The sequence below is a fragment of the Pinus tabuliformis genome, chromosome 4_2, assembly GCF_031772625.1.
Source record: "Pinus tabuliformis cultivar Carrire ecotype Pingquan chromosome 4_2, CPIR1, whole genome shotgun sequence".
NCBI classification, from domain to species: Eukaryota; Viridiplantae; Streptophyta; class Pinopsida; order Pinales; family Pinaceae; genus Pinus; species Pinus tabuliformis.
In genome coordinates this window covers 459,671,459-459,743,547 of record NC_142304.1, presented here as the reverse complement: position 1 = coordinate 459,743,547, position 72,089 = coordinate 459,671,459, and the positions used below count along the sequence as shown (strand labels likewise).

The window sequence follows — 72,089 nt, the reverse complement described above, 5'->3', positions numbered from 1 at the left end:
AGTGTAGTTGCAAAAACGTTTGTGTGATGTTTGTAGTGCACATTTCTAGTGACAAGGGTAAGGGGGTTGAGGATGCAGGTGTGTTAAGCATATACCCAATTTTGCAGCAATTTCAGGACATATTTCCTGAGGACATTATAGAGTTGCCACCTCACATGGAGGTATAATATTCTATCGAGTTAGGGCCAAGGGCAGCTCCAACATCAAAATCACCTTACAGGATGGGCACACCTAATTTGGTTGAGTTAAAGTTGCAGCTGAAGGAAATGTTGGACAAGGGATACATTAGGCCAAGTGTATCACCTTGGGGTGCACCAGTGGTGTTCGTGAAGAAGAAAGATGGTACTCTTAGATTGTGCACAGCTAGCTGAACAAAGTAACGATCAAGAACAGATAACCTTTGCCACGGATTGATGATTTGTTTGATTAGTTAAAGGGAGCAACAATGTTCTCTAAGATAGACATGAGATTGGGATACCATCAAGTACGCATCAAGGAAGAGGATATCTTCAAGACTGCATTCAAGAGCAAGTACGGGCATTATTAGTTTGTCGTTGTTCCATTCGGTTTAACTAATGCTCCAGCTACATTTATGTGTTTTATGAATAGTGTGTTGCATCCTTATTTGGATAGTTTTTTTATTGTATTCATTGATGACATACTAGTATATTCCAAAAATGAGGAAGAGCATGTCGAACATTTAGCAACAGTGTTGAGGTTGCTAAGAGAGCATCATTTGTATGCTAAGCTTAGCAAGTGCAACTTATTTCAGACTGAGGTACACTACTTGGGACATGTTGTCTCCAAGGAAGGCATTGTAGTAGATACAAAAAAGATAAGGGCCATCATGGAGTGGGCAGCTCCTAAGAATGTGGATGAGGTGAGATCATTTATGGTATTGCCATGTTACTACAGGAGGTTCATCACGAACTTCTCACGAATTGCATATCCTATCACATCATTGCAGAGGAAGGTAAGAAGTTTGAATGGACAAGAGGAATGTGAGGTTAGTTTTGAGAAGCTTAAGTAGTTGTTGACAAATGCACCAGTGCTAAAGATTACGGATCTGGACAAGGAATTTTTAATGTGTACAGATGCTTGAAAGAGAGGACTTGGTGTACTTCTCATGAAATAAGGAAAGGTAGTTTTCTATGATTCATGGAAACTGAATGAGCACGAGCAGAACTATCCAACACATGATCTTGAGCTGGAAGCAATCATACAGACATTGAATATGTGGAGAAGTTATCTTCTGGGCAAATAGTTTGTGCTAATGAGAGATCACAGTGGGTTGAGATATTTGTTTGATCAGCCAAATCTAAAGGCCAAACAAGCTAGATAGTTGGCTACCCTTAGTGAGTTCGACTTCGAGATCAAATACATCAAAGAGAAGGTGAACCAGGTTGTGGATGCTCTTAACAGGAAGGTATAGGTAAATCATATAGCAGCTATGAGCTCTTATGGGACAGAGTTACAGGATAGGAACTTGCTTATAGGATAGCGAGATGACAAATACATGGAGATCATGCACAAGTTACAACAGAGTACAAGTACAGGTAATCAGGATGCATAGAATTGTCTCACGACAGATGGTTTGGTGAGATTTAGGGATAGGATCCATGTGTTGAATTGCAGTGAGCTAAAGAAGCTTATTTTGAGGTATTTTCACGTCAATCCATACTTAGGTCATCCAGGATATCAGAAGACGTTGACAATAGTGAACAAGTTCTACTATTGATCGAATTTGAAGAAGGAAGTGGCAGAGTTCATGGCTATATGTTTATACTGTCAGCAGGTCAAGGAAAAATGTAAGCATCCAGGTGATCTAATACAACCTATTGCGATTCTAGAATGGAAATGGGAGGTCCTTTCCATGGATTTCATCACAGGTCTTCCGAGGATAGTGAGGCAACATGATTCTATTATGTTCATGGTTGACAAGTTGAGCAAGATAACTCACTTCATTCCAGCGAAGACTACATATTCAGCCAGTGAGGAAGCTATTGAAATATGGCAACAAGAATATTCCAATTTAATTTGTCATTGAATTAAATTGTGAATTAAATTCGAATTTAGTCTTGACAGCTACGTGGAAATAATTAATTAATTTATTTTAAATTAATTAGTTGGAGAAATTCAAGTTAGAAATATTTCTGAAGTCAAGCAAGAGTTATCCCTTAAATTATGGAGATAAGATTGATTTATATTTGAGTTGTAATTAGTTAACTCAGTTTACTGAGTTAAGTCCAGTTAAATTAGTTCCAAACTGTTTGAGGAACTAATAGTGAGTTAACAGTCAGTTGATGCATTAATGCACTCAACTAGTGCTACTCCAGTTAATTGGAGATTCCCTCATCAGAAACTCATGCATGTCTATTCTGAGAAAGACCCAGTTTAGATTAATGTTCAAGGACAGTGTACTATCAATTGCATGTGTTTTCTCATGGAGAAAACTCATGCATGCAGTCAAGGATTCATCCTTGAGGATTGCGCAGTTTTGAAGCCTGGTTTTTCCACTTGGTAATAGGCTAATCATCCACAAGGAACAACGCAAGGAAATAGGAGCTTGGAGGGAAAAGAGGAAGGTTGGAGAGAAGCCAAGATTTCCTGTGAGCATCTATGAGGATTGTACTGAGAGCTGGCTAGCTGTGAGAGCTAAGGCTTTGTATAATTCCTATGTATTTCCACCGTGTATGATAATACAATAGTGTGGGGTTTTTATCTGAGACTTTCCCCAAAGTATTTTCATTTCTATTGTGTGATTGATTCTTCTTCTTCTGGTTATATTGTTTAACTCAATCTTTAAGCTTCTACAAATTGATAGTAGAAGTCGGTTATAGTATTCTTCTTTGATTTATATTTCATTACTGGGTTAACCTATCACAGATTTTCTACATGGTATCAGAGCTGTGAACAGTATACTGAGAAGAGAATTTGAAGTTTGAAGTTCAGGGTTGCAGGTGCAAATCGAATTCATATCATACTTCAAGGTTGGCCAATTGTGTTCTATGGCTTGAGACTCGAGTATGCCTTGGAAGGTAGCTCGAATTACATAGCATGGAAAGATAGAATGGAGGTTGTATTAGAAGACAATGGCTTGAAGGAATTCATTGATCAAGAAATCCCAAAGCCAACTTCAACTAATGCACAAGAGTTGGCTGAGTGGAAGAAGTGTGTGGCGAAGGCGAGACAGATCATCCTTGAGGGAGTTCGAGACCATATTGTCTCAAGTCTCCATGGGAAGGATACTCCATTTTTAATGTGGAAGACATTGAAGGACCTCTACCAGAACAGTAGCGACCATAGGAAATTGGCGCTCAAGGATAAGCTTCAAAGAATCAAGATGGAGAAGGGAAATACTATTTCCACATATCTGAACAAGCTCACCACCTGCAGAGATGAGCTTGGAAGTGTGGGAATAACTACTGCCGATGATGATATGATGAGCCTCGCTCTCCTTGGCCTTCCAAAGAGTTGGAATAGCTACCAGGACTTTGTGAATGGAAGGGAGAAACTGTCGGATTGGGAACAACTGTGGTCGGATCTTATGTAGGTGGAGATCAGGAGGAGATTAGGAGGAGCACACGAGATGGTTCTTCATCCAAGAATGATGATGAAGAAAATCTGGCCTTAGCAAGTAAGGCAAGGAAAGGGAAGGGGAAGGCTTCCCATTTCAAATCGAATTCTTCTCGTGGAGGGAAGAAGGGTGACATGTCTAAAGTAAGATGCCTTAATTGTCACAAGATGGGACATTATGCGATTAATTGCCCATCAAAGAAATCTAAGAAGGGATCCTCGGAAGGATCGGAAGGTGAGGCATTAGCCTCTTAGTTCGAAATGGACTTTACCCTCATCGCATGCATGGTGTCATCGATGATGGGTTGTGTCTGGTATCTTGACAGTGGAGCTTCATTCCACATGACCGGTGATAAAAATTTATTCGGTGCCTTGGAGGAGAAAGACCTCAAGATGCACATAGAGATGGGTGACGACAGAAGGTATAGTGTTTTAGGAGTGGGCACAGTTACTTTTCAGAGGGAGCATGGAGCTCCTCTCACCTTGACAGATGTGATGTATGTGCCTGGACTGAAGAAGAACTTGGTATCGGTCGCGATGTTGAAGGACAAAGGCTACAATGTTGTCTTTAGTAAAGGAAAGGCATTCCTAAGACACATAGCCACGGGTCAGACCAAGAGGATAGGGATTCGGGTGAAGAATCTCTATAAACTAGAGGTAGATGTTTGTGCAGCATTGAGTACGAAAGAAGAATTGGTGCAAAGCCAAATCATTGGTGAGTTGTGGCACAGGCAGTTGCGACATTTGCATCATGGGGCTTTGAAGATAATGCAGTAGATATCTACAGTACTTCCCAAAGGTAAACTTGAGCAAGTTGACACATGCAAAGGTTGTACCTTGGGAAAGTACACCAAGTCTTCCTTTCATGATCGATACAATCAAGCAGAGGCTATCTTAGAGCGACTTCATAATGATTTCTGTGGACCATTCTCGACAGCATCCACAGCGAAGCTAAGGTATTATGTGATTTTCATTGATGACTATTCTCATAAATGCTGGATTTATTTCATGCAAAAGAAGGACCAAACTTTCACAAAGTTTTGAGAGTTCAAAGCTTTGGTCGAGAAAGATTCAGGGAAGAAGATCAAGGCCTTGAGAAGCGACAACAGTCGAGAATATGTCTCTCAAGAGTTTAAGGACTTCTGTGCAGTGGAAGGAATTAAATGAGAGTTGACAGCACCTCATAACCCACAGCATAATGGGGTGGCCGAGAAGAAGAACAAAACTAGTGTAGGGGCAGCATGGGCAATGCTGCATGACCAAGCCCTACCACTTCACTTGTGGGCTAAGGCATGCAACACAACGGCCTATTTGCATAATAGAAGCATGCATCACATACTTGGGGTGAAGACACCAGAGGAAGCCTTCTCTAGTAAGAGACTAGATGTGGGTCACTTCAAGATCTTTGGCTCATCGATATATTTCCATGTGACAAAGGATGCATGGAAGAAGTTTGAACCGATAGCAGAGTTGGGGATATTTGTGGGGTATACTGATACACCTCACAACTATCGGGTGTACTTGCCTACCAATCGGAGGAAAGTGGTTCACAGAGATCTCAAGTTGGATGAGAAGAAGGCCATGTGAGCTTCCCTTGATAGGGATCTCTAACTACATGTTGTGGAGGAACTGTTGGTTCCTAAGGACGAGGAGCCTCAGACTGATGCGAAGTAGCTGCATGTAGAGGTTCCAGGAGTGGAGACATCCACTCAAGAAGAGTCTTCCGGAGATGGACGGAAGCGCACAAGAGAATTTGACATATTGTTGGAGGATGCGAGAGAGAATGTGGGAGCACCATCTTCTCAGCGCAGACAGATGAGGTCACCTGAGAGGTATACTGGATACATGGCCCTTGTTGGGGAATGTGTTGAGACCGAGCCATCTTCCTTTGAGGAAGCAGTATAGCAGCCAATTTGGGTTGATGCTATGGTGGAGGAGTATGACTCTATAGTTCATAACAGTGTTTGGGACGTGGTTCCAAGATTTGAGAACAAGTCAGTTGTGAGTTCCCATTAGCTTTACAAGGTGAAGAAAGCTGTTGATGGTAGTGTGGAGAAGCATAAGGCAAGATTTGTTGCCCGTGGCTTTTCACAAGTCAAGGGACTGACAATCATGAGACTTTTGCTCTTGTCGCAAGGTACTCATCTATCAGATATATGTTGGCACTATCAGCACAGATGGGTTGGAAGATTAATCAGATGGATGTGAAGACTGCATTCCTCAATGGCCAAATTGAGGAAGAGGTGTACATAGAGCAGCCGGAAGGTTTTGAGACCTTCAATCGTGAGTCGCATGTTTGCCGACTCAAGAGAGCATTGTACAAGCAAGCACCTCGTGCTTGGTACACCAGGATAGACAACTACTTCACTGGGTTGGGCTTCACAAAGAGTGAAGCGGATGCGAACCTGTACCACATCGTGGTGAAAGGTAAGTTTTTGATCATTGTACTTTATGTTGATGATCTCATATTGACTAGTGATGATCAGTTGATAGTGTCTTGTAAGGAGGACCTTACAAGAGAATTCGAGATGAAAGACATGGGTCTCATGCATTACTTCCTTGGCATGGAAGTGTGGCAGAAGGATGGGGAGTTGTTTGTGTCTCAGGGCAAGTATGCCAATGAGATACTCAGGAGATTCCACATGGAGAAGTGCAAGCCCATGCAGACTCCTCTAGCAGGTAACTGGAGGAAGGAGGTTTCTACTTCAAGAGAAGTGGTAGAGGCTACTATGTACAGGTAGCTTGTGGGTTCACTAATGTACTTAATGAACACACGACTAGATTTGTGCTATGTGGTGAACCAGCTGAATCAAGCGATGGTTCAACCTACCAAGATGTTTTGGAAGGTGGAAAAGCATGTATTGAGATACCTCAGAGGCACATCTTAGTATGGATTATGGTATAGACGGACAGAGAGAGTGAAGCTATAGGGCTTCACTGATGCAGATTGGGTAGGGAGTCCATCCGATCGGAAGAGCACATCAAGAGGGATTTTCAACCTTGGGTTAGCGGTAGTTTCTTGGTACAACAGGAAACAAAGGTTGGTTGCACTCAGCTCGGCAAAGGCATAATACATAGCTGCAAGTCAGGCAACATGTGAGGCCATCTGGATGCGGAAAATCCTAGTTGGTTTGTTTGATCAGAGGATGGATCCAACTATGATCTATTGTGATAATCAAAGTTGTAGCAAACTATCTGAGAATCCAATATTTCATGACAGGTCCAAGCACATCGACATCGGGTATCATCATCTCAGATACTGTGTAGTGAGGAGGATCATGTTGCTGCAGTATATTTCAACAGAGGAGCAAGATGCTGACATTTGACAAAAGCATTTTCAACGTGTAAATTTGAGTTCCATAGAGACAGGATCAGGGTGGCAGATAGTCCCTTTCTTGTTGAGAGGGAGTGTTGAAATATGGCAACAAGAATATTCCAATTTAATTTTTCCTTGAATTAAATTGTGAATTAAAATCGAATTTAGTCTTAACAGCTACTTGGAAATAATTAATTAATTTATTTTAAATTAATTAGTTGGATAAATTCAAGTTAGAAGTCTCTCTGAAATCATGCAAGAGTTATCCCTTAAATTAAGGAGATAAGATTGAGTTATATTTGAGTTGTAATTAGTTAACTCAGTTTACTAAGTTAAGTCCAGTTAAATTAGTTCCAAACTGTTTGAGGAACTAATAGTGAGTTAACAGTCAGCTGATGCATTAATGAACTCAACTAGTGCTACTCCAGTTAAATGAATATTCCCTCATCAGAAACTCATGCATGTCTATTTTGAAAAATACCCAGTTGAGATTAATGTTCAAGGATAGTGTACTATCAGTTGTATGTGTTTTCTCAAGAAGAAAACTCATGCATGCAGTCAAGGATTCATCCTTGAGGATTGCACAGTTTTGAAGGTTGGTTTTTCCACTTGGTAATAGGCTAATCATCCACAAGGAACAACACAAGGAAATAGGAGCTTGGAGGGCAGAGAGGAAGGCTGGAGAGAAGCCAAGATTGCCTATGAGCATCTGTGAGGATTGTACTGAGAGCTGGCTAGTTGTGAGAGCTAAGGCTTTGTATAATTCCTATGTATTTCCACCATGTATGATAATACAATAGTGTGGGGTTTTTATATGAGACTTTCCCCAAAGTATTTTCATGTGTATTGTGCCATTAATTCTTCTTCTCCTGGTTATATTGTTCAGCTCGATATTTAAGCTTCCGCAAATTGATAGTAGAAGTAGGTTATAGTATTCTGATTTGATTTATATTGCATTATCGGGTTAACCTATCACAGATTTTCTACAGAAGCACAGGTGTTCATCAGAGATATAGTGAGGTTTCATGGTGTTCCAAAGAAGATTGTTTTAGATAGGGATGCAAAGTTCACTTCCAAGTTTTGGAAGGAGCTATTTGCAGGCTTGGGCATAGAGTTGACCTTCAGCACAGCTTATCATCCACAGATAGATGGACATCAATTCATTGCATTGTGTTCTCAAGGTGGATCCCACTAATCCACTTCATCTTGGCATCTCGACATCAGGATTTCTCACCTCACTTCCATTCCAACCTTGGTTAGAAGTGTTGAAGTTTGAGGTTCAATATCTGATAGGGACCACCTACTTCAACACTCTAGCCCCAACATACATCATATTTTCATCTTGTCTTTAGGGGTATTAGCTCATTCGACTCCCTCAAATGTCTTGAGACCCTGAAGACCTAAGAGCCCAATATACATCACATCATGATAATGTCCTAACAATGTGGATTGCCACATCAGATGTCCATGCAAGTTATCATGTTAGAATCACATGTTCCCTAATGCCTTAGATCCACCACAACTACCTACTTGTCCTACTAAGTCATTTTTATTCCGCGCACCTGTTATACAGCCTCAACCAAACCACTAGTAATGTAGACCCCCCCAGTGGCAGTTTCATGTTTGGGGTGGGGGGGCATAATTAATCTCCACCATCGATCGAGGCTAGGTGGTTTGTCACTGATCCCAACCATAGCGCCCCCCATTAAACATCAACCATGAGGTGGGGGGGTGATCACTGTCAATCATCAATCTACGATGAATGGTCATTTATGTACAGCTATCATTTTGATGCAATTTCCATTGTGCCTCCCCCCTTCTCATTAAACCTCAACCATGAGGGGGGGCTCGCAATCAATCTGAATCATTATATTTGACTCATGTTTTTATGCTTGGTTTGATGGTTGTCGTTCATTTCATTCAGTTAACTTCCATTTCACCTAATTCAAAATTTATGGGTGAAAAGGCGACACCATTTTCCATGTGCATGTGCCAATCAGAGTGATCTCTCCCCATTTGAAAGGAGCTCTAACCCTCTTTACATGTTTTGAAAAACCACCAAAATGACACCACATCTCCTTCGCTCGTTAAAATTCGACCGCGATGGGAGATTCATAGTTAATATTGGTTGTCACATCTATAAATACTATATATCAAAGGTTATTCGCCCATCTAACTTGCACTTTAACCTCCTTTTTACCAATTTACATAAAATTTTCAAAAAATTGTCAAAATTTTGGGGGTTTTCCCAAATTTTCCTCAAATTCTTCCATGATCAATTATATCTTTGGCTCCTACAATACCAATGCTACAACTTTGTTTTCTAACTCTTCTAAGCTTAGATTCTTTCTCAGAATTTTTCTCAATTTCCTTGAATTTATCATAAATTCCCCCAATTCTATTTGGGGAATTTTGACAAACACTTGGCACGCATCCTCCTACCAACATTTTGTAAAACTATTTTCCTGCAATTGATAACCACCATAACTGCACATGGCCCATACAAGCTTGATGTTGCATCCTATGCTCTGATACCACATGTAATGTCCCTTTTCCCACCGTTGGCTTATTCCATCCTCCAATTGAGGCCCAATTTTGTGCCCATTACCCCTAGTAACCTTTTTTTGAAAAATCCCCCCTTATTATGGGAATTATGGCATGTTTCCAAACATAAATAAATGCATGCTAATATGTAATGCATAGGCTCAAATGTATTTAAATTAATATTCTTATGCATTTGACAACAACATAAGAATTATTTGTAGCAGAAAACAAATACACACAAGTTATAATACTTATCTTTTAATTTTTCCCAACTGCCTATAGGCCTTCGTTGTTCCACCTAACCATAAACCACATTATTATTCTTCTTTCAATAGTGAGTCGCCCCCAAGTTGGGGCTTTGAATCCATTAGAATAAACTTTCCCAATTCCTAATACATGCCTAGTACCAACAACCGCCCAAGGTACCCAACCCAACATCCTCCAATCAGTAGGCTCACATCCCCCATCAACCTACACCAAAGTGGTGCACACCCTTCTCTGCACCTACTATCATTTGGTTTGTTCCACCACCTTCTATAGCATCTTACTCAGTAGGACAAGAATGTTCCAGGGCCCTACAGCTTCGAGGAGTTCCACTTCTCTCATGGGTCTTCCAAGTACCCTTTCAATCCCTCACACAGCTAAGGTACCAAACTCGACAACTACCAACCAACAGACTCATGTTCCCATTAGTCTGCGTCCAAGTGGTGCATACCCTTATTTGCATTTGTAGTTCCTTAAGTTGTGCCACCACCTTCCAGTGTGTCTTACTCTATTGGACAGTAATGTTACAGAACCCTACAAATTCTAGGAGTTCAAATGACCTCACTAGTCTTCTAGGCACCCTTATAGGATTTCATTTCCACAACAATCTCCATGCTTCCATGGATGTATAATAGAATGGTTGAACAAGAATATTCCTTTGTCCTTCCTTCACAATGCCATATTTTATATGCATGCCTCTTTTATGCCACTAGGCACTTCCCCAAGCCACTTAATGGCCTTGGTTATATGCATGTGCACTTTTATGATTATTAAATCATATGTTTCTTTTCTTTACTCATCCATGGAGCTTCAGTCCCCCATACTCATTTCATCTTTTCAATCTATAACCATTATGTTTTCTTAATATGTATGTGTTGTCATAGTTACATTACTAGGCATTCTAGCCTCAAAATATAGAACATGTGCACATGGGCATACCAACCCAAAAACACGTAACATTCATACACATGGGCACCATGGCCCTCATAACACATTTACACACATGCACTGTTGTGCCCAAAATATTTCCATGGATCACCAACCTATTTAGTATGTTTTAGGTCACCATCCTAGTTTTGTATATACATTTTATTTACTTTCCAAGGGTTGAGCATGGGTGTTATATCCTCAATCCTTGGTTTGACACCTTTCTTGACTCACATCAAGACAAGGCTACTCTTGCATGCAATGGAATTCTAACAAAAAACCACCAGCATAACTGAGGTATATTTTCTTCTCTCTCCTCTCCCCTTGAAAGGGTCTCATTATATAATCTTTTTCCATCCTTCAGGAGAATGTATCTAGACACCTAGGGGCTTGAGAAGTTAGGAAACTTCTACAATAATCGACCCTTAGCCAACTCATACACAAGCACGTTGAGTTAATTTCCTTGGGAATGACCAACTCTAGAACCTTTTTCTCAATTATAAAATAATTATTATTTCATAATTATGAGATTGCAACAAAATAATTATGAGAAATTACTCATTGAAAGGGGATGCATTCTAGCCAACAACTGAGGTAATTGAACTAGGGTCTCTTTCACTATATTGGAGTGAAAAATATGGTTATAACAATTTTGGTGCAAGTTCATGTTCAATGGACTCGTATGGAGGAAGGTGAGCAAGTGAAGGTGTATTTTCATCCTCACTATCATCTTTGAAGAATAAACCAAAAATGGCACAAGCATCAAAGATGGCTCATAAGGAAATATATTTTCCTGACATTTAACATATTTTCTAATGAACATTTCAATGAAATGAGGTTGAATAAGTCTATAACCATTGACATCTTCAAAATATCCAACAAAAATGCATTTCTAAATTTTAGGTTATAATTCTTTCATTTTCTCATCAAGAATATGAGCCCATGCTTCACTACCAATTACATGAAATTGGCTTATATCTAATTCAATTTTAGTCTATGCTTCTTCCATTGTTATATTTTGAAAGAAATTGTGGGAGTGTGATTTACTATGTAATTTTCAGAATTGATTGCTTCCTCCCAATAATGAAGACTTAATCCCTTAAACTGGATCATATAATTGGCCATTCCCTTCAAGGTTCAACTATTTCTATCAACAACACCATTTTGATGTGGTATATGTGGAACAATAGATTTCATTTGAATGCTCGTTGACGGTGTTGGATCCACCAACATTTAGAGGATATCCTTGATATAAAGTCCCAATTAGACCTCACATCGTTTGGTGTAGGAGCCCCATCTGGTATAAAGGCCCGGTTGTCGAATCCTTAAAGGTTTTCCTTGGGTCTAACTATCAACAAGAGAGAGGGATGCAATGGTGCCTTTGAAAAGAAAGAAGATGTTCCTGGTGAGTGTTCAGTTGTAAACGTGTCAAATTTATTCTACTACGGAGAGGGGAGGAAAGTGAGCCTATAAGAAAGAGGTATTAGTACCACCCAAGAAGAGACACATATCAATCAGAAGGATCCATCTAACATCCAGCAGAATAGTCCACAGAGGATGCGACGATTGTTACAACCAACAAATGAAAAAGGTTTGTCTAATATCCTACAGAATAGTCCACAAGGATGGGACAACAATAACAACCATTATAACACATTCTCAATCATATAAGCACTAAAACAACTGAAATAGTTCAACTATCTTAGCACATGTGAAAGAAAACATGAAGTACAAACATCCACAGAATAGTCTTACAAACATTCATAATCCATGCATGAAGAACATGATGTCCTTAAAGGCTTTTGTTATTAAGTAAAAGTTCCAAGCCACATGATTACAATGAACATCACTAGCCCCAGTAGTGGAGTGTTGGAGCCACTCCTTGCTCCCCAAAAGAACTAGCCTATCTCTCTAATGCTTTGGAGGAGGAGCCAAGGTGAAAATTCCTTTTCTCATACAATGAGGGAGTATATATAACCAATGGATGATGCTTCCCCTTTCTTGTGACTCTTTGAATACCCTCATGATTGTTTGACTTCCTATGACTTTTCAACTTTACATGACTCTTCATATTCCACACACATCCTTTGGAGTTTCACTTTACAATACATTTCTGAAACATATGTTACATTATTGGCTATAAGGCATGGCATGTGACCACTCATGACATGACGTGACATGACACTATTGACATGGACTACATGATGATGTGGAAATCTCAAGCCACCATTGTTGTTAAGTGTTGAGTGTCTGCTTCTTCTTTTCACCTCCGTATGACTTGGTGATAAGGAATATTCAATGATCTTAAGTCTTGAGTTGTGATCGCAAATTGACGTCACTTTTGTTTTCTTATGATTGATCAACTTGATTTTCAGCTACAAGAGTGTCTTTCAGCATCTTACCCTCATTCATCTCTTTCTTCATCATCTCTCCATAACATGGTAAGATACCTGTATCTGCAATTCACTCATGACGGGATGACATTAATCTAAAAATCCCCTAGTTTAAGATGGTGCATTTTGATCCATTGACTGAGCCAGAACCAAGTGACGGGTCGAGAGAGAGGGCTCAGTGACTATACATTTGCATAGTTCTAGTAGCCATGGGTGAGACTTGATCTCTGAAACTGCACAGTGCAAAGTTCAGGTGGGGCTGAGGGAAAAAATATGAAGTTCAAAGAGATAGTGGGACAGGCTAAGGGGATGGGCACTGAGAGGACATATTGTGCAGTTCCAAGAGACAAGGGAGGTTGGGCCATTGCACAACTATGCAGATCAGAGGCTCAGGGAATGAGCTTGAGGCTTGTAATTGTGCAGTGCGCGCTGAAGGCCAGGCTGGGAGGAATGATTGCGCAATTATGGAGGTCAAGGTTGGAGCTTGGGACCAGAAAATGCGTAGTGCAGTAATCCTGGGAGGAAAGAACTGCGCATTGCATAGTTCCAAGGGGAAACGTCACAGCTAGAGGACTGAAACTACACAGTACACAGTTCAGGGAGGCTGGGTGAAGCCAAGTTTCTTAGTCAGGAAGCCTTCTCAAAAATGGCTAAGTGTAAGACCAATTAGACTGATGTAAACAGTGATAAGACTTTGAATATGATCTCACACTTAGAATACTTGACGATTTATTAATAATTATCACATGTGACCTATAAAAAATGCATTTCCCTCTATGTGACAAATTTACAACCAGTTACGACAAGTGCGACACTTAAGATAGACTTTGGGACGACTATGACGACACTTGTGCAACAATGCTTAAAACTTTATGAATGAGTGCAACAAATTTTTACATAGTTAGAAAACTCATATACACAAAGATAGACCCTTGAAACCATAAGAACATGCTTCTACACATTGTGTGACAGCCAATCAAGCCTAAAGACGACAATTTACCAAACTTGCAAAGGGGAGCAAAATACTTCAATAAATTTCATGAAATAAGCTTCGGTGTTTGCGACAACGATGTACAAGAACAAGGAAGGCTCCAAAATTGAGTGTAAGATAAAATTTTGAAGGGTGTTGTAGCAACTACAACAATGCCCTATGTAATGTAGTAAGTTGTGAATTTGTTGTTAACATATTCACCTCTATTATATGTTCTTAACATTTGTAGTAAATGTCTAGATTTTTTTTTACAAGGGCCTTGTAGGCCAAGAAAAAGTCAAAAAAATTATCTTTTAAGATTTAAGAATTCAACCCAAATGTGTTTGGATAAGTCATCAATGAAAGGTAAGAAGTATTTGTACCCAAAGAAAGGACTAGAAAGTGAACAAGGCATACCATTATGAACAAGCTACAAAGGGGTTGACCCATGCCAAGAGGCATGTTTGTAAAAAAAAATTGGATGATGTTTGTTGAGAACATAGCTAGTTTAAACACCATATATAAAATAAATGAGGAAGACTAGTCAACATGTTTTAATTACATGGTTGCTACAATGAGTAAGAGTTTAAATGACCAAATTTATCATGCCGAAGTGTGCTCAAGCCATTAATATGAGCAATAAAAATTGATGGAAAATATGATGACCCAAAGTTTTCAAACTTGTACAACTCAGTAATATCATCAATTATTCCTATGGCTAGGACATGTTTATGATTTTTTAGATCCTTGATTATAATTTGGTGAGGTGAAACTTTATTGTTTTACATTCACCTAAATGAGTTATCTCATATATTGATATAAGGTTGTAGGAAAGAATTGGAACACATAATACATCATTGAAATGACCATTATCTACCTAACTAATATAAACCCTACAACACTAAGAAATATATCATCATTAACAAATATTTGTTTGGTTTTACAATCATTAACAAATACTTGTTTGGTTTTACAATTGTTAAGAATAGAAAAATGGTTTTATCCTTAGTCATATGATAAGATTCTCTAGAATAAAAAAACTGCTCAAAAGAAGAAGTAGATGTTGCATTGAAGGAGAAACCAAAAGAATAAAGTGTGTGTCCATGAGAAGAAGTGTTAGAAGAAGAAGAATTAAGATTTATGGTGTTCTTCTTCATTCTTGATTCTAGTTCCTCTAGCTTTTTTAAACATTTATACTCTAGATGACAATCTTGTCCGCAAAAATTGCAATTTTTGTCAGCCTTCTTACTCTTTGATTTTGGTCCTTTGTCGCCATTGGGAGTAGAAGTTGGCTAAGAGGGTTTGAAACCCTTGTTTTGATTGTTTTTCTTAGGATGTTGCTTCTTGAGATGCGTGGATTTATCTTTCTATTGGGCCACTAAGGCATTGATATATGTACCTGCAATGTTAATCACTGCAAAATGAAAGATCTTATCTTCCTCTTTAATTAAAGAATCAAAAAAATATTTAAGTTGGATCTTGATATGCAGTTCCTAGAGCTTCTATAGTGGCACAAAAGATAGATATAAAAATAGAATGTGTATTACCAAGCAACAAGAATAACATATATGCATTGATCATCCTTCATATCGATTTCACAATCTTGAAGTAAAAGTATTGTGTTTTGAAATTAAATAAATAATATTCAATGTGGGGGAAATCATTAGAACTTAAGGGCATTATCTTATTTTCAATTTGATGGGATTTAATGACATTTTGTTGGGAAAATGTATTCAGATTATTCGAAGCTTCATCCAGGTCATCAAATTCCTGGAAGATGAAACCTTAAATGAGGAGAAATAGACATTACAATAATCTTTATGTTTCATTATTCTTATTATCTCATTTGGATTTATTTTCAACATTGGTTGGGTTTTTTCCCCCAAGGTAATCTAATATAATCCTTTACTTCTTAGAACATATTATATATGAGATTTCCATGAGAAGTAGTTATTACCAGTAAGCAAAGTTCACTTGGAATAACCAGATTAAAATATGCAGATATTTTGAATTCAAAGGCTAAAATTGATTATTTGGGTGGAAAGATCTTGAAAAAATAGGCCATTACAAAAAAACACTATTGAATACAATCTTTGAATGTGAAAGTTACACCCTTTTTAATAAAAGGCATAAAAGGTGACCAAAGTGCCATCTGGCAGGTAGAAGTTGACTCATGTGGAGAGAGATGCATAGTAAGGTTGATGAATAAAAAATTATTATCTCCCTTCTTTAACTTGGCCTTAGGGAAAATTTTAGGGGCGAAATTTTGCAAATGGACTATTTTTTGGACATTTTTGAAATATATATGTGTATATATATTCACTAATCTGGTTAAAATATTATGCTATTTTTTACATATATATGATTAAATGGATGACATTCGCCAAAAAATTACCACTTTTAATAGTAAATTACATGTTTTTTTATTGAATATTCGCCTACATTATATACATATAAATTTTCAAACGAGAATAGTCGCCTACATTTCTATATATAGGAAAATATTTAAATCTTTAAAAAATACCCTAATTGGCCTACAATCTCACTTTTACAAATAAATTACTTATAAAGTGACCCACTTTTATAGAATAAGTGACTATCACTTTTATAATGAAGTTAATTTATAAATTAAAGTTGCATGCAAAAAGTAACTAAATGGAATTTTAACACTATTTTATAATGATTCATTTTTATGACTTAAGCGAAATGCACTTTACAATAGAGTTATAACATAATGCAAGGTTGCATAAACTTTTTCAAAAGTAGTTTATTCACAAGGAAAGAGTTGAACTGAAGACGAGTCAATAAGCAAAGTAACTTTTAACAAAGTAAGTTAATCCAATATATATATAAACTTATAATAATGATGGAGGAGGAGATCAATCTTCTTCTTCTTCTTCTTTTGATGGGTATGCTTCCCCCAAAACCCTTGTTTTTTTCATGCAAAAAAACCCTCAACACAACCACATGCAAAAACAAACAAGTTTTTGAAAAATATTTTTGAATCTTAACAATAATGGTGTTAGATCTTAGTTAAGTTATGCAAAAAAACGCAAGTTTTCTTTTGATTTTGATTTTCTAGGATCGCATAAAGTACACAACAAAGAGCATGTCAGGTAAAGAATAAATTTTTTAGTTCTTGTTTCTTATTTGTCTAGATTGCACAAAATACATGATGAAGAGCATACAAAAATTGGAAAGAGTAGAAAACCAGGAATATAATAGAAAATTGAAATATCGACTCTGTAAAAATTGAAAATGGCATATTCAAACTATAAACCTCTAGATCTAGCAAAAACGGTTGTATTTATGGAAAACATAAACCTTTTGGAGTGAAACGAAAAGAAATGCTTTAAATGCAATGGAACAATCTACTCCATCCTAAAATACATAGAAATAACGTATCTTAGAAATGAAACAACATTAACTTAACATATCAATCAAAAACAGAAGCAACTCTTTAAATGTCCTCTAATACCATGTTTGACAAAACAAAGTATTCCATACAATATGAACACTTTAAGTAACCACTCACACAACCATATATCAAAGATCATAACACTAGTATTTTTAGGTGGTTATAAAATCATTGAAGAGGTAAAAATCCACGGGTCCAAAAAACATGCCCACTTGAGGCAATTTTATTAATGCAAAAGAAAATTTGTACATAAAAGAGGTTCTCATAATCAATCATCGGAAAATGACCCTCCATGTTCTTTAAATATAGCTCATGGACCAATTGGGTATTAAGCCACAAATCAATAGTCATTAGTATTTAGTAGAATATAAACCATTAGATCACTTTGTGTTTAGAACATGTCATGATCATTGAATTAGAATGTAACTAATGCAAAGAAACATACTTTTTCCTAAAGGCGCATTATACCAATTTGATCTTAACTAACTCTTAAGTGTTTAAATATCTTAACACCATTAGGTTATATATATATATATATATATATATATATATATATATATATATATATAGATAGATAGATAGATAGATAGATAGATAGATACCCATGAAGTGAAGATTTATTGGTTTGTGTAGATTTTAGTCTCCATCGGGTTATTGGTCCAAATCTCATGGGGAGTGGTTGAGGGTGGCAGTGATCTTTGGAGGATAAAAATTGTCCCACGAGGCATCTAAGCTCAATTGAACCTTGCAAAATCCCCGTGACAACATCCCACAAGTGGACAAACTATATTTCCATCCAACATTAGGGCTAGCCCCAACTTAGGCTCATCTTATAAATATAATGATTAGCTACAAGTAAGAGAGCATGAACTCCAAAATTCCATTTGTTTTCTATTGCATTCTTACATTAATTTTATTACTAACAACAATATAAATAGTAGTCAAAGTCAAATCAAATGATTCTATTTAATTTTCTCATGTTTAATATTTAAATTAGAATGGTTATACTTTCCTTTTATCATTACATTAATGTATTCTATTGAAAATACTTTTCTACACAAGTTGGGAATTGATCTACATTAGTTGATGGGTAAAATTGTTTTAGTAATGGTTTATATAAATATATATATTTAGTTCTTTAGTTTAATAAATAATTATAAATTATGTCGTGATAAAAATTGTAATTTCCCTCAAACCATTTACTAATAATAGTAATAATGTAATTGGTAAGTTATTGGGTTACTCGCTAACATTTGACATTTTCATATCCCTAATGAGTATGATATACTACTAAAATACTAGTTTGAGTCCAAAGAAAATGGACATGGAATGCATGACCTTAGAAATGGAACACAATTTTTTATTGGCATCATTTTTACATCCTTTTCACATCCTTTTTGTGTATTGTATTGATTATAATCATCATAGACTATATGCAAAATCAATGCAAAGTCAACACAAAAAGCTAAGAAAAAGACAAGCAAAGGATGCAAAATGGATGCATTATGGAAAAATGACAAAAAAATGAAAAAAAAGGGGACACCCCCATTAGCATCTAGGTTTACATCCTTGAAACCTTGAATTTAAACAGGCTAGGGACACAAATTTGAACACCATGGCCTATGATATAATAGTACATCCAATTTTGCACTCACATTGGCCAAACTGTAAATAAATTGGATTCCCTTACACATCAAAAAATATACATTTCTTCAAAAGTGTTCACACTCTCTATCACATCCTCCAAGGGTTTTGATGATCTCCTCATAGCAACTTGCTACAGGAGTTCATGGTAAACGTTTCCAAATTTTAGTTTCTCTACATCCAACTTAGAATTAGCTTCAACTAGTTGGTGCTTGGTATTCATGTTGACTATTGTGATCAGTTCTTTGGACATTATCAAGATTTCCTCAAATTTATTTGTGTCCACTAACCCAAAAATCTAAAAATACATAATAAGTCAATGAGCATTATCATTTTCAATAGTTCCTTTAACTCCAAATTCTACCACAGATGTCTTTTAAGTAATTTTAAGTAATGACTCATATCATGTTGATAACTAGAAATCATAAAGAAAATCAACCAACAAAAAAATAAGCTTATACCTAACTTGTTCTTATAATAGATCTTTTTTAATTAATGCTCATATGTGCATGAGTAGAGAGTTAATAAGAGAAAACACAACTCCTAATTTTGGGTCTTAGGTAGGCTCTTAATAATTGTCAGATTTATTTTAAGTAATGACTTGTTTTATGTTGGTAACTAGATTTAACGTTTTCACTGTGAACAACATCCTTTCTTCCTAATGTTTGGTATTCATCCAATGCAATATTTTCAATACAATAAACGTTGAACTTATTACACCTTACTAATTAATTGATCTAATAAAGGTTTCTCAATCTATCTGAGTTGCAAAAGGGAATGGAGTTGAGTCCTAAAAAGAGTATCCCTTATAGATAATTAAGGAGTTTACGAGGGAAACAAAGTTAAGTTCTTAGAAAAGGATCATATAGTTTAATTTAGTAGAATGTGTTTTTTTTATAGAGCCGTGTATTTTCTTTCTTTTATCTCCCTAATTATCAACATTATTTCTCTAATTATTGTCATAATAGAAAGAATTCTAGTTATCGACATAATAGAATTTTTTTTTAAGTATTTATTCTAAATTTGAAGTCTCAAAAGATTTTATCTAGGTTTCTAGCCTTTTATTACCCAGAGAAAGATAGGTTATATTGTAATAATTTTGAGTCAAACTGTAATAATTTTGAGTCAAAATGTTTTGACTCTTAATTAGTTTGCAAAAATTTTAAATTATTTTTAAAGTCTATTAAAGTTTTTATAAAATTAAATATTATATTTATTTGTTTAGAAATTTAAAATTAATTTTTAAATTTTGAAAATTTGAATTTCTAATTTATGATTGGTAGATGTATTTGACAAGACTAATTTTATGGACTTTAAAATCAATTTTCCAGAATTAAAAACTATTTAAAAAAAATCTCTATTCCCGAAATTTCCACATAATTTAATTAATATCCTCATAAATTAATTATTTAATAAATAAATAAATTAAATGTATAAATTAAATGCATGCACGGACCGCCAAAGCTGACAAATTCATTTCTTCTCAAATTTTGGCTTAGCCTTTTCTGGATCCTCACTTTGTAGTCTGTTTGTCTTTGGAAAAGTCTATTTTAATTTAATGATAGCTAAATAATAGCAACTTTATTATCCCCTGCAGAGGATATTGCATTGAGTTTATGGTCAAACTCATATTATTTTGGGGTTGACTTAAATTTTTTATCAAGTTTCCATAGTTTAACTTTGAATATTGAAATTTATTATTTTTTGACATTATTTTAATTTAATTTTTTTCTGTAATTTGATTGGCTATGAAAATGAACATGTTATTGCTCAATGCATGGATTAATGAGCCAAAAGTACACATGTCTCATCATAAAATATGGTCCATTAAACTTATTTGACCTCTTTTTTATAATTAACCATTTAAAAAATCTATTGACACAAATTCCAATTACATAGGTCAAAAAATTAATTATAAAATATCTAAATTTATATAAAATTTAATTATTAAATACAAGTAAAACTTAATAACATCTTACAATAAATATTTTTAAAAAATTATATAGTACCTTAGTTACGTAAAGATTTATTTGTGGTAAACCCATAAATTCATATACATGCATGGAACTATGACTTATTGACCACTATATTAAGTGTTTCTATCTTGTTAATTATTAAATACAAGTAAAACTTAATAACATTTTACAATAAATATTTAAAAAATAAAATATATATATATATAGTACCTAGTCACGTAAAGATTTATTTGTGGTAAACCCATAAATTCATACACATGCATGGAACTATGACTTATGAAACATTATATTAAATGTTTCTATCCTGTTACAATTAATTATATGTTTTTATTAATTATATTTTCTTAAATTAAAATTTGTTTTCTTTAATTATAATATTTTCATAATTATTATTAATAAAATATGAAATGATGTTGAAGTTGTGAAAAATGCATAGGAATTGAGCTCGAACGCCGCTGCACTGGTTTGCATCCCGCGCGCGCCCGTGACCTCCCAGCGTTCTGCCTGCGGCTGCCTGGGCCACGGCCCCTGTTCTGGACCCTCCGGATCCCCCTTCGGAAGGGATGGATCCCCAAAGTGCGTTTTCTGCTCTGGTTAAATCGCTGCCGCCGCAACGCCCCAGGCCTGCCCTCTCTAAATTTGTGAAGAAACTGGATGGGCTCCAAGAGGTTCAGTTACCCCCAGTCTTGCCTCGCATGGCCGCTCTGTCTCTGGCTGAAAAAGGCCTCATAGGTCAATTCACAAGCCTCTAGCCGTCTCCTAGAACCGTTCAAAGATTGGCAGAGAGAAATTGGAATGATAAAATTCAAGGGAATATTTCCATTAGGTTTTGCGGGAAAGGATATTTCACATTCCACTTCGAATCCAAAGAGGACAAGGATTTAATTTTCAAAAACGGACCCTACTTCATGGACTCCAGGGGCCTCTACCTCAACAAATGGACTCCAGATTTTGACCCTGAACTGGACGTTCCCAGTGCTGTTCCGGTGTGGGTTCGTCTTCCCCACCTCCCTCTCCACTACTGGGGAGATGAATCTGTTCGTGCCATCGGGAATGCAGTTGGCAAATACATCGATCGTAGCGAACCGAAAGAGAACATGCAGGCCTACGCGAGGATCTGCGTCGAAGTTGATCTTGGCAAAGGACTCCCCGAAGCAATAAAACTGAAGGTGGATGAGTGGAGCCATATTCAGCAGCTCGACTACGAGCAGATCCCCTTCAAATGTAAGGTATGCCACGAATACGGCCATTTTTCCAATCGATGTACTAAACTTGTTGATGCAGAGAGCGGTGATCAAGAAGGCCAATGGGAACCTGTCAAAAAGAAGAAGTCTGCCCCGGCATCCAAAGCTCCTCTGGAATCTGACCCTCCTGTTCCTCCTGCTCCCCGTCCTGCCTCATCTTCCCCTTCCCCTTCCTCCCAGCCCCCCTCTGATCCGCCCCTCCCCTCCTCTTCTAACCCTTTCTTTGTCTTATCTTCCCTAGATCCTCCCCCCGAAGATCCCTCTCTGCCCCCCTCTCTTCCCACCGATCCTTCTGACCCTTCCCCCCTCCAAATCACCCATTCGCAGGCATCCCTCGATCCCCCCTTCCCTAGGCTCACAAGAAGCTCGTCCAAAGATCATGGCTCCTCCGGCGACTCCTTCAAGAAATCAGGTCCTGGTAGAAAATCTGCCAAGCAGCATAGAGACGAGAACGCTCAAAAAGACATAGCCATGGGCACTCAAACCCCTATAGAAGCCTTCATCCTGGGGCAGCAAGAGAAGGAGGCAACTCATGAGAGGCGAGCACCTCTCCGGAAGCCAAATACCCAATGATGAAAATTCTATCATGGAACAGCAGGGGTTTAGGGCACCCCTCCAAAGTTTTAGCCCTCAGAGATCTTATATACAGCGAAAAGCCTGAAATTATTTTGATTCAGGAGACAAAACTTGAACAGCAAGATTTAAGAGGAATAATAGATCAGCAAAAGCATTATATAGGTTGTACCAGCGACTCAAGAGGAGCTTCTGGAGGTATAGCTACCCTTTGGACTCACAGCAAATGGAACTGCATCTCAGAAAATCTACACCAGCATTGGATCAGAACGGTCTTGGAAAATAAAATAGGCAATCAAACAGTAGTTATCTACAATGTATACGCTCCCAATCAATACAGAGAAAAGGAAAGCTGCTGGGACGACTTGAAGGCAAGCATCGATGGGGAAACAACTATAAATATTATAGTGGCTAGCGATTTCAATCTGATACTTCATGCCAATGAAAAAAGGGGAGGATGCTTTTCGCCTGACCCCTTCAGAGGCCGTTTGGAAGCCATCATTTGGGAACATGAATTTGTGGATGTTGTACCAAAAAATCGCAGGTATACCTGGAGTAACCATAGGCTTGGATCTGGCAACATAATGGAACGGCTGGACAGGTTCCTAATAAATGTTTCGTTCCTCTCCTCCTTTTCTGTGGGGTACGCTAACATTCTTTCCACCTCTGCCTCGGATCACTACCCCATAATGCTCACTTTGGAAACTCACTGCTCTCTAGGGCCAATCCCGTTTAAATTCAGTCCGCTCTGGAGTTGTGACCCGGCTGTCAGAGATATTATCCAGAGATCCTGGAACCAACACGTCAAAGGCTCACCAGGTTTCATCTGGGAAACCAAACTAAAGAGAACCAGACAGGGCATCAAAGAGTGGGCATGAGCCAATTACAAAGAACCGGAAGAGATCAAAAAAAAAATTAAAAATGATCTTGAATGCATCCAAAAAACGATAGAGGTTCATGGTCTCTTTCAACAGAATAAGTAGCAAGAAGGTACCCTTTATGCAAAGCTGAGCCATATAAACGGAGAAGAAGAGATAAAATGGAGACTAAAGTCAAGGCAGCTATGGCTGCAAGATGGCAACAAAAATACAGCGTTTTTCCACAAACAGACCATGGCTAGAAAAATCAGGAACAATGTCAGCTCAATTCTGGACAACAAAGGCAATCAGCAGAACACTCAAGAGGCCATCAGAAGGGCTGCCACGGATTACTATAGAGAGCTTTTAAAGGAAACCAAAGGAGAAGAGAATTACACTGACATCCTTCAATACATGCCCAAGGGAGTTACCAAAGAAATGAATGACAGCCTGGTAAAAGAAATCGAAGAGGAGGAAATCAAAAGAACGATCTGGGCTATGAATCCTGACAAGGCTCCAAGGCCTGATGGATTCCCCATTTGTTTCTATAAGGCCTTTTGGGGTGTTATAAAAAAAGACTTGACTAAGATGATCAGATGGTTCCAGAGAAAGGGAAAAATAGGTGGATATACCAATGCCACATTTTTGGCTCTCATCCCTAAAGAAAACAGGCCCACTTCTTTTGCTCGGTTTAGACCCATTTCCCTCTGCAACTCCTCATATAAAATTCTGGCTAAAATCCTTGCTGCTCGTCTTAAGCCTCTCCTCCCCTCCTTGATTTCGGACAATCAAGGAGGATTCATGGCCAACAGACAAATTACTGACTCCATCCTTTTAGTCCAAGAAGCCATCCACTCTAGCCTCTCTAGGAAGGAGAAAGGATTCATCCTCAAACTTGACCTCGCCAATGCCTTTGACAGAGTTAGACACTCCTACCTTACTGCTGTTCTAAAAAAGATGGGTTTTGAGTTGCCCTTCATCAGCCTAATCACTGCTTGTATCTCTGGGCCTTGGATCTCCCCTTTGGTTAATGGTAGACCGGGTGAAGCCTTTCAATCCTCCAGGGGTCTCAGACAGGGTTGTCCCCTCTCCCCGTATCTATTCATTCTTATGGCTGAATCTTTTAGCCAAGCTTTGGACTACAACAGAAGAATGGGCCTCATAACTAGAATTAAATTTGGAAATGGAGCCAAGAACATCAATCATTCTCAGTTCGTCGACGACACCTTGCTTATTGGAGGAGCCTCCACCACCATAGCAAGGAGGTTCAAGACACTTCTGGACAAATTCATGGGATACTCAGGAGGTCTGGTTAACCAGTTGAAAAGCTATATTTATGGATGGAATGCTTCAAACCAGGTCATTCATAAAATCGCTAATATCTTTGGCGTCACTTGCAACCTTGAGTGGACGCATTTTTCCTATTTGGGCATGCCTGTGAGCCTAAAACCTTTGAAGGCAGGAACGTGGGACATCATCATCGACAAAGTGAAGCGGAAAGTGCAGCAGTGGGGTGCTGTTTGGCTTAACCCAGCAGGACGGCTCATCCTCCTCAAATCTGGTATTTCTTCTCTCCCTCTTTATAGATTTTCTCTGTATCAAGCCCCTGCTTCTTTTCATAGCAAAATGGAAGTTATCCTCCGTCACTTCCTTTGGCAAGGAGGGAAAACTGATAAAAAGAAATTCAATTTAGTCAACTGGAAACAAGTCATTCAAACCCAGGACAGAGGAGGTCTCGGTGTCAGATCCCCAAAATTTCATAATCTTGCCTATGGGGGCAAGATAGTCTGGAGGCTCATCACTGGCCCTTCAACATGGTGGAAAATGGTTCTGGAAACCAAATATATGAATTGCCCAAGACAGCAATTACTTGATTCGGTCATACCCAACAGAGACTCTTCAAAAATTTGGAGCCTTTGTAAAAAAGCTATTCCGTTCATTGCCCAGAACATATCCAAAGTGCCCAAGGGAGGAGGCAGTATAAATATTGGCGCTGACAAAATTCTGGGACAGCAACCTATAATAAGTCATGAAGAAACCATCCCTATTCTTTCCTTTCTCAGCAGCAAGGGTATCCATTTTCTGGAACAGATTTCTAGCTGGGACCCTCTATCCCACCTTTGGCTGGGATGGTCCTTCCCTGATGTTCCCACCGCTCTCATTCCTAGCCTTGCCTCTCTGCAGTCTTTCCTCCACAGCAAAGCCCCCATCAAAAAGAATGAGAGGGATGGCCTTCGTTGGGACCCAACCGGCTCTGATTTCTCTGTCCGAGCAGCTCACCAACAAATTTGCCTCAGCACCTTCCCTATGCCAATATGGAACTCCTGGAGAATGGTTTGGAAGTCTGAAGCTCTGCCCAAAATTAAATTTTTCATCTGGACCTTATTAAAAGGAAAAATTCTAACAGCAGAGAATTTACAAAAAAGAGGTATCAACGGTCCTTCTTGTTGTCCCAACTGCTATGCTGCGGAAGAAACCATGCAACACCTCTTTGTAGATTGTTCTTTTGCTATTGATTGCTGGAAAGAATTGTATCCAGTGGATACCCCTTGGATCTCCCAACACTCCATAGGCGAAGTGATACAATACTGGAAAAAGAAATGTCCTTGGAAAAATAAGAACAGCAATTTAGCGCAGAGGGTCTGGAACATTCTTCCATACACCATGTTATGGAGTATTTGGCTGGCAAGAAATAGGAAAATATTTAAGGATAAAAAGTCGACCTCCAAATCAGCCTGCAACAAGGCAAAAACTCTAGCTCTTGAAACTATCTCTGTCAAAGCTCATAGCAATATTGATGCAACAGAGTATAGTGTGGAAGAAAGGAACTTCATCAGCTACATCTTGGACAAAAATCATAGCATCCAGAATGGAAAAACAATGAGAGCTCAGAGCAGATAGGGAACCCACAGTTGGAAGATAAGGCTCAAAGAGGAGGAGTTCGCAAGCTGGTTGCAAAAATGTAACTGCTTCTACCTCTTTTTCGATGGAGCTTCCAAGTCAAACCCAGGTATGGCAGGGGCAGGGGGTGTGATCTACAATGCCAATGGGGAATGTGTTCTCTTCTACGAATGGGGCTTAGGGAACATCTCCAATAACAGGGCAGAGGTGCTGGCCCTTTTTCAAGGTCTTAAACAACTCAGCAGACTTGGTATAAGAACAGCGAAAGTCTTTGGTGATTCTTCCATAGTTATTAGTTTAATGGCACAAAAAAAAAATTCTCCAAATGCTCTCCTCCAACAGGTCATACAGCGCTGCCAATTCCTACAAATGACAATGGGAACATTGCAGTTCCACCACATCCTTCGATCATTGAATAAGGAAGCAGACAGGCATGCAAATAAGGCCTGTAACAGGACAATCGGCAATCTGTTATGCAATACAGAGGAATCGTTTTAGTCCTTGCCATGAATCATTTCAGTCTTTCCAGCATTTATCCGGACAGCTCCACCAAGAGGAAACAGCATCAGATCCTACAGGCTCGCAGCAGGAACAGTTTCAGCGATCGAATAAGGCAGAGAAACGCTCCCTTTCTTAAACTTCTGTCTCTAATTCACTTCACTTACTCCTATCAGAACTGTATCCTTCCGCTCCTTATCAGCGCAGGCTTTAGGCTCCAATGCGACCTGGACGTTTCCATCTCTCGGCAAACAACGACATCAAATGTTTTCTTGGCAAACAACGGCATCAAATGTATCAACTGTAACTTAATTCCAGGCTCCCTACCGCTGCTGTTAATGTATCTTAGATGACTTGCAAATGTCAGTTCCTAGGCTTTCAATTTGTCAGAATTTATTCTAGCAAAGACTCTCTCAAAACCGGAACAAGCAGGTCTAAGGAGATCATTGCTCTCTGTATTCTCTTAGATCCAGAGCCTCTGCTCCGCATGTATCACAGGAACTTATGTTCCCGCATTTTTTTCAGTCCCTAATATAGCAACCGATTCTGTCAAAAAAAAAAAAAATCATAATTATTTAATTTTGTTTTTAAATTAAATATAAATTTCTTTAATTTTTCTTTTTTATTATATAATATTCAACTACAATTAATTAATGTTTTCATATATTTCAACCAATTAAAAATTTATAATTTAATATTTTAAAAATATATATATATTTTCTTTAACTAAAATATTTTCATAGTTATTTAATTTTGCAAAATAATATGATAAGCTATAAAATATCTAATATATTTTTAAAAAACAACTATAGTTATTGAAAATGTTCATGGAAATAGAATTTTACACTTCATGATAAAGACTAATAAAACATTATTATGATTGTTGGGTAGGATTAGATTCTCCACTACACAATGCGAAATTACAATTAACAAAATATCTTACTTTAGCAATCAGTAAAATATAAATAGACCATATTCTAAAATAACGAAATATCTCAATTTACAAATCATTAAAATCTAAATAATCCATATTACAAACCTTAACAATAATTTGAATTCAATATTTTTACTTTAATATAATTATATTTAAACTAAATAGCAAAAAAATCTACTATATAACACTTATTTATTACACTATGGATACGATAATTATCCATTCTTTCAACAAATATTCAATGATTTATTCACCATACGTGTCATATCTATTTCATTCATTGTAAAGTGCCATATACTGTTTCATGAAGTCATGGAACCCATCATTTGATCCCTCAACAGCAGTCATAACCTCAGCACCAGTTTGGGTGAGATTGCCAAGCATAACCTTGCATCTCTGGAATCTCTCCTTGCTAAAAGCCATTGGAAATGCAATTGGGAAATTTTACTGCAGGTGCCCAGAAACAGAGGAATATGCCAGAACCACCTATGCATGCATCTGTGTGGAAATCGACTTCAACGCCAGATTCCCAGTTAAAATAAACCTAACAAGTAAAGACTATGTGTGGAACCAGAAACTTGATTATGAAAGTGTCCTCTAGCCAAAAATTACCCAAAAGCCTCCCAGAAAAATTATGCTAGAAAAACCACCACAGATCTACATGGTGGGAAGGAGCACAAAAAGAACACTACACTGTCATCAAAGAAGAATACTCTAGAGAAAAATCTGAATCATAAGAAATCGGGCAAGAAAGAAACAACTCTCAAGACAAGCAAGGAGAAAGCCTCGTCGAACAACCAAAAAGTGAACACGACAACCCCTCAAGCATCAATAGTTATGAGGATTTGAATACCGCACAAAATAAATCTTCATTTAACAGCAAAGTAGATCTCCTAGACCAAACTTCTTCTCTGACTATCTTCAAAAGGACGACCACAATAGATCGCTAAGCTAAGACACTAATGTCCCAAGAACCAGAAGAGATGAAGGAGATGCAAGATAAAGGAAGTTGGAAGACCGTAGAGAAAAAAAAAAAAAGAAAGCTACAACACCAATCTCGCCAAGAAAGACGAAGAGCCAGATGATTAAAAACTAAGAAAAGTATAGGTCCGATAGACCAATTTGGTCTCCGTGGACGTTAACCACCACCACCATCATCATCATCATATACATAACGTAGTCAGATATACGTTGATATACAATTTTTAAAAAGCACGTGTAAGTTTAGTTGGGTACACCATTTCAGAAATTTCATTATTATTATTTTTTAATTTTAATTTTTAATTTTTATATTATTTTTCAGGTTAGACACATTTTATTTTTTAAAATATAAAATAAAATAAGAATTTAAATAAATATATAAAAATAAAAATAAATTATTATATATATCTTCATTTAATAGCAAAGCAGATCTCCTAATAAATTATTATATATATCTTCATTTAATAGCAAAGCAGATTTCCTAGACCAAACTTCTTCTCCGACTGTCTTCAAAAGGACGACCACAATAGATCGCGAAGCTAAGACACCAATGTCCCAAGAACCAGAAGAGATGAAAGAGATGCAAGATAAAGGAAGTTGGAAGACCGTAGAGAGAAAAAAAGAAAGCTACAGCACCAATCTCGCCAAGAAAGACGAGGAGCCAAATAATTAAAAACTAAGAAAAGTATAGGTCCAATAGACCAATTTAGTCTCCGTGGACGTTAACCACCACCACCATCATCAACAACAAATGCTTAAACATATGGGTATTTTATATTATTCGTTCTTTTTGTTATTTTTTTTATGGCCAATTATTATTTGAGTTCTAAGATGTTTGGATTTTGAAATCGTTATGATAAAAAAACAACAACAACAACAACAACTCTTCATTTTTAACATAATTTAAGTACTTTCAATTCTAATTGCAAATAGACATTTTCATAGAAGAAAAAATACAAAAACTATATATTAAAATATCATTATAAATATAAACAATTTTTATAGTAATAATATTATTTTTATCTTAGTTACAATAAAATGCAGAAAATATATATTAAAAGATCACTATAAATATAAACAATTTTTATAGTAATAGTATTATTCTTATCTTAGTTACAATAACTTTAATTATTAATTACTTTTTACATAAAAACAAATACTAAGCAGCAATACTACATATTAAACGTGTTACTTATACTATCTTTAATTACTTACATAATACAACTAATTAATTAAAAAAATCCTCCATAGACTTTCACAGGGTGCTCCACTAAATTTCAATTTATTAAAATAAATGGACCCCTTATTCTTTGAACTCTTATGAGTAAACGGATATTATGTGCACTTTGCTACAATATTGAATATTAAACCTTTTAACTTTCAGTTTTGTCTTTTCTCCCTACTTCATAGGTAAGAAGTGTTTCCATTTCTTACACAATATCATTTCAATAAAATATTTTTAAAGATTCCAAGTTATATTTATTTCAGTATTTTTATTTATTTTAACATATTCAAACATGGTCCAAGTAACCATTTCCTAGATAAAGGCCCACACTATCATTGGAATTTAAGGCATGAAGTTTCCTTTTGTCCATTTTTTAGGTAAGGTGCAAATGTCAGTACTTCTTTCACATGCTTTGGGATGCAGCAAAGCAACAACATGGAGGAAAAGATGGTCAATAGTTTCGACCTCTCTATCACACAACAGAATGACCCTTTCAAACTCTCATACATCAATATGATATTTCCCATGTGAGAGTTTTATTGAATTATGATCCACAAAAATATGATTAAAAATTTCCACCCAAATCTTATTTCAAATTTTGTATTTTTCGTGGTCCCTTCCATGGTATTTGACTTTTCCCTTCCATGGTGTTTTATTTGTAGGTGTTCTTTTTAACGATGGATACTCTTGATCCTCCTTGGTCCCATCTCACTTTGTCTTCATTTCTTTTGCCATTCTCCTTATAATAGACTTCTAATATTCGTTAGATATTTGGGGTCCATATTCCAGTAGATCCATTCCTACAAGAAAATATTATTTTCACTCTTTTGTGCTCAAAATCTTTTTGGTCATTATGTGGTTAGAACCATATTCTATAGCGATCCATTTCCATGTTGCATTACTTTGAATATTCTCTTTAATAATTTTGGCCTTAAATTTTATTTTTTCTTTCCCTGTAATAGATCTATAAATTCTTAGTATTTAAAAATATAAATTTTTATTCACAATTCGTTAAGATTATGGTATAATTTTTAATATAATTGGTTTAAATTCTCTTTAATGTTTTACATTAAAAATTATTTAATTTAATCATTTTGTAGTATTAGTTTATCTAGTTTTTAAATGTGGGTGTGCTAAATAACGTATATGTTAACAAAGTATTTTTTTTTTCTCTTTGGAGTTAAGTTTATTTGGTTTGTTTATTAAATTAATATCATAATGAATACTTTTATTTTGTAATTATTTCAAATTCAGTGAAGGGCTAGGGTATGGGCAATTTTGATGATGCTTACGCCTCATCCACATATTATATAAAAATTATAGGTTTATATTTTGAAAGTACTAGGATATGTACATGTTTATAAACTAATTAATTTTTTGTGTGGAAAAATCTTTCGTCTTACAAACCAAAGGGATTTTATAAGTACATTTGACATCTAACTAGACTATGTTAGGGTCCCACCCTAACCCCCTTATTTATGTAGTAGGATCGAGTCATAGTTAAGTAAGGAGTCAATAAAGCCCATATTAATAATTGTAAGTGGTAACCCGCAATTAATGACGGGACCACAGTTTGTTGCAAATGGGCCATGGTATTAGATAGATGTTATTAATAAGAACCATGGTATTGATCCATGGTATTGCATGTATGAGTCACATATAAAGGATAGAGACTCCTTGCGAGGAGCATCGTGTCTTATTTTGTAATCGACCTCTGCTCTATTGGAGGTTGCCCCCTCGAAGAGGCAAGTGAACATTGCTTTTTGAATAATAAAATATTTGTTGTTATTTCTCACTATTCTATGTTCAGGGTATATTTCTTTGCATATTCTGTATTCTGGTATCATCTTGCAGGTTAAGAGCATAACAAGTGGTATCGGAACTCTTTCCAAGGCCGATGGGATCTCCATTTCTTAGCAAAAAATTTTTTGGCTAGAGACGTGTTCCGGCATCTTTAAACCACGGGATCTGTCATTGAGCGCATAAACCTGCGGATTTGGGGAGGCATGCACGCAGGAAATACAAGAGGTGGTCACGCTTGTTGGACTCCCTTGTAACCCCTGTGGGTACCCCTTCAAGTAGTAGCGCATTAGACAGAACCATGCATGGACTGCCTTCCAAGTACCCTCTGGGTATATCGGAAGCCCCCTAGCTCCTTTGAAACCTTGCCATAGATAAACCGTCGGTCGTCTTGCTGCTACAATACACCGAGAACAGAACTCAGAGAGATTACTCGCCCGTATGATAGGCTAGTCGGGTTTTACGACTAAGGGTACGGTTGATCCTCCTTAGTTAGAGCCTTGAAACATTGGGCTGAGTACTACTGTCAGACCCTTATGTATATTGCGATCTGTAGCACCTGACACTCCTCGAGACCATAGTTCCCTTTTCTATCTCGGGATCACGCATAATCTCTGCCAGATCAGATCTCACAAGTGGGGTTGCAGCAGCAGCAGACATCAGTCCCGCAGTTCCGAGTTACCAGACCAGCCTTTCCGACCTATTAGATCCATCAGATCCGCAGCAGCAATCGGTGCCACCGCTCAGAGCTATCCGATCAGCCATTCAGGTCTCTCAGATCCACCAAATCTGAGTAGTTGTGTGGGGTTACTATACCGCGACGTGATTTTCGCAAGACTTTTGGCAGCATTGACATTTTGGGGATTCGGCTACTGCAGTATTCCTAAGTAAGGAGTAAAACTCCGTTAGGAGTTTTCAAAAAAAAAAAATCGGAGACCCCCGGGGCGCTTATTGGTGATCTAGCCCATAAGAATCAGGACGACGAGCTGAGCAAGGTGGTATCATTCAATTGTTAGTGAAAAAAAAATTCGGGCGGTCCCAAATTTCAAGTACATCGAATCGGTGCATGGTAGAAACTAGAGCTCAAGCTATGGCCAATGAGAAGATCGACAAACTTGAACAATCCTTGCAAGCCATCCAAGCTCAGCTTGACAAACTAACTGGCACACTCTCTAAGGGCAAGGAGGAAGCCCACGAGGAGGCGTATATTGGCAATGGACATGGTGAGGGTGAGTCTAGCCGCTCTGTTCACCTCTAGGGCACCCACCAACAATCCCATCCGCGACCTCCCAAGCTAGATATGCATAAATTTGATGGTTCTCACCCGACCGCATGGGTAGCACAAATGGAGCAGTATTTCAATCTGAATAATATCTTAGATAATGAGACTCAGCTTATGGTGGGGAGCATGTACTTAGACAATGAAAGATGGAAATGGTGGGAATGGCATCAACGTTGCAACGGAAGTTTTATGACTTGGGCCACCTTCAAAAAATCTCTTACAGAGCACTTTGACCAGGAATCTTCTTTTTTGGGTCATCTCACTAAGCTCCGACAGATTGGCACAGTGGATGAATATGTTACAGCCTTTGAAGCCTTAGCTTTCCGCACTAGGGATCTCTCAGATGCGTTCTACATGGAATGTTTTATCAGCGGTCTTAAAGAGGCCATACAAGCCCACGTCCGACTACACCACCCTCCCACATGGTCGGAGGCTTGCAAGGTAGCTCGTAATGTGGAACGTGCGTTAGCAGCCCAGTCCATTCGCCCAAATTTCACCACCAAGGGTCGCCCCCCACAGGCTCACAGCACGACTCAAACACTTAAGGTTCAAAAGGTGTCACCTGCAGAAATGGCCGAAAGAAGAAAGCAAGGATTATGTTACTATTGTGATGAAAAATACTCCCCAGGTCATAAATGCAAGGAGCCTAAATTTTTTCAAATTGATGCCACTGATTACAGCTCATCGGAGGAAGCCCCACCACTTGAGGAACCGGAGGAGGTAGAAGAGGACAACCAGAAGGACAATGTCCCTGACGAACTAGTTATTTCGTTGCATGCTTTGGCAGGGATTTCTTCACCTCAAACTCTCAAAATCAGAGGTTTTATTAAACATCACCCAGTAATAGTCTTGATTGATAGTGGAAGTACACATAATTTCATCCATCAAAAAGTCACAGAAACAGTGCATTGTTTTGTACGAGTAGTTTCTAACTTCCAAGTCCAAATTGCGGATGGGGGAACAATGAAATGTGAAGGCCGCTGTGAAAATGTCAAACTTCAAATGGGGGATTATCAGTCAAAGACCCACATGTTTGCCATACACATGGGAGGGTGCGACATTGTCCTCGGTGTTGAATGGCTTCGCACTCTTGGGCCAATCACAATGGATTTCCAGGAGTTATATATGAGCTTTAAGCAAAACAACTCCACACATACCCTCCGTGGACTCCAGGCGGGAGCTCCCTCTATCATCAGCTCACATAGGATGGAAAAATTGCTAAAAAAGGGCCATCATGGACTTATAGCTCAATTTAATGCCATCCAGGCCGTCGAACCCAATTCTCTGCTGATTCATCCTAAGATGCAACAGATTTTAAATAACCATCTGCCAGTCTTTGACAAGCCTCATGAGCTTCCACCCTCGTGAGGGGAACATGATCATAGCATCACCTTGGTTCCAGGGGCCCAACCACCAAATGTTTGCCCATAGAGATATCCGTTCACCCAAAAGAATGAAATAGAAAAAATAATCAAGGAACTTTTGGAAGCAGGTGTCATTCGTCCCAACATTAGTCCTTATTCATCACCGGTGGTCATGGTGCTCAAGAAAGATGGGGAATGGTGGATGTGTCCAGACTTTAGGGCCCTCAATAAGTTGACAATCAAAGATAAATTTCCCATCCCAGTTGTTGATGATTTGCTGGATGAACTCAATGGGGCTCAATTCTTCACTAAGTTGGATCTTTGCTCAGGCTACCACCAAATTCGCATGAAGGAAGTTGACATTCCAAAGACTGCTTTCAGAACTCATGAAGGCCATTATGAGTTCTTGGTCATGCCATTCGGTCTTTGTAATGCCCCATCTACTTTTCAGAGCCTTATGAACCACCTTCTCAAACCATATCTCAGGAAATTTGTCCTTGTCTTCTTCGATGACATCCTCATCTATAGTTGCACTTGGGCCTCGCATCTTCAGCATGTAGATCTACTCTTGCAACTGCTCCGCAAGCATAAATTATTTGTTAAGATGTCCAAATGTTCTTTTGGCATGGAAGAAGTTGAGTATTTGGGCCACATTGTGGGGCGTGAAGGTGTCAAGGTGGACCCCAAAAAGATCCAGGCAATGCAGGATTGGCCTCAACCTAAGACCTTGAAGAGCTTGAGAGGATTTTTGGGTCTCACAGGCTATTATCGCAATTTTTTCCGCAATTATGGTCGCATTGCGAAGCCCCTCACTCAACTCCTCAAGAAAAATTCATTCTTCTAGAATGATGATGCACAACAGGCATTTACAACTCTCAAAAATGCCATGTGTTCCACTCCAGTCTTAGCACTACCTGATTTCACCAAATCTTTTGTCATTGAATGTGATGCTTTGGGTACAGGTATTGGGGCGGTCTTAATGCAGGAAGGTCGACCCTTGGCCTTCACAAGCCAACAACTAAGTGGGAGGAATTTGGGACAATCTACCTATGAGAAGGAAATGATGGCCATCTTACATGCAGTAGATACCTGGCGACCTTACTTACTGGGGCGACATTTCCAAATCCGCACAGACCATCACAGTCTTAAATATTTTTTGGAGCAATGCCTATCCTCCCCACAACAAAATAAATGGCTCACCAAAATGCTGGGATATGATTATGAGATCATTTACAAGAAAGGGCGCGAAAATAGTGTAGCAGATGCATTATCTCGCCAATTTGAGGAGGAAAGTACCCTGCTCGCAATTTCCCTTCCCATTCCAGAATGGATTGAAGAGGCTCGCAGGGAATGGTTTTCACATCCCTGGCTCTCCCAACTCATTACTCAATTGCAGGCGAATCCAAATTCCACCAAGGGATACTCGTGGCAGGATGAGATTCTTCGCTACAAGGACAGAGTTGTAATATCACCAACATCCACCCTCAAAAGCCGCATTTTGGCAGAATTTCACTCATCCCCCATTACAGGAAATTTAGGCTTTCAGAAGACATATGCTCGCACTAGAAGATCATTTTTTTGGACAGGCATGAAAAAGGACATCCTTACTTTTGTAGTGGAATGCAATGTTTGTCAACGCCACAAAGGGGAGACAGTCAAAGCACCAGGCACATTACAACCGTTGCCCATCCCGACATCTATATGGACGGAGGTTTCTATGGATTTCATTACAGGTCTTCCAAAGTCAAGAAACAAGTCAGTCATCATGGTGGTTGTGGATCGACTTTCTAAGTATGCTCATTTCTACGCCCTACCCCGCCCGTTTACACCGACTTTGGTCGCTCAATCTTTCATGGATCAGATATTCAAATTGCATGGCATGCCCACTTCTATTGTGTCTAATCGTGACCTGATCTTCACCAGCAATTTTTGGCAGGAACTCTTCAGGCTACAAGGCACCCAACTAAAACTCAGTACTTCCTATCATCCACAAATGGATGGTCAAACTGAAGCCGTCAACAAATGTTTGGAAACCTACCTTAGGTGTTTCACTTCAGAAAAGCAACATCTATGGGTACAGTGGTTGCCTCTAGCTAAATGGTGGTATAACACCAACTATCATGCCACCACCAAAGTGACTCCCTATGAAGCAGTTTATGGTCAACTCCCTCCTTCCCCTACTTCTTATATCAAGCGATTCTCAAAGGTACAAGCAGTGGATCAACTCCTACAAAACCACATAACCATGCTCGCCCATCTTAGAGAGAATCTTCATCAAGCTCAAAACCGCATGAAGCAACAGGTAGATCAGCATCACTCAGAGCGCCAATTTCAAGAAGGGGATCAGGTATTTTTTAGGCTGCAACCATATAAGCAAACTTCACTCAAAGACAAGGGTTGTCATAAACTATCTCCAAAATTCTACGGACCATATCAAGTACTTCAGCGCATTGGAGAAGTGGCCTACAAGATAGCTTTGCCACCCACTGAAAGTTCCATCCAATTTTCCATGTCTCATGTCTCAAGAAAGTTGATTGGGAACAATTGCAAAATTCAAACCAGTCTACTTGAATTGGATGAAGAAGGGTCAATCTAGCTCCAACCTGAACAGGTCCTAGACACACGAGAATGGCACCTGTGTGGCCACATGATCAGGGAAGTCCTCGTCAAGTGGAAAGACACCTCTCCGGAAGATGCAACCTGAGAACTAGCCACTATTCTTCAGCAGTTTCCACAGCTTCAGCCTTGAGGACAAGGCTATTCTTAAGGGGGAGGGCATGTTAGGGTCCCACCCTAACCCCCTTATTTATGTAGTAGGATCGAGTCATAGTTAAGTAAGGAGTCAATAAAGCCCATATTAATAATTGTAAGTGGTTAACCGCAATTAATGATGGGACATAGTTAGTTGCAAATGGGCCATGGTATTAGATAGATGGTATTAATAAGAACCATGGTATTGATCCATGGTATTGCATGTATGAGTCATATATAAAGGATAGAGACTCCCTGCGAGGAGCATCATGTCTTATTTTAATCGAGCTTTGCTCTATTGGAGGTTGCCCCCTTGAAGAGGCAAGTGAACATTGCTTTCTGAATAATAAAATACTTGTTGTTGTTTCTCACTATTCTATGTTCTGGGTATATTTCTTCGCATATTCTGTATTCTGGTATCGTCTTGCAAGTTAAGAGCATAACAGACTATGAACTTAATTTCATTTATTATTATTATTATATTTTCCAAGAAAAAATCGCAATTTCTATTCATTGAATAAAGAAATCAGATTCTTAAGATGCACATGGCACAATACATAAGAGCAATTGTAGGTCCTATCAACACTCATAACAGTATAGAAATATAAGTACATGTCAAATATACATATCATTTCTTATTATTTAAAAAATAATGATCACCAATTGTTCCATTTTCCCCTTCTTTTTAACCCCTTACCACCCCACTAAATAAGGATCCACAAAAACTAACCACAAGTTTGGAGGTGGTATAACAAAATTCATAGAGGCAACTAATTCTTTATTTGAATTAAACAAATCATTTTCATGAAGTCTATTCGTTCCACCTAAAGAGGCTTCATGAAGAACTAATTCCTTCAAGGGGAACACAGATATTCATGTCTTTGACATTAGACCCTAAAGGATGAACAAATTCCTCAATTGACACTTGGGATGGTTGATCTTCATTTCGATCATCTTCATTTTATGGAAAATTCCAAATTTTTTATTTTGTTTTTGGTCCTATTTTCCTATGATGATGAATATGAGATTAGGTACATGTAATTGTAGATGGCATGGGGGATGACATATGTGGCAACAAAATATTGTGTTCTCATAATCTAAGATTTTAGTATGTTGATTTACTTTTTTCTATTTGAGAAGCACTTTGTCTAGAAGAGCCTTGCTAAGGCCTATCTCAACACAAGGAAATCATATCTACATAATCCCACTACATTTTTCTTGGTGTCAAAATTTGATTTAAGTGCCTAAAGAGTTCATAATATCATCGAAAAATGATAAATGGCAGTAAAGTGATTGTAAATTAAGAAGACAAACCCAAATTGACATAGAGTTAGGATCAAAATTTGGAATACAAAGAGTTATAAAAAGCCTCACATTTCCCAAAACAAAAGACTGTCATTAAAATATCTCTCATAATTAACATGATCATAGAGCTAAACATTAAAACATTCTTTGGACCAAAGATATCTCTTACAATTCTTTATCCCAGATAAATGAATTCACTAATATAAAGCAAAGTAGGAGGCTAATACCTATTAAATCGATGAATGACCACATCTTTTTCATATAAGGAATATAGATTATTAACCTTCAACATTGTTATCTCCACCGTGGATACCTGCTAAACTTACTACAAAATATAGGCACTAGCAAAAGGTGAAGGCTTCAAATCATTAGGAGTAGTAGAATTGTTTTTTACGACATCCCTAAAAGATAACCCAGTGCCCACTACTCCACACAATTTCATTGCTAATATAGGAATTGAATCTTTACCAATATGATAATCACACAATTGGAATATATCCTCCAGTTGTTTCCCCTCATAAGGAAGGTGTTGTTGGGAAATGGGAATACCCAGATGATACACCAGTTTGTGTTTTAAATCAATCACATAACTCTTACACTTCACCCAAACTCATAATGTTTTCCTAGAGAGCATCTTTATCATAATATAAAAGCTTGACTTAGGATCATGATCTACATCAGATAATTGTCAAACACAAATTTCTTCAAACACTTGACAATAATGCATTCTATCAAACACATAACGTTCAGAGATTTCATCAAATACTTGTCATACAAGCCTTTTTTTAAACACTTGGGAATAATTTTCATCATAATATGGAACTTGTATAAATAAGAGCAAGGCATGGTAGTGCTCATGACAGATATGGACACGTTTGGTAAACAAGTTTTTTTGGTGAAAACCATTTTTTTCCATATTTGAGAATACCATGCTAATTGATACTTCCTTGAATTCCACTTCACCATTTATTCAAGGTCAAGAAAACCTAATTCTCCTACTTTTTATCAATTGATCAAGATCAAAATTGGAAAGGAACGTGCAAAGCTTCATAATGGGGATGACAATTAACAACTAAAGTCCTTAATAAATTTACTTTTGAATACTTTAATAAATTCCAAAGAGCAATAATGCCAAGCTTGTGACTATGGGGTTTCTTTACTTCACCCATTGTTGGTGTATACTTCCAAGCTACCTTCATTCTCAATTGTCGACATGATGTTTCCCCCCTGATTGATTTGCAAGTAGACTACTTCATTCATACCATTTCTACTCTTTGATCAAACTAAACCAAAATTATTATTATTATTATTATAGTTATTAAGAAATACTATCAATTTAACACACTCCATAATTTGTGTTAATATAAGCTTATGTCAAGCAATAACTATATTAGCTACATATGGAATGATATCTCATTAATCACAATATGATTAATGAAATGACTATTTTGAAACAATCACCCATGAGATGCAAAATAGTTGGTGATAGGGTTTCTTGTTAAGGCAATCCATGTGTGAAGGTTATGGGTTCAAGGCCTCATCGGTACAAAAAGTCCAACAATGTTAGGGCTTGGTGTGGCCTATACCAAGTGTGATCCCCAGATGACGAATGATTTTGATGCCCCTAGGTCGTAATTTCTTAGCCAAAAAATATTCCCAAACAATCCCAATTATTACCTTTAACACAATGCATGTGATATGGATTATATAATTATATCAAATTTGTCATCCATCTCAATGCTTTTAGAGTGGAAAAGTGGAGGAATAAGCTCACAAGGCCATTTTTATTGTTGGGACCTGGTTTGGCAAAGCCAAAAGTTAGAAACCTTAATCATGGTCAAAAAATATATGAATAATCATATTGATCCTATAAAGGAGAGGTTTTCATAGCTAGAAGCATGAGTTGCAGATATAAGTCATAATGTGAATCTTCTCATGTTAGCCCTAAGCAATAAACTTAGGCTATTCAGAGAATATGGGGGTTCTAATGCAAAGTATCAATTGGAGGAGAGATCAAGAGATTAAGAAGAAACATAGAACTAGCCAAAAAAAGGACTCGAAAGAGATTAACCAAGTTTGAGTGTGGTTAACCATTCATAGTTCCTCTTCAAAATGGAAGTGAAGGTCTGATATCAAGCCATATCGAGGTGATATTTGACACTTTGAATCTAAATCATTGGTTTCAATAATTAGAAGTTTATTTCAATATTCATCATATAGAGGAAGACCATAAGATTTCATTTGTGTGGTTGAAATTAGAGGGCCATGCTCTAACCTAGTGGGAAATCCACACATATACCTTGAGGTTGGAGAAAGATCCTCTAGTGACTAAGTGGGGGGACTTCAAAACCCTCATAAATTTGTAGTTTTACCCTATGAGGTATGTAGAGGACTAGTGGATCCAGTATCACTACTTTAGGCAAAAGAGGGGCAAAGTGTATGGTAATACACCATATAGTTTAGAAAGATGGCCATAATGTTAGGTATCTCCCCATAGAACTCAGATGTACTCCTCAAGTATTTGGGGGGTCTACATAGACATCCATGAAAGCAAGTGATGTTGTTCAAGCCAAAATCAATGGTTGAGGCTTGTTTACAAGCACAAGACCTATATAACATTAGACAGGAGAAATGTTAATGAGGTGGATCGAAGCAGAAGGAGCAACAAGACGCTTCTAAGGAGGGGAAGAAGAAGTCAAAGGGGGGGAGATAAAAAGATAGTAGCCACGACACACCAGTGCAAGGATCCCAACAACCACTGTAACATTGATGGTCATATAGAGGAGAAGTGTTGGAAGTTACATTGAAGCTTAACCTAAAGAACAAAAGGAAAGATAATAAGAAGAAGAATCTCAAGGCCATTGATTCAAGCAACCAAATTAGAAATAGCTTGGATGTGGATGTGAAGATCATATGTACATCAGTGCAGAAGGAGGTGAATCTGAGTATCTTTTAACAACAAGAAGAGAAAGAAATGACCAAACCTTCCACATAAAGATACAGGTTAACAAGACAAATATTGATGCTCTGTTTGACTCATGATCATAGGAAAATATCATTGCAGAAGAGTTGTTCAACAAATTGGGATTGGAAGTTCATGATCATCCAAGCCCATATTCATTGGGATAAGTAAATAAGGATGAAAAGTTAAAGGTAAAAAAACAATGCAAAATTATATTTGCTATCAATGTTGATTTTATTGATGAAGTAGAACTAGATGTAGTTCCCCTTGATGTGTGTGGAGTGGTGTTTGGAAGTCCCTACATGTACATGCAAGATGCAATATTGATGTAGAGAGCCAACCAGCATCGACTCGTCAAGGATGGAAAATCATTCGTCATCAATGTGCACTAAGGCAAGTCAAAAATTTCGCTGGTAAGTGCCAACCAAGCCAAGAAATTGATCAGTTCCAGTAAGAAGTATGTTTTATTGTTTTAGAGAAAAGAAGTCCATAAAAGAGTCAATAAGAGGCAAGTCATCCCTAGAGGGATTTACTAAGAAACATAAACAATAACTAGAAGAGTTTCTACAAGCATACATGCATGTGATCCAAGAGCCTAAAGGATTACCACCCAAGAGGGAATTGGAGCATGAGAGCTAGCTATTGCCAAACATTGGGTTGCACTGATAGTCTATTATAGAAGCAAGTGAGGTTAAGAGACAATTGCAGTAGTTGTTGGAACAAGGTGCCATTCAACCTAGTACATCACCATGTGGGTCACCCATCATCATCATACCAAAGAAGGATGTGAATTGGTGGATGTGTATTGTGGTGCTAAATAAAATCACACTCTAAAAAAGGTAACCCGTACCTAGAATAGATGATCTATTTAATTAGTTGCAGTATGCAAAATACCTCACCAAGTTGGCCTTAAAGTTTAGATATCACTACGTTTGAGTCAAATAAGAAGATATCTAGAAGACACCTTTGAAACAAGACAAGGTTTGCATGAGTGGTTAGTTATGCCATTTGGCCTATGTAATGCATTAGTTACATTTATGAGGATAATGAATGATATATTGTGCCCTTTATGGATTCTTTTGTTATTATTTATTTGGATGGTATATTGACATCAATGTTTCTCGGGAGGAGTACATCTCACGTTTGACGCATGTGTTGGAGACATTAAAGAATCACTAGCTGCTAGAAAAACTCAAAAAGTGTGAGTTTGCACAGTAGTATTTGGTGTATCTAGGGTATGTGATAGGTGGGTGAGAGATGAAAATAGATCTTGCCAAGATGGAGGCCATCTTGAAATGGTTGATTCCTACTAATTCCTTTGAGGTTAGGAGTTTCGTCAGGGCAACATAGAACCTGAGGAAATTCATAGCCTCATTTTTAGTGGTAACAACACCACTCCACACCATTACAACAAGTGGCAAGAGTTTCCAATGGGGAAAGGGTCAGTAAAGGGCCTTTGAGGAACTAAATAAGAAGATAAGCCAAGCACCAATTTTGGCATTACCAAACTTGCATCAACCCTTTGAAGTGGAGACATATGCGAGTGGGTATGTCATGGGAACGGTCTTGATGTAGGGATGAAGGCATGTGTGATGCCATTCTGAAGTATTTCATGGGTCTATTCTTGACTACCCTACCTACGATAAGGAGCTTTATTCCCTAGTGCAAGTTGTGAAGAAGTAGAAGCACTCTCTGATGGGGAGGGGGATAGTAATCCACACAGAACACCAACGATTATAGTACCTACAAGCCCAAAGTAAGTTACAACAAACCAAGCATTACAAGTTGGTCGAGTTTCTACAACAGTTTCATTTGGTGATCGCTACAAGAAGGGAAACACAAAAAGTTGGCCAACATGCTTTCAAGGCCACCCACATTGAAGATCAAAACTTTAGTAACAATGATGCACATGGATACATTCACCCATGACACATACAAAGAGGCTTATTTAGAGGATAAGGACTTCAAGGAGGTGTTTCAACAGTTGCAGAGTCAATAGTCATGTGCACGATGGTGACAACATGTTCAATGCCATCTCTAAGATGGGTTACTCTATAGGTTGGATAAGTTATGTGTTCTTAAAGGTGAGTGATTACATTTGATCAGAGAGGCTCACACCTCCAAGGTTGTAGGGAACTTTGGTGTAGGGAAGACAATGTCCAGCTTATAGAAATGTGTGTATTAGCCCAAGATGCAAAAATAGGTAGCTAGGTTCATAAAATGATGCTTGATTTTTTGTACGAGCAAGCCTAGTAACAAGAAACAAGGTCTATATCATCCCTTAATTGTACCCACTCATCCTTGAGAAATCATTTATTTGGAGTTTTTGGGAGGTTTACCAACAACCAATAAGGGACATGACTACGTGTTCATGGTAGTTGATAGGTTCAACAAGCTGTGTGTTTTGATTCCATGTGAAAATATTGTCAGTGAGAAAGAAGTAACAACTTGCTCTTTGGAAAGGTCTGTTTATCTTTTTGGACTACATTGTGGGAGAAGATGGACACGAAGTTAAAGAGGTTTACAATATTCCATCCACAAATAGATAAACAGACATAAGTAGTCAACAGGACTTTGGTGTAGCTTTTGAGGGGTTACAATCGAAAGAATATGAAGACCTGTGATGGAAATATGGTATATATAACACTCTTATAACATAACAGTCTTCACTTCTACTCATAAGTCCCCATTTGAAACTTGTTTTGGATATTTAACACCTTCATCTTTGGATATTACATATGGGAAACAAGAAGGAGTGAGGGAGGATCTTACAGGGGATGCCTTGAAGACTAAAATTTTGTTGAAAAGATAAGGCAAATCCATATGTAAGTACAAGATACAATAAAAAAGTCACAAGAAAAATATAAGCCCATTTATGGTCAACACAGAATAGAGAAATCTTTCAAGGTGGGAGGTAGAGGATGGTTATAATTGAACAAAGAAAGGCTACAAGGTCCTGGTAATAAAATAAAGGCTTTGCAATATGGTCCCTTTGAGATACTGGAAAAAGTGGGAGATAAAACCTATAGACTCAGTCTACCCCCATATATATGCATTAACTCCATTGTGAATGTAAATAATCTGAAACTCTATGATCCTTCCATGCTAGATTAAGAAGAGGACATATCTTACCTTCGACGGAGGATTTGGGACCAAATGGTCAAGCAGAGTTGACATAAGATGCAATTTTGCAAAAGAGGACCAGAACTACAAGACATGGGCAACATGACCATTATCATATTGGGTTCAAAGGAAAACTTCCAGGCAAGGCTAAATGGTATACCTGAGAAGGTGGAGACAAAATTACCTCACGTAATTTAGTACAAGATTTTGGGGAACAAAAGCCTCCAAAAATGGAGAGGTGTGATTTAGATTGGATCATTATATTATTTTTCATCCATATCAATGCTTTTAGAGTGAAAGAGTGGATGAATCAACTCACAAGACCATTTTTACTAACGAGTCCCAGTTTGGAAAATTAGGATCTGAAACTTCCAAGAGAATTATGAGGCATCAAATAACATTTTTTAGGGGTAAAAAATTGTCTCTTTATTGTAGCACCTTCTTTTCTTTCTTATTCTACACACAAAGAAGTTTCCAACGGTTCAAGAATCAACTCAATTAGAGGCTGTATGCAAAAGTTATGTCACTAGGAAGTTGACCTTCCTATTTTGGCCACCATAATTCTAGAGGATGCCACGTCAGCCCCCATTATTCATGGAAAAGGGGCTATCCATGTGATCATGATGAAGAGTAATTTACAGAGTCCATATTGCAATTATGGTTAGGAGTTGAAGGAGTCGAACCTAACCACTAGTATGCTATCAATTTGTGTTAAAGCTGAGCCACTAGGAAGAAAAATGGTTCCATTCTTTTTGAGTGTATCTTGTTTCATAGATGATGATGTGGATGGCTACCAAATTTGAAGTGATAGTCTACAATTAGACTAATGGTTCACTTAAAAACCAACCAGCTCCGCGTTAAACATATTTTATACGTGTATTTCTTCCCAAGGGTCCCACTAAGCTGACCAATCACCGTCGGTCCCACTTTGACTTCTTACTCCCTGACGGCTTCAATCTCCATCGTTGATCTGGCTCCTTCAAATCCAATAGTTATCGTACCATCTCGTGTGAATTCTTGCATGACCGATATCAAGTTGAGAGCGTGCGAGAAAAGTGGTTTTCCCGTGCAACATGTCACCAACTTAGGTTAATCGCGTAATTTGGAGAAATATCATTTCCCATTTATTTTCCACGCGATATACCACTTACTACTTTCCCATACTACTCACGTGTTTAATACAGAACCTTTAGTAAATGTGCTTAATAATATTTAGCGCCTAATCTCAATATTAACCCTTAACGCTAATTGACTGTAATTAACAATAAACATATAAATGGAAATAATACCCGGATAGGGTACAAAATGCCGATATGCAAATTCAAGAGAAACTCTACACCAGGAATAATACACAACACCACACTTAATAAATTATTCAATAATATAGAAATTACAGTCTTGGCCCTCTCGGCTCGATTACAACAATTTTTCTGACCTTTGTTTCCTCGCAAACCCTATCTCTCTCTCAATCTTTCGCTTACTTCCTCTCCTATTCCATTCCCTCTATCATTACATTTTTTCCTTTCTTTTATGGATCATATCCTATCCTAACAACAATGACACTCAATCTCTATTTTTATTAGCTCAACTATCAAATCCCTATTCTCAAGCTCTGATACACACCTATCCTAACACTTATCTCATGTTCTAAAAATAATACAATGATTTAATTATTACAATAATTGAGATAAAGATTAATTCGAGAGATCCAACCCTCTCTACTATACTGATTTTGACCACTCGGGTCAATAAAATCCATCTCTTGTTAGCCACAACATGTGAACATACAATCACATTGCTGGATAAGTTCGGATGCTCATGCATCAGACTCCCGGGGAAGAAAAGAATCATTCATTAAATTGTCAGGATTGACTCTGTACTTTTGTAATTTTGTTGTTGTTAACCAACTAGCATCCTCTATTGGTTGTCCCTTCCATTTGACTAAATACTTAAAATAAACTTTTCCTCTGGTTCTTTTAGTTACTCTTTTCTCCAGAACAGTTTCCACCTCTTTCTTGACTGTTTTAGGCATTTATTCTTCCTAATGTATAGTTTGTTCTTCCTCTTCTATAGATTCATTCTGTATCTCTGTCTCAGTCTTCTTGTATGGGTACAAATCTACAACATTAAAGATAGGTGATATTCCAATCCCTTCTGGAAACTCAATTTCATACGCATTGGTTGAAAACTTCCTCACAATTCTGCATGGCCCTATCTTTTTCATCTTTAGTTTATTATAAGTTCCAACAGGAAACCTTTCTTTCCTTAAGTGTACCATCACTAGATCACCCACTTGGAATTATTTTTCCTTTTGCTTCATATCAACTCTCTGTTTGTATTTTCCACTGCTTTCCTGCAATCTGTCATTGACATCTTCTTGTAGTCTCTACAGTTGCTCTACAAACTCTTTATCCTTTGCACTTCTTATCTCCTGTTTGCTCAAATTTCTGAGCTCATACACACCTCTTGGATTCATTCCAAAAACAATCTGAAATGGACTCATCCCAATACTTCGGTTTGGAGTGTCATTATAAGCAAATTAAGCTTGAGCAAGTGCTAAATCTCACTGGTTAGGATTTTGATACACTAAACTTCTCAATATGTTTCCCAAGATTCTGTTTACCACTTCGGTTTGTCCATCTGCTTGACGGTGATATGTTGAACTGAAACTAAGCTTGGCACCTAGTTTCTTCCAAAGAGTTCTCCAGAAATGCTCAACAAACTTTGTATTCCTACCAGACACAATACGTATAGGCAATCCATGTAACCTTGCAACTTCTGAAAAAAAAACATATTAGTAATATGTGTTGCATCACTAGTCTTTTTACATGCAATGAAATGTGTCATTTCAGAAAATCTATCTACCACAACATAAATGGAATCATTTCCTCTTTGAGTTCTAGGTAATCCCAAAACAAAATCCATACTAACTACATCCCATAGTCGGTTTGGTATTGTTAATGGCTGGTACAATCCTGTATTTTGGCTTCTCCCTTAGCATGCTGACATATCCTGCACTTTTCAACAAATCTCTTAACATCAATTTGCATCTTTGGCCAATAGTTAAAAGCATTTACCTGAGCCAAGGTTTTGTCTTGTCCAAAGTGTCAAGATAACCCTCCACTGTGTTTCTCCTTGATTATGTTTTCCCTCATAGAACATTTGGGAATGCACAGTTTGTTACCTTTAAACAGTAAACCTCCTTGGATAAGATAATCTAACCACTGGCTTCTATTATGAGCTGCTGGATTTTGTACAACTGCATAAATATTCTTAAATTCTACATCATCTTTATACATATCAACCATTTCTTCAAATCCTACAACACCAATTCTTAATTCTTGCACCACGAAATTTACCCTGCTTAGAGCATCAACAACTTTGTTCAACTTACCACTTGTATGTTTTATTACAAAAGTGAAACTTTGTAAAAACTCTACCCACTTGGCATGCTTTTGGTTTAATTTTGGTTGGTTGTTTATGAATTGTAATGCATGATTATCATAATACAATACAAACTCTTTTGGTAGTAAATAATGTCTCCATTTTTTTAAAGCTTGCACAATAACATAAAATTCTTTATCATAAGAAGAATATTTCTTCTTAGCTTCATTTAGTTTCTCACTAAAGTATGCTATTGGTCTCTATTCTTGACTTAAAACTGCTCCAATTGCAACTCCACTAGCATCAGTTTCAACTTGAAAAACTTTTCCAAAATCAGGCAAAGCTAAAACTAGTTTTCTGTAATTTTCTTCTTCAGCAACTTAAAATTTCGGTCTGCTGCTTCTATCCACTTGAATGGTTGATTAGTCTCTTTGATTGTTTCAATAATTGGTGCACAAATCTGACTAAAACTTCTGATAAATTTTCTATAAAAACTTGCAAGACCATGAAAGCTTCTTACCTCAAATATGTTTCTTGGAATAGGCAATTCCAAATTGCTTGACTTTCTCTGGATCCATTTTCAGACCTTCTTTAGAAACTACAAACCCCAAATAGATTAATTTTTCTTTCATGAAACTACATTTCTTCAGATTTATCAACAATTTATCTTTCTGCAGAGTTCTTAGAACCAGTTTAAGATGCTCCGGATGTTCTTCTTTGCTTCGACTGAAAACTAAAATATCATCAAGATAAAAAATGACAAACTTGCTTGCATATTCTTTTAAGACTTCATTCATCAACCTCATGAATGTGCTAGGTGCATTAGTGAGTCCAAAAGGCATCACTAACCACTCATATAACCCACTGTTTGTTTTAAATGCAATCTTCCATTCATCTCCTTCTCTAATCCTTATTTGATGATATCCACTTTTCAGGTCTATCTTAGTAAAATACTTTGACCCACTTAAACAATCCATCAAATCATCCATGCGTGGTAAAGGAAAACGATACCTGATTGTGATTTTGTTGATGGCTCTGGAGTCTGTGCACATGTGCCACTCACCTCCTTTCTTTGGACTGAGTACTATTGGTACAACACATGGACTAAGACTCTCTCTGATTAATCCCTTGTCCAACAACTCCTGCACTTGTCTCCCAACTTCTGCATTCTCTTGAGGAGTCAATCTATATGCTGCTTTGTTTGGCAAACTTTCTCCAGGTATCAGGTCAATGTGATGACTAATACTCCTGATTGGTGGCAATGCATTTGGCAACTCATCCACAATAATATCAGCAAAATCATTCAATAGAGTTTTGATTTCTTCAGGTAAATCATCCAAGTTTGTAGAAGTCAAAATTACCTTAGGTCTCCCTATGACAGCAAAATGCATTTCTTCACCTTTTCCAACTTCTTGCAACAACTCCTTTCCACTGATCGACATAACACTATTTCCATTTGTTCCTTTGTCAGCTTCAACTTTTAATGGCAACAATGTATGCTTCACTCCATTCTTCTCCAAGGTATAGGTGTTTATTCTCCCATCATGAATGTATTTTCTATCAAACTGCGAAGGTCTTTCGAGCAATACATGGCATACATCCATTGGAATTACATCACACAATACCACATCCTTATAAGTACCAATCTGGATTTTTACTTTGCATTGTTCTGTCACAATAAGCTGATGTCCTTTTTGCAACCATGATACTTTGTAAGGAGTAGGGTGTACTGTTTTTACTAATCCTAACGTGTCCACCATTTCTGTAGAAAACAGGTTATCAGTGCTTCCACTGTCAATTATCACTTTACAACATTTTCCTTTGGAATTGCATGTAGTTCTGAATAAATTCTTTCTCTGAGCTGGTTCTCTTGTCTCTTTTTCTGCTTTGAGCAATATCCTTTTCAATAACAAAGATTCTCCTACTTCAGGTGATTCTTCCTTATTTGCAATTTGAGGTTTTTCTTCCTTTGCCTCAGCCACATTCACATTCCGCTGATTTGTTGCTTTATTATGAGGACAATCCCATGATCCATGTCCCCATTCTCCACATGTATAACACCGAATTTCTCTTCCTCGACCTCTTCCTTTGGGTGCAAATCTTCCTCTACTAAAGTCTCCTCTCTGTGGTGGTCTACTACTTGAACCTCCTGCTTCACCCTGAGGGTGCTGAAATCTTGATCTGGTAGTTCCTCTACCTCTTGCTGAACTTTTCCCTCTGTTCCTCTGATTTTGTTTTCTCAACATCTTCTCCTCTGCTTTCAAAGCTGCTTGATAGGCATCTTCAATTGTCTTCAGACTCAGCAAGCTGATTTCATCTTGTATGTCATATCTCAAACCATTGATGTATCTAGCTACCTTTTCTACGTCATCCTCTGCATGTCCTGCTCTAATGCTCAACTTATAAAATTCTTCTGTATATTCTTTGACAGTCAGTCCTTTTTGTCTCAAATTTTGCAATTGTCTGAAAAGATTTAACTGATAATCTTTTGGCATAAATTTAGCTTTCAATATACTCACCATTTTATCCCATTGTTTGATCTTGGGCTTCCCCTTTCTTGCTTTGGATGTTTGTAGTTCATCCCACCAGATAGCTGCATGACCCTTCAATCTGGTAACTGCAAATTTCACCTTCTTTTTATCATCAACCTCCTCATAGTCGAAATACTTGTCCAATGAAATGATCCAGTCCATCAACTCTTCTACATTGAGATTCCCGTCATACAAAGGTATTTCCACCTTTGGTCTTCCACTTGCTTTAGCCAATATCTTGAGAACTTTGGTAGCTTCACTTTCATCCTCTTCTTCTTCCTCAGAAGATTCCTCTGCAGCACTGACATCTCCTTCATCAGGTGCTCTCCTTTGAGTAGTTTCCATTGTCTCCATCCTTGTACGCAAGTTTCGAATCTCTTCCAGCAGAATTGCATTCACTACAGGTCTCCCCCGACCTATGCCAGCTCCTCTCCTAGTGGCATGTTTACTATAGCAGACTTAATCCTTGAACTCCAATACCAAATGATGTGGATGACTACCAAATTTGAAGTGATAGTCTACAATTAGACTAATGGTTCACTTAAAAGCCAACCAGCTGCGTGTTAAACATATTTTATACGTGTATTTCCTCTCGAGGGTCCCGCTAAGCTGACCAATCACTGCCAGTCCCACTTTGACTTCTTACTCCTTGAGCGCTTCAATCTCCACCATTGATCTGGCTCCTTTAGATCCAACGGTTATCACACCATCTCGCGTGAATTCTTGCATAACTGATGTCAAGTTAAGAGCGCGCGAGAAAAGTGGTTTTCCCGTGCGACGTGTCACCAACTTAGGTTAATTGCGCAATTTGGAGAAATACCATTTCCCATTTATTTTCCACGCAATATACCACTTACTGCTTTCCAATACTACTCACGTGTTTACTACAAAACCTTTAATAAATGTTCTTAATAAGATTTAGCGTCTAATCTCGGTATTAACCCTTAATACTAATTGACTGTAATTAACAATAAACATATAAATGGAAATAATACCCGATTAGGGTACAAAATTCCGATACGCAGATTCAAGAGAAACTCTACACCATGAATAATACGCAACACCACACTTAATCAATTATTCAATAATATAGAAATTACAGAGTCTTAGCCCTCTCGACTTGATTACAACAATTTGTTTGACCTCTGTTTCCTCGCAAACCCTATCTCTCTCTCAATCTTTCACTTACTTCCTCTCCTATTCCATTCCCTCTATAATTACATTTTTTCCTTTCTTTTATGGATCAAATCCTATCCTAAAAACATTGACACTCAATCTCTATTTTTATCAGCTCAACTATTAAATCCCTATTCTCAAGCTATGATACACACCTATCCTAATACTTATCTCTTGTTCTAAAAATAATATAATGATTTAATTATTACAATAATTGAGATAAAGATCAATTTGAGAGATCCAACCCTCTCTACTAGACTGATTTTGACCACTCAAGTCAACAAAATCCATCTATTGTTAGCCACAACATGTGAACATACAATCACATTGTTGGCTAAGTCCGGATGCTCCTGCATGAGATGAGTAAAGTAGCCAAGAGGAATAGGAAGAGAGCACACAGAAAGGATTTATACACTGTAATAGCCCACGAGCCACAACCCATACTTCTTTGTTCTCGTAACTATTTTCTATTTGGAGAAAGAGAGCAGAGCAATCCCACCTTCCAACTGAGTTTTCTCTCAAAAGGGTTTCCCACGATATATTTCGCGTCAAATGATTTATGAGTCTTTATTTCATTGTTTTCAAAATTTTGCATAATTATAATTTACATGCATAAGCAATAAACAATAATTTACAAATCCAGAAATCTAAAAAGAAATAAACCCTTATAATGTAGATTTCAAAATTTTAAGTATAATTTATCGATCTATTGTGATGAATTGTCTAGTGGAATATCCACGATAATTTATGGATCATAATTAATTGTTTTTCCTTAATTATTTCTCCCACTACTATGCAATGTAATTAAGAAAACAATTATTTTGAAATAATTCCAATTATTTTGTTTAGCACTTACCTATGTACTATAATGTAAATTTACAAAGTGCTTACTCTCATTGTTTTACATTGCAATATAGAATATCTACAAATTCCATATGAGGAATATACATGTTCATGTCCATTACACCAAAGTTCATTATGTCACTTGTTGGAATTGAACCTCCACCTAAAATAAACCCCATTGACAAGATAACTCCATTGACAAGATATTATATATATATATATATATATATATATATATATATATATATTAAAAAAGTTACACATATAATCTAATTCCTTTTTTTTTCTCAATTACATCTAAATACTTTAATATGTATGAAAAAAAGTCTCTTAATATAACAAGCTACATAGTAGCCAACACCTCTACTTAGTTTGAATATAGCTAAATTAAAATTAAGAATGATGAAGATTTGACAAAATAGAAGCCTATATAAGTGGATGCAAACCAGAAACAACAACTAGTAGAAGAAAAAGAGGTAAAAAATGAATACAAGAGATTAGAAGAAAAAGGGGTTATAATTAATTATACATAGTCAAAATCTATGATGATGTCATATATCTTTTTAAGATTAGAAATAAATAGTTAGGAATATTAATTTATAATTTTAAAAAGAACCCTTCACAAGTCATGGTCAGTAAAAAAAATGTTATTTGAGATTAACTTGGAACATTATATATATGTAACGAAAGAACCAAAGAGAAGTAGAAAAAATATTTGTAAATACTTTCCTTCTGCTTTTTTTGTCATTAGCTTTATAACAAAAAGGAAATTGCATTATAGTTTTGATTTTTTTAATATATTATAAAATAAGGGAGTTGTCTTGTCTTTAGTGCGGCTTTTTGGACTTTCCGGAATCTGACAGAAAAATTTGAGGTAAAATCTTGATTTGTGTTATTTAAACTGGTTTTTTTTACTATATATATGGATTCAATACCTGAAAAACTCCTAGGGCACTTCGATTCTGGGGTAACCCATCAAGCTTGTGATTTCAAAAAATTCCTGCGGGATTTTAGAGAAATTAGACCCCAAAAAGTCTCACCAAAGAAAACTTGTAAAATAACTTCCTATACTTTTATCCTTTACATTTTAAAAATGAAAATTCACCCCAAATCACTACTTGCTATAATTTTTAGTATTTACAAATTAAAATGTCATTAACCATTTTTAAACTAGGTTTGTTTTCCATTATATCATTTCTTTTAATATATTATAAAAGTAACTACCTATATTTTTATCCTTCACATTTTAAAACACCATATTTCCATTAAAAGAATCTTTATCTTTAAAATTAAATTATCTTTGAATTAATTTTTTAAAATTATAATTATTAGTTAATTTTTTATTAATTATAGTTATTGTGAATTATTATAAAATATTTGATGATATCTTTCAATCACATCATCAATACTTATTTGATTATTCATAACATTATATAGTCAATTTTAAAACTTTCCAATTCATCACTCATCAAATAAAAATGATAATGTCCTAGTTAAGCGACAACATTTTTTACCGTTTTCCATGAAACTGCTAAATCACAATTCCACATAAGGCTCAAGTATATAATTATTTGAAAATTAAACTACAATCTGCTTACTCATAATTAAATAAACAATGCTTAGGTCAGAAGGTCAGAATGTTGACATCGCTGGTGCAATAATCTTGTCACTCTGCAACTTTTATATGTGTTGAACAAACTTATCTAGACTTTTTGCATTTGTGTTGCTTATCAGTTTGGTGCATTAACTAAGAAGTAATTATGTACATATTTAAATCAAGATTTGAAAGTACACAATTAAAGATTGCACTGTACATGTGAATGATGAAATAGAGTTTGATTGTAGAGTACAATCATTACACAATAAAAAAAAGTGAATCAATGAACCAATGGAAATTAAAATAAATAAATTGAAACATTATTAAAAAATAACAAAAATTAATTTTTAATGTTAAACTTTGGATAATAATAGTATTTTTTTTTAGAACTAATATATAATAATCAAATTAAAAACTAAATACAATATATCCTCCTTACTACAAGTATAATAACAAACATTAAATAGAAAAAAAACACAAATTTTCTCAAAAACTAATTTTTTTTTTTAACCAAAACGGTTATGATATTATTGATTTGAAAATTCTTGGATCCAATCCCAAGCGGCTCCAATTACATTACACACTTCTCCCTATTGTTGTTTTAAATCTGCTTGATTTTCAAGGCATATGTATAGTGCTTTCGCTGTTTACAATAAGGAGTCCTTTCATCAAAGAGCTGCCTTTGTTTGCCAGCTGATCCGCTTCCCCGTTTGACTTTCTAAGGATATGATAAAACTTACATGTATCAAAGTCTAAAAGAACTCTCTTCAACCTGTCCAGAATTTTGTTTAGGTTGGCATTTATAAAGGGGTTTCCCATCTTCAGGCTCTTTATTATTAGCTCTGAATCTCCAAACACTTGGAGATCCTTAACTCCTTTGTCTCTTGCAATGTTGCATGCTTTTAGTAGCCCAAGAATCTCTGCTTGGTTGTTAGATTTCTGGCCGAGTCCCCAGCTGAAGCAGTCTTTTGCAATCCCATCTGTGGAGTATATGACTCCCCCTGCACCTGCACTTCCTGGGTTACCTTTAAATGCTCCGTCAAAGAAAATAGTGGTTAAATTTTGTGTCCACCACCATAGTTGGAATTTGTCATCTTCTTCTCTTATGCGCCATTCTTGCTTTGCCTTTTTTGGAGATAGTAGCTGCTTGTGTTGGTAGGGCTCTAGCGCACCAAGCCATCTTTTTTCTTCAGGCAGTAATAGAGGGTCTTCTTTAAAATACTGTTGCTGAGCTACTTCCAGTAGGAAAGATTTAGCTTTTGCTGCTACTTGCAATGGAGTGTGCCTTATCTCTCTGAAAATCTGCTGATTTCGAGCTAACCAGAGCTGCCAGCATACATACTTTGGGGTAGCTGTCCATATTTTTTTCCAGAATGATTTGGAGGGGGATGCTCTGAGGGTAGGTTCTATTCCAGTTGGCATATAAATCTGCAACAGAGGTTTTTGAAGGAAAAGTAATCTGAAAATTTTGTAAGATAATGCTCCATACCTGTTTTGCAAAATTGCATTCCAAAAAAAGATGCTGAGCTGTTTCTGAGTTGCTGTTGCAAAGTGCACATCTGTGGGGTCCTGCTATATTCCCTTTTGCCAAGTTGTCACCTGTTAAGAGTTTGTTATGAGCCAGGGTCCAAAAAAAGAAGTTCACTTTCGGAAGGGCTAATGGATCCCAGACATTCTTCCAAAAGACCGAATTTTCATTGTTGTTTTTTGAGGCTTGCACTGCTCTATATCCTGCTGTTGTTGTATAGACTCCGGACTGGCCCCAACCCCATTTGTCTTTCATGGTTCTGTTGGTGGGCACTGCTTCCTCCAACAAGTCTTCAAGCATAGTTTGTTGGTGTGTTAACCTCTCTGGAACTCCTTGGAAGTCTCATCCTGCCCAATCCCCACGCTGATCCCACTTTGACAAATCGAATATAGTATTAACTCCTGCCTGCTTCAGCCAATCCCTGAGATCAGCTATGTCCTCATTGTCCCTCAAGGGTTCTTTCCCCATAATTCTGTCATTCCCCACATGGGTGCGCTTGCCATTGCCCGGGATCTTGTAGATATGTTTGATGAAGAACTTACTGCTCCTGCAGCAAAGTTTCCAGACCTGCGTGCTATTGGCTGTATTTGCATTCTGGAGATTGCTAAGGGTTTTGTTGGGACTGTATTTGGATCTCAGCAATTCACTGACCGGATGTGTGGGTTCATGGATCAGCTTCCAAAGGATCTTTCCTCCCAATGCTAAATTTATGAGAGTTGGGTCTCTGATTTGCAGCCCTCCATCTGCCTTTGTTTTTTTAACCACGTCCCGTTTCACCAAATGAATTTTATTTTCATTTCCCTTTCCTCCCTGCCATAGGAAGTCTCTGAGCAATTTGGAAATTTGCTCTGTCACATTTCTTGGAGCTAGGAGGAACACTGCCTGGTAGATTGGTAGTGTTGAGAGCACTGCTTTGATTAAAATTACCTTTCCTCCCTTCGTCAGCCAGTGACCTCCCCACGCTGCAATTTTAGCTTTGATTTTCGAAATTATTTCGCTCCAGAGTGATCTTTTATTTGTTCCTGATGTGATGGGGAGGCCCAGATACCTGAATTTGTCCCAGTTTACCTATCGTTTGAATCCCAGAAGCGTGGTTATATCTGATAGCTCCCTCTGCTCTATATTCCAGCTATACACTTCAGTTTTATTTTCATTTATTAACGCCCCTGAAACTCTGCAATATTTTTTGAGGGTTGCGTTTATGGCTCTGGCGATTCTTGTGGTAGCTCCGCCTAAAAGAATTGTATCGTCAGCAAATAACGCATGATTCTGGGCTTCAGCTCCATGGAATGGCTTAAGGCCCGGGATGGTGCCTCTTGATTTTTCCTCAGCAAGTTTTCGACTGAGTGATTCCGCCATTAAGATGTACAGGGACGGGGAGAGGGGGCATCCCTGTCTGATGCCCCTCTGAGTTTGAAAGAAGTTCGTGGGGCGGCCATTGACTAACGGGGCGATCCAGGGATTTCCTATGCAGGCTTTAATTAGATTTATGAATTGATGCGAAAAACCAAAAGCCAGCAGGACCTTGCAGAGGAATGAACGGTCCACTCTGTCAAAGGCGCTTGCCATATCTAACTTGACCAACATGCCTTTTTCATTCCGCTGCTTGCTGGAATGTATGATCTCTTGGACCTGTATTACATTGTCTATAATATTTCTGCCTTCCACGAATCCGCCTTGAGAAGGTGAGATCAATTTTTTTAGCAGCGGCTTAATCCTGTTAGCGATCAATTTTGCCAGGATTTTGTATGAGGCATTACACAACGATATCAGCCTGAACCTTGCGAATGTCTCCGGGTTGATCTCTTTGGGGATTAGAGCGAGATATGTAGAATTTATTCCTCCGCCTACCTTAGCCTTTCTCATGAATCCGCTTATCATTTTGCATAGGTCGGCTTTTATGATGTGCCAACACGCCTTGTAGAAATGGACTGTAAATCCATCAGGTCCAGGAGCCTTATCTGCGTCCATGGACCAGATGACTTTAATAATTTCCTCCTCCGAGGCTGGCCTGCAGAGGACTACATTTTCTTCAGGGCTAATCAGTGTGGGAATATTAGTCGTAAAGTCAGCAATTTCTTCATCATTGCTGTGGTTTTCTTTCCTATAAAGGTTCCTGAAGTAGTTTTCCGCAGCTTCCTTGATCTGATTATAACTTTTGCATACACTGCCCTCTGGAGTTTTGATCTCTGCTATGTGATTCCTGGTCAATCTCGCTCTGTATTGACGGTGGAAGTAGGAGGTGTTTCTGTCTCCAGCCTTCAACCACAAGCTCCTGGATTTTAATCGCCAGTATTCTTCCTCCTTTCTGAAGGTTTGGTGTGCAGAACATTGAGCTTTCGTTTCTTTCTCCAACAGATCTGTAGTTATATCTTTATTTTCCATTTCTGTTTGCAAATTTTGTAATGCCTGGACTGACTCCTTTCTTTGCTCAGTAGGAGTGTATTCTGGCTTCTTTATCCAATTCTTCAACGCATGTTTAGTTGCCTTTAGCTTTTGCTCCCAGACATAACTAGGAGATCCCATAAATGATTTGTCCCAGGCTGCCTTTACTGTCTCTTCAAAGCCTTTCTTCTCAATCCATAGGGGGCTGAATCGGAAAGGTATGGGTCCTAGGTCTTCTTCATCTTCCAGGAGGAGCTGGATGGGTTTATGGTCCGAGGCCAGTTTGGGCAAAATTTTAGTGGTTATTATTTTTTTGTTCATCATTATGGAGCTTTGAACCATGAATCTGTCTAACTGAGCTGAGATGTGATCCGTTCCCACCCTATTATTGGACCATGTGTAGATGCCTCTAATGGGGTTGAAGTCCAGCAAGTCCCAACGCTGGAAGAGATCCTCCACCTCATCTAGCATGGGGTCTCTGTTATTTGTCCCTCCCCTCTTTTCTTTTTCTTTCATAATAATGTTTAGATCCCCTGCTATGATAATGTTGCTGGGGGAACTCTGTTCTAGAAATGTTGATAAAGAGTTCCAGCATTCTCTCTTTTCATGGTAAGAAACAAGTACGTAGAGATTAAAAAGGGAGATAGATAGCTTACTTGTTTTGTGCATCAATTCAGTTTGGATCCAGTGCTGAGTTTCCTTGTGATTTTCCAGCTGAAAAAGGTCATCATTCCAGAGTGTTGCCAGCCCTCCAGATGTACCCCTTGAGCTGACTGCTTTGCCTGCTTTTTTGTTCCACTTTGATCTGCTGATCTCTAGAAGGGCATGCCCTTCTATTTTGGTCTCTTGGAGCATGAGGATATTTGAGGGCTCCGCTTTCATAAGATCCTTGACTGCCTCTATTTTAGAGGGGTTCCCCAGACCTCTGCAATTCCAAGAGACGAGATTCATTATTTGCTTGAGGGGGTGTTACACTAAAAAATGTCACCATGACTATTTACAGTTAGTATGGCTCAATCAACAGTCATGCTACCCTCTTAGGCAAGTCTTATGCCTCTGCTCTCCATGTCAAACTCCAAAAAAGAGAGAAAGTCTTGTATAAATGTATTTATCTCTGGGGACGCAGGTTCTCTCAACCTTACCTGCGGGGACGCTCCCAATGTTCACAAAAGCTGCGTCCAAAGACGCACTGTATGTAAAGGGACAGGTGCGTCCCCCTGTAAAGGTTAGAATGCGCAAGTTTCATCTTTAAAAAGTTACTTGTGGTCGTTTCTAGAGCATTCTAGAAGGTTCTTCGACGTGTATTGGGCGCCTCCAGATGGTTCATGCACTCCTATCAAAGAGGAACTTATCCCATCAATAAGGGAGCTATCCCACCCAAAGAGGGGATTATCCCATTGATGGTGGACCTGATTAACCTCCTCTTGAGCACTATAAATACAGGCATTGGGCCAGAAGGAGGAGAGGTTGAAAGCTATACATTTCTAAGGGTAAATGCTGCAGGAATTAGGACTCCCATTTAGAAGCTTGTGAGGAGAGATTGCCATCTTTGCTTGTTCTATTTGGAAGTGGGTGAGCTTTGTCAAAGTAAAGGAAGACTCTTGTGGACCCTGGAAGGAGCTTGCACAACACCAAGGCTCAGGTTGTAATGGTTCCTTTTGATTACCTTTAATGCAAATTGGTCCATTCTTCTCAATAACTTGTTGTTTATGAGTTATTTCATGTACTCCTTGGTCTATATGTTGAATATGCTTTGTTTTATGTTATAATCAGGTGCTATTTAATTGTTTGACTGTTGGTGATTGCAGGTTTTGGACAAAAGGAGGAGCTCATCCAGATCAACAAAGCTTGGACTTCTACAACAGCGTTTGGACAAAGGTAAGAACAAAACACTTGATTTCTCATATTATAATGCATGTTTAGAGAAGGATAGTTCTAGTTTGTCTTGTTTGTCACTAGAGAGTCTTAGACTTCTAGGAAGGTCGGTTGTGTCCGCACTATTGACTGATTCCGTGTGACAAATTGGCGACTCCGCTGGGGATTCCATTGATGAGAAAAGTCTTTTCCTTTATGTGAACTTTGCTTTGAGAAAATTGGTTTATTTTTCTGGTTTTGGCTCTGTGATTCTGTCTCTGGGTGGGTTAGCTTAGGATTAGTTTTATTTTGGTTTTTCTTGAGTTTTTCAGTAGGACGCACCCTCTGAGTGCTGCACAGTGCGTCCCTGGACGCACTTTTGCTGTGTGCACAGAGCGGGCCCGCACCTGTGCTAACGGGTTGCCTGCGTCCCCTGCCAAAATTTGAGAAAATTCCATTTTTTACACTTTTTGCTCTTAGATTTTGCTTTTTCTTAGTTTTTACTGCCCAGATCCATTAGTCTCCTATCAAAGATCTTCACCTAAGCTTGTTTCATTGGTATTCTTGCTTTAAGCTTTCATCAATTGGGTGTTTTGAGTCTCTTTTTTGAGAAATTCTTAATTTGATTTCCTTTGGTCATTACTTGGAGGTTTCTCTCAGCCTTTTCACAATTTTGCATCTTTTTGCTTTTGTTTTTGCAAAAAAATTTCCCCCTCATTCGCCGGGGGGGGCTAAATTGTGTATGAGTGTTAATCGCCTTTGAGTGTTTTTATGTTTTGATCTTTGGAACTCTCACCCAATTTTCTCGACTTGCACTTGATTGGTTCTTAGATCACATTAGAATCATCTTGTGTTTGAGAATTCTTTTACATAGATCACATTTGCATAATTAGAATTCTCATTTTCAGAATATGAATGAAAAATGTGCATAGATTACATTTGCATACTTTTCAAGTGAATTGTGCTTAGATTACCATTGCATAGTTTACATTCTGAAAAATCAATCGTAGATTTAGATCAGCTTTCTTTGATTTGAATTTACACAAAATAAAAAATAAAAAATGGTTTGGAATTGATTTGCATTAGTTTTTCTTGATAAAATTAGTGCATTAGAGAATTTGTTATATTTTCTCTTAGTGATCAATTTTTTGCATTGTTGGAAGTGAATGGAAACTCTCTCCTTACTTTAGTTAGGATTCATCGAATTGAAAAGATTACATTATCATATTCGATTGCATTCAGTTGAGTCGGGTCATAACACCATTGGTTTCATATCCATTTACCCATTTGAGTAATAACAGCCTTAATAACATAGCGCTTAATTAAAATTCATCTAGTAATTTTTACATTTCTAGGGCTCTGAAACACCAACATAGCTTAGGCTAGTGTCTTGGAGTAGGAGAGTAATTAACTCTCCAAGACAACAAAACCAAACAAGTAGCTCATCTTGTGGTAGGATAAATCCAACTGTTTCATTTGTACTCTGGGAAAGCTCCTCTTAAAGGAGAAGCACGAGCTCGTGTCCGAACCAGTGAGGGGATCAATCCTCCCTCGTTGGGAACGACGCCAGACACGCACGTATTACAAACGGTAAACCTCGGATTAACCATTGTCGAGGAGCCAGGGGTCACTTGTCGGTAAACCTTGGATTATTGTCAAGGAGCCGGCAAGGGGATTGAGCTTGATACTCTGCCCTTGCGTGTTGTCGGAGTGTAGACTGTTCCCCCAGGTGCATTTGTTGCTGTTGGTAACCTTAGTGACCATTATCTTAGGATTCTACCCAAGGTGACGGTGGAGGGAAGATCCCACTGTACCTGGAGCAGACGTCGGCTATACTCACTTGGATTTTCTGGGGGGTTCACTTCACTCGAGACGGTTAAAGTGGAGGAACTTGGTCCAGTCTATTCATTAAGCAGGTTGTCGGGGTAACTGTTCCACCCACTATTTCTGTACTGGATTCTGCGAGGTTGGGCTTCATCACCAACTAGTGTTTTCGGTCCGGAGAGCTTACTGTTTGTGTGTGGTTTGACTCCTAGATTTGATAGCGCGTGTTAATTTGTTTGTTTTTACTTTTAGAGACCATAGGTGTGAATTGTGAATTTTAATTGTTAGGTGTGAATTGTGAATTGTTAATTTTAGTTTTAAAATTGTTAATAAAATTCACTGAAGTTGAATATAATGGCAAATGTTCCGGAATTTATCAACCTAGGAACCCCTCCTAATGAGAATCCTAGTACTTTTCCTTACTTTGGAAATGTTGGTCCTCCTTATATGGCTACTTTGTCATTACCTAGATTTACAATAGGTTTACCGATATGGTTATTTTCAACTTCGTTGGCCCAAAATACTCAAATTGTTCCACCTCAACCGGATGCTTCACCTCAACAGAGTTCACCATCTCAACATCACCAACCTTCTGTTGACCCTTTACCCTCTTCGCCTAATTTTTCTTCCTCCATTTCTTCCTCTTCGCCTGGTAAAAGCCTTGATGCTCGTAACCAGGAGTCTAAGAAGAAGAAGAAAGGGAAGAAGAAGAAGAAGAAGAAGAAGCAATCTAAGAAAGAAGTCAACCAACCAACCACGGCTGTAAGTGTTAGTTGTGTTGAGGAAAATTCCGACATGCATCGTAAACCCAAATACCCTTGCAGGCTTTGTAAGGGTGACCACTTCCTTGTCAATTGTCCTAGCATTCCAAAGGTCTTGGAAGTATGGTCAGAAAAATCTCATCAACTTTCCATTGATCCATCAACCAGTGATAGTCAGGTTCCTGGGAAAAAGGGTAAAGTTAGGTTTCCTTGTAAGTTATGCAAAGGGAGTCATCAAACTCACATTTGCCCTCACATGGATGAAGCCTCAACTTTGTTGGAAAACCTTACTGTCCCACAGCAATAATTTCCAACTGGTTACCGTAAACTTTCTCCCAACCTACCGTCAACTGACGGAGTAATTGATCTAAATTCAAATACAGTCGATCACACTCTTCCATTGGAGAGTGAAACTCATGTCACTCAGGTTGATGATCTGTTAGTTGATCAAGTGGTCGATTCAATTTCACATTCAGTCGATCCCACTTTCCCTTTAGAAAGTGAACTTCATACCGCTCAGGTTCTTCTTGTTACATCAGATTCTTCTATGCCGGGGGGCATTTCACCTATTTCTACAGAACCCCCTCCAAGCACTGAGGTCTTTTCCTTTGATTGGAATAGACTGACAGAACCTCGTCTTCCTTCCTCCATCCCTTTCCAAATCATTGTCAAGGCTGGTGGTAGGGACATACATCGTACTCAGGTAGATGAAGGTGCTTCTGTTAGTATTTTATCCTCAACTGTTTGGAGAGCTTTGGGTTCCCCTCAGCTTGCGCCTATTACGCAAAATCTGAAAGCTTTTAACAGAACCATCAGTGAACCTTTAGGGATCCTTCCTAAGTTTTCTATTACCTTGGAAGGTAAAACTGTTTATATTGATCTTATGGTAGTTCTAGGTCCCTTGGATTTCAATTTACTCCTTGGGCGAGACTATGTTTATGCAATGAAAGCTGTCGTATCGACACTCTTTCGCGTGATGTCTTTCCCTCACAATGGCAGTATTGTGACTGTAGACCAGCTTTCGTTCCCTAGTCTTTTTTCGACTACCAATAATATGACACCCCTAAATGTTCCTGATCCTAAAGTGGTATCTACCCTGCCACGGGTTAATTATGTGACAACTAGTCCCATGTTTTCAGTTACCGATGTAAGTGAGCCTCTCACTGTTGATTTAGATCCGGTAATTGACATGGAAAACTCTATGGGATTATTTGAACACGATGTTCTTATCCCTTTTGAGTCCCTTGACATGTGTTCCTTCCAGAGAAGTGTTCTTCCTTCTGATGAAGACCTTTTGGAAGCCATGATCAAGGTGTGTCCATTGACATGTCTTTCTTCCAGTTGGAAGCCATGATCAGTGTGTGTGAGGATAGTTTCTTCTAGTCTCAACCTCATTAAAAAATGAAACTGGAAGTCATGAGCATAGTTCGTTGTCTTGTGTCAAGCTCATTAAAAAATGAAACAAGGAGTTGTGAGGATAGTTCCTTTTCCTGAGTCAACCTCGTTAAAAAATGAATTAGGTGCGAGGATAGTTTGTTCCTCTCTCAACCTCGTTAAAAAATGAAATTGGATGTTACGAGGAAAGTTCCTTTTACTGTGTCGACCTCGTTAAAAAATGAATCAGTGAGTATGAGGAAAGTTCCTTTTACTGTGTCAACCTCGTTAAAAAATGAATCAGTGTGTGCGAGGATCGTTTATTCCTGTATCAACCTCGTTAAAAAATGAAACAGGCCAATATGAGGATAGTTCTTTTACTGAGTCAACCTCATTAAAAAATGAATTAGGTAGATTATAGAAAGTAGGGTTTTGAGGATAGTTCCTGTTACTGAGTCAACCTCGTTAAAAAATGAATCAGGTTTGAGGATAGTTCCTGTTACTAAGTCAACCTCGTTAAAAAATGAATCAGGTATGAGGATAGTTCTTTTCTTGTGTCAACCTCCTTAAAAATGAAACAACTCCCTTTTCAAGTTAAATATTGAAAGTAAACCTTCATTTCATCCAGCCGGTTGAATGCAATGAAGCCTGGGGGCATGTGAACATTTTGAGCATAGTTCCTTGTCTTGTGTCAAGCTCGTTAAAAAATGAAACAAGGGTAGGTTAAGTAGGTAGATTGTAGAGAGTAGTCATGAGCATAGTTCCTTGTCTTGTGTCAAGCTCATTAAAAAATGAATCAAGGATTTTAGAGCATAGTTCCTTGTCTTGTGTCAAGCTCGTTAAAAAATGAATCAAGGTTTTTAGACTAAAGTTTTTGTTAGGTAGATTGTAGAGAGTAGTTATAAGCATAGTTCCTTGTCTTGTGTCAAGCTCACTAAAAAATGAAACAACTCCCACAAGTCTTTCCAAGATCTTGAAAGTAAAGCTTCATTCCATCCACCTCATTGAATGCAATGAAGCTTGGGGGGCATGTACCTCGTTTTGCGTCATTATGCTGGGGGCATGTGAACTTATAGCAAGCATAGTTTTTCGTTTCAAGCTTGCGTAAACATGAAACCGAATCTGAGCATAGTTCTTTTCCTGTGTCAAGCTCGTTAAAAAATGAAACAAATCCTCCTCTACTTGAGTCGAGAGTTTGACTAGATCTTAAATGTTAAGTTGTATATTTAGGTTAGTTATTTCAGTTTTTCACGTAATTTTAGGTCAGGTCTTTCAAACGATCTCGTTCATGAACCTTCATTCCATCCAGCTTGGACTTAGTTGAATGAAATGAATCTAGGGGGGCATGCGCTCTAGCAGTTATGCTTAGGGGGCATCAAGCACAGTTTTCCCTCTGTTTCAAGCTTGTGTAAAAATGAAACTACTCTGAAGCATAGTTTTTCTCTGTTTCAAGCTTCTGTAAAAATGAAACCTATCTCGAGTCAATTTCAGTTATTTTCAAGACTCGTTAAACTCATGAAAATCTCGAGATTATTTTGCTATCTTTCATTCTCGTAAAATAAATGAAAATGCCGAGTTCTTTCCGTCTTTTCCTGCTCGTAAATTAAATTGAAAGTCGGCCATATGAGTAAATTTTTATCATTTTTTTCGAACTCATTAAAATTTACGAAAAAGTGAAAACCATGAGTACATTTTTATCATTTTTTCGAACTCGTTAAAACTTACGAAAAAGTGAAACCTTGGAGTTCTCTTTTAAGCCCTTTTCAGACTCCTAAAACATGAAAAGATTGCCGAGCGTTTCTTTTACACTCGTTAAAACGGAATTAAAAGACGGTCCCCTTATAGCTCTTTTCTGACCGTAAAATCAGGAAAAGATTGCCAGGTTTTTGTCGTTTCAAACTCGATACGGAAATAAAATGACGTGTCCTTGATCGCTTTTTACTTTTCAGGTCAGTGGCACTAATTATGAAAGTACTCCTTGGTCGCAAGATCAAGCGGTTCCCCCAGGTATTATTTTATACTTTTTCGGGCTTGAGGGACACAAATCTACGAAAAAGTTCAACTTGGAGTCTTCTTAAGTTTTTCAGACTCTCTAAAATTGAAAAACACCGAGTTTCTCCTATACTGGGCTCGTTAAACATTTCACAGTAAAGGACCTGTTCAATTACAAACAGGAACGAACCACTCCTTCCTAGGGTTCGAATCAAAACTAGGTTGGACTCATCCGAAGGATGAGCTTATAATCAAGCATATGTTATCCTCCTCAAGCTTGTTAAAAATAAAGAGGTACTTGCCAGAAATGGTGGGGGAAAAAAGAGAAGAATGAACCTGTTTGTTACCTTTTGTCTCAAAAGAAACTTTATTACCACTCTTGAACACGACACTTTTCATTCACCTGGGTTGGGAAATCTTTTACCTCACAGTTGATCAAACCACTTTGAAAGTCTTTAACCGGGTTCCGGGGATTAACTTTGAGTTATTCGTCACCAAGCCATCTGTCGTGTCGTTATGTGTTCAAGAGGTCTGCAAGCAAAACTTTCATCTGCAAAATACTTGTCATCCATTTGACCATCCCTGAGTCAGTCCTTACAGCAACATTTCTTCAAACTTGAACAATGATTTCGTGTTGCAGGCTTGCCTGCAACGGGTCGCTTTCTATCGACATCAGCACATTATCTAGAGAGATGACTTAGAAATCGTCAGTACCTTGAAGTCTGCATGCATCAATGGCAGGTTTCTCGCCTTTGACGACAGTTTACATCATTGACTTTCGATCGAAGGATTCCGTGAAATGTTCGACATCAACTCATTCATTCACATCTCATGGATTGTACTGGGTACTTTGAGAACCATTTACATTACTGGTGGTCTCTCTCACGCTTGTTAACAGTTTACATCATCGACTGGTAATCAAGTGGTTTCTACCATGTTCGACATCAACTCATTTATTCGCATGGCTAGAATCGTACCAATTCGGGAAGTAGAAATGAAGACCCTGGATCTAGTTTCCACCATCCAGGCTGCGAGGAGTTTTGTATTCATTATCTAAGTAGACTAATCATAAACAGATGGCTGCGTCCATACTGTGTCTACAAAAGTCTATGATTGTGATGTACTGCAAGATCATTCCTGTATCAGAGTAGTTATTCTGTTAGTTAAAGTTTTGATCTGAGTATGGGAATGCCTACCTCAGTGATGATATAATCTTATACATGTATTTTGTGTTGAAAATTGCAGGTTCTGACCAGGCTCTCCACGGGATAATCCTTGAAATGATAAAGCGCTTCACCCTTCCTAGATATTACAAACCCTAATCTATTCCAGGCTTCGCACTTTACGGGGCAATCTGTTACACTAAAAAATGTCACCATGACTATTTACAGTTAGTATGGCTCAATCAACAGTCATGCTACCCTCTTAGGCAAGTCTTATGCCTCTGCTCTCCATGTCAAACTCCAAAAAAGAGAGAAAGTCTTGTATAAATGTATTTATCTCTGGGGACGCAGGTTCTCTCAACCTTACCTGCGGGGACGCTCCCAATGTTCACAAAAGCTGCGTCCAAAGACGCACTGTATGTAAAGGGACAGGTGCGTCCCCCTGTAAAGGTTAGAATGCGTAAGTTTCATCTTTAAAAAGTTACTTGTGGTCATTTCTAGAGCATTCTAGAAGGTTCTTCGACGTGTATTGGGCGCCTCCAGATGGTTCATGCACTCCTATCAAAGAGGAACTTATCCCATCAATAAGGGAGCTATCCCACCCAAAGAGGGGATTATCCCATTGATGGTGGACCTGATTAACCTCCTCTTGAGCACTATAAATACAGGCATTGGGCCAGAAGGAGGAGAGGTTGAAAGCTATACATTTCTAAGGGTAAATGCTGCAGGAATTAGGACTCCCATTTAGAAGCTTGTGAGGAGAGATTGCCATCTTTGCTTGTTCTATTTGGAAGTGGGTGAGCTTTGTCAAAGTAAAGGAAGACTCTTGTGGACCCTGGAAGGAGCTTGCACAACACCAAGGCTCAGGTTGTAATGGTTCCTTTTGATTACCTTTAATGCAAATTGGTCCATTCTTCTCAATAACTTGTTGTTTATGAGTTATTTCATGTACTCCTTGGTCTATATGTTGAATATGCTTTGTTTTATGTTATAATCAGGTGCTATTTAATTGTTTGACTGTTGGTGATTGCAGGTTTTGGAGAAAAGGAGGAGCTCATCCAGATCAACAAAGCTTGGACTTCTACAACAACGTTTGGACAAAGGTAAGAACAAAACACTTGATTTCTCATATTATAATGCATGTTTAGAGAAGGATAGTTCTAGTTTGTCTTGTTTGTCACTAGAGAGTCTTAGACTTCTAGGAAGGTCGGTTGTGTCCGCACTATTGACTGATTCCGTGTGACAGGGGGTGCTGAGCGCTCCCTTGGAGGGCCTTGGTCTGGTGTTTCGCCCAATATTCATTTCTATGGTGGCTTGGCTTCCTTGCGTTTTGAGTCTCTCTGCCTCCTCCTCCCTTTTTTCTTTACGGGATTTCCTTCCTGCTTTTTTCGTTTGGCGCTCATATATTTCGTCCTCTGAGGAGCTAGAGCTTTCAATTGGTTTTTTCTTTACTATCTCTGCATATGTGGGGTTCGATGGGCTGCCCTGGTTAGCCTCCCTCTGTATTGCTTCCCCTGCCTCCTTGTTTATAATAGGGATATCCACTTGTTCTTCATTCTCCTGGATTGGGATGGCTTGATTAGCCTGATCCTTGTCCGTATCTTTAGGATTTGCTTATGTTTCCTCATTGGCTTTACTGTTGCTAAGATCTCCTCCCGTGGAACCTTTGCCATTTCCTTTTTTTTTGGTGGATGCATTCTTCTGGACGAGGGTCCATTGTTCCCCATTCTGTTTTTCTGCTTGCTCCTCTGCTCTCTTTTTGCAGTTCTTTGCAAAGTGACCATGGCTGTGACAATGTCTGCATTTAAAGGGTAACTGTTCGTAGTCCAACTCCTAGACATACGACCACCTAGCTACAGTGAGATTGATGGCTTCCGGTAGCCCCTCCTCTAAGTCCACTTCTACACAAATACGAGCACATGAATACTGGTCTTTTCTCACTGCCTGATCTATATATTTTCCCAGGGCGTTACCTATGATTTGGAGGGATTTTTGGTTCCAGCAATGCAAAGGCAAATGAGGGAGCTGTTGGAAATAATACTGAGAGGGGTGGGGGGGGGTGAATCAGTATTATCAAGTTCTTTTAACAAATCTTCCTTATTTATACTTTGAATTACTTTTGCATATCATTACCATAAAATAATGAGCATGAACAAGAAAAACAGATAGTCACACCAAAGAACACCAGATATAAGGTGGAAACCCAATGTGGGTGAAAACCACCTCCTGCAATATGTCTCTATCTTCTTTCAAATTAGAAACTCCTTTTACAATGGTTTTGTACTGGTGCAGTCCTTTACCAGTACGCAAGCTGCAACCTGCAGAGAGCTACAACTCTCTCTCGTTTTCCAGTCTCTCCTGGAAGTGAGCTACAACCCCCTACTTCTTTTCTTACAGGGACCACTTTTCATAAATTTTCAAACTGGATCCATAAACATCAAATGATCATCAAGTATAAGAAAATCACCCAGTCAACTGTAGTAACCAGATCAACAATAATAGAACTAAACCCGGAACACCTTATCAACAGAAAAATACAGCCAAACAAAAGGTCTTAAGACAAATACGCAGTTTTTCTTTCTCTGGTCTGCGTGCGTACGCACTTCACCTTCTGCTCCCCTGCGTATACCCGCAGAGACCCTTCTGCCGCACTGCGTGTCCACGCACTGTTTCTTCAACCGCGCTGCGTACTATTACTGCAGGTACGCACCCAGAGACACTATCGCACCGCGTACTGCCACTGCAGGTACGCACCCAGAGACACTATCGCGCCGCGTACTGCCACTGTAGCCACGCACTCATAGATACTATCGTGCCGCGTACTTTTACTGTGCGTACGCACCTGAACCTTTGTCGCGCTGCGTACCCACGCAACTCTCCTTCTTCTGCTCTGCGTACCTACGCAGCTCTCCTGTTTCTGCTCTGCGTACCCACGCACCTATACCGTTAATCACCTACGTACTTTTGATTAGGGCCGAATTGGCAGTCCACCAATGTGCCACAGTTAGTCAGATGCCCAGATCTGATCATGCGCTCGAGAGATCACCCTTCACAGATTCGCTTTCAACTTCACTTTCATATAGATCAAGCTTTTAAGACAATAACCCAATATTTCAGATCTTAAGATATTCAATTTTCAAAAGATACTTAGCCAAGTGATCTCCTTTGCTTTATATAGGCAAGCTCCTCCTAAAATCATGGATCAATACCACGAGCCAAAACCATAATAACACAAATACCGTCGGCTAAATACCAAGGGTTAAACATAAGAAACCCCACGTGTGCTTTTCTCTGCCTTGAAGTGAGTGCATTGGGGGTACGCACCTCCTGAACGGTTGACCTGCGTGTCTGGCCGCAGTCCCTTCACGGTGTACCTGCGTGTACGCGTCTTCTGAACTATTCTCCTGCGTACATCTTAATTTTCAACATTTTGAGAGCCTGATGAGAATATTGCCACGGGTGTTGCCATCAAGTACAACATCTGTAACATAGAGCCATACCAGAATCATAATGCCAACTATCTCCCCCTTTGGACTTGATGGCAACCTCAAAATCTTCAGCTTCATTCTCCCCCTTTGACATCAAGGGCAAAGGGTTATGCTCCCCCTAAGAGCATGCTCCCCCTGAATATGAACCAGATCTGTAAAGAAGAACTATAATCCATCAAGCACCATAAAAGATCATGAAAGAGATAGAGACATATTGCAGCTATATTCAGACAAGCTTCCATGATCTCCTTCTGTACATCCTCCATAATGCCAACAATGCATTATATGCTCCCCCTGAACCTGTGCCATTCAATCTTCAACCAATCAGCCACCCAGCACATGTACGCATATACCCCAGATGAACCATGCGTACAACCATCAATCAGAAGAGTTTCAACAATAAGATGATGCATCAACTACCCCCAGCTTTTGCCTGAGGTATTCAAAAGTCTCCCTGGGCAATGGTTTGGTGAGTATATTAGCAACTTGTTCCTTAGAAGGAACATACTCCAACTTGACCTTCTGTTCAAGCACTTGTTCCCGGAGAAAATGATACTTGATTGGTATGTGCTTGGTTTTTGAATGCATGACAGGATTCTTTGATATGCTGATTGCACTTGTGTTATCACATAAGATGGGGATAGGTGGTGTACAAGTGATTTGAAAATCCTGCAAAGTCTGCATCATCCAAAGGAGTTGAGTGCAGCAAGATGCAGCAGCCACATATTCCGCTTCAGCTGTAGACAAGGCAATCGAACTTTGTTTTTTGCTGAACCAAGATACTAGTCTGGAACCCATAAAGAACGCACCACCACTTGTGCTTTTCCTATCATCCACGCTTCCGGCCCAATCTGCATCTGTATAAGCATGAAGTGTGAGATCTGTATCTCTAGGATACCATAAGCCATAATTTTGAGTCCCTTGAAGATATTTGAAAATTCTTTTTACTGCCTGAAGATGAGTCTCCTTCGGATTTGCCTGAAATCTTCCAACTATTCCAACTGCATGCATGATGTCCGGTCGGGTACCTGTCAAATAAAGTAAACTTCCAATCATAGATCTGTAGGTCGGTTGATGCACTGCTGCAGATTCATCATTTGCACTGAGGCTACATCCTGTGACCATGGGTGTACATACTGGTTTTGCATCTTCCATGCCATATTTCTTCAAAATCTGTTTGAGATACTTGGTTTGAGACAAAAAGATTCCTCCTTCTTTTTGTTGGATTTGCAAACCAAGAAAATATGTCAGTTCTCCCAGCAAGGACATTTCGAATTCTTTCTACATCACCAAGGCAAAGCTTTGACTCATAGCTTCTTCATTGCTGCCAAAGATAATGTCATCTACATACACAACAAGTA

At 38.1% G+C, this 72,089-nt stretch overlaps 3 protein-coding genes across 3 annotated transcripts; 2 read left to right on the top strand and 1 right to left on the bottom strand.

The window, feature by feature from the left end:
- The first annotated feature begins 22,841 nt into the window (after positions 1–22,841).
- On the top strand, positions 22,842–23,723 carry LOC149169944 (uncharacterized). The gene has a single exon (XM_089425395.1). The coding sequence runs from the start codon at positions 22,842–22,844 to the stop codon at positions 23,721–23,723; it is 882 nt and encodes a 293-aa protein (XP_089281521.1).
- Positions 23,724–26,714: 2,991 nt separating this feature from the next.
- LOC149169943 (uncharacterized) lies at positions 26,715–27,101 on the top strand. The gene has a single exon (XM_089425393.1). The coding sequence runs from the start codon at positions 26,715–26,717 to the stop codon at positions 27,099–27,101; it is 387 nt and encodes a 128-aa protein (XP_089281519.1).
- Positions 27,102–54,977: 27,876 nt separating this feature from the next.
- Positions 54,978–56,355, bottom strand: LOC149169942 (uncharacterized). The gene is made up of 3 exons (XM_089425392.1): positions 56,250–56,355; positions 55,849–55,958; positions 54,978–55,685 (listed from the first exon to the last, which is right to left on the bottom strand). The coding sequence occupies exons 1-3, from the start codon at positions 56,353–56,355 to the stop codon at positions 54,978–54,980; spliced, it is 924 nt and encodes a 307-aa protein (XP_089281518.1).
- Between the last annotated feature and the right edge of the window lie 15,734 nt (positions 56,356–72,089).

Coding starts and splice junctions, on each gene's coding strand:
- LOC149169944 (XM_089425395.1), top strand. CDS start 22,842: ATGATGAAAATTCTATCATGGAACAGCAGGGGTTTAGGGCACCCCTCC.
- LOC149169943 (XM_089425393.1), top strand. CDS start 26,715: ATGGCAGGGGCAGGGGGTGTGATCTACAATGCCAATGGGGAATGTGTT.
- LOC149169942 (XM_089425392.1), bottom strand. CDS start 56,355: ATGGGGAAAGAACCCTTGAGGGACAATGAGGACATAGCTGATCTCAGG. Junction 55,959..56,249: donor TTTGTCAAAGTGGGATCAGC/GTGGGGATTGGG, acceptor AACTCTTAACAG/GTGACAACTTGGCAAAAGGG. Junction 55,686..55,848: donor AATGCAATTTTGCAAAACAG/GTATGGAGCATT, acceptor GTATGCTGGCAG/CTCTGGTTAGCTCGAAATCA.